General features: G+C 51.7%; 2 protein-coding genes and 1 long non-coding RNA gene across 9 annotated transcripts; 1 reads left to right on the plus strand and 2 right to left on the minus strand.

Moving 5' to 3' along the window:
* The first annotated feature begins 2,371 nt into the window (after positions 1-2,371).
* LOC132539348 (uncharacterized) lies at positions 2,372-26,308 on the plus strand. Of its 5 annotated transcripts, XR_009550588.1 has the most exons (5): positions 2,372-2,769; positions 10,722-10,822; positions 20,756-21,536; positions 25,226-25,406; positions 25,680-26,308. It is a non-coding gene; the product is annotated as an uncharacterized LOC132539348 (long non-coding RNA). The 5 variants fall into 5 exon arrangements; XR_009550585.1 differs by lacking the exon at positions 20,756-21,536 and having other exon boundaries at positions 10,722-10,843; XR_009550586.1 differs by lacking the exon at positions 20,756-21,536.
* A 6,719-nt stretch (positions 26,309-33,027) lies between these two features.
* Positions 33,028-34,254, minus strand: GP1BB (glycoprotein Ib platelet subunit beta). The gene is made up of 2 exons (XM_060193544.1): positions 34,026-34,254; positions 33,028-33,901 (listed from the first exon to the last, which is right to left on the minus strand). The coding sequence occupies exons 1-2, from the start codon at positions 34,252-34,254 to the stop codon at positions 33,315-33,317; spliced, it is 816 nt and encodes a 271-aa protein (XP_060049527.1). The 3' UTR covers positions 33,028-33,314.
* A 77-nt stretch (positions 34,255-34,331) lies between these two features.
* Positions 34,332-42,497, minus strand: SEPTIN5 (septin 5). 3 transcript variants are annotated; one of them, XM_007533924.3, is made up of 12 exons: positions 42,337-42,497; positions 42,180-42,190; positions 37,580-37,676; positions 37,402-37,488; positions 37,067-37,190; positions 36,810-36,944; positions 36,544-36,661; positions 36,333-36,434; positions 35,965-36,061; positions 35,724-35,859; positions 35,448-35,550; positions 34,332-35,333 (listed from the first exon to the last, which is right to left on the minus strand). In XM_007533924.3, the coding sequence occupies exons 1-12, from the start codon at positions 42,377-42,379 to the stop codon at positions 35,277-35,279; spliced, it is 1,110 nt and encodes a 369-aa protein (XP_007533986.1). In that variant the 5' UTR covers positions 42,380-42,497; the 3' UTR covers positions 34,332-35,276. The 3 variants fall into 3 exon arrangements, with proteins under 3 accessions (XP_007533986.1, XP_060049513.1, XP_016048362.1); XM_060193530.1 differs by lacking the exons at positions 42,180-42,190; positions 42,337-42,497 and adding an exon at positions 40,654-41,462; XM_016192876.2 differs by lacking the exons at positions 42,180-42,190; positions 42,337-42,497 and adding an exon at positions 38,282-39,209.
* Positions 42,498-69,525: the final 27,028 nt, after the last annotated feature.

Consider the following 69,525-nt stretch of genomic DNA (forward strand, 5'->3'; position numbering starts at 1 on the left):
GGGAAGACAGAGTGAGGCAGGCTAGAGCAGCACTCTGGTACATACCATGCTGAGGATGGAAGTGGAACTTCAGGCATGCCAATCTGATGCTCTGCCAGTTGAACTGTTTCCTTGACCTCTAGCAATTGCATTAAAGTTGCCCACATATTCACAGACAGTCAGTGTGGCAGGAGAAACTAGAAATGAGGCTCAAGTGCAAGGCTCTCTCTCTGTTCAGTCTGTTCCTTGCAGAGGAAGACCCCCCCCCCCATCATCCCTGTTGGCTCAGATACATTTGTGGGTGCTATAGCCTGGCATCCAGATCCCCCCAGCTCTCCCTCTTTGCCCACTGACCTGAGCTGATGGCAGAAGGATTTGGACTGTCCAGTGAGGGGTAGGTGGTTAGCATGGGGGTCATCGATCCCACAGACAGATGGAGGTGGCTGCCTCAATCCGCCAGATCTCCACCCTGCCATTCCCACAGAGAACTGCTATGTGGGAAGGAAACAGGGAGAACATTCCAGAGGAGGACTCCTTCAGACAAGACTCTGGGGCCCTCTGGACCTGCAGGAGCAGGGTATAAGCAGGGATGGTAATGGTGTTGAGCTGAGGGCAGGCTTGAGCCTCACCCTGCCAGCCTCTGTGACCTTGCCAAGCCTCAGTGTTTCCATCTGAGAAATAGGGTGAATATTGGAGGTCCTTCAGCCTGCAATATGTGAGCTCCTGTGGGTTCCATAGCGAGTGGCTCCATTGCTGCTGCCTGGGCTCCTTGGTAACATGTGGACTCAAACAGGTGCGTCACTAGCTGGAAACCTGGATCTCCTTCGGGCCACCCTTCAACTCCAGATGGTTCCCCCAGGACCATGGGTAGAGCTATTGTCTCAGTGCTTCTGTAGGACTTGGGGCTCAAGGGGGGTCCTGGCTATGTCCCAAAGAAGCCCAATTAGGCATGTTTTGCCTGACTTCCCTGCATGGCCCAGGTGCCCCCTCAGCCTTGACTCCCCTAGACCAGGAGCATGGCCCCACCCCAGTCCAGCCAGACAAATCCCTTCCCTCCTCTGAGGCTCTGCTGAACCAGGTTGGAATTTCTCAAAAGCAAACAAACAGGCGAGCTCAGAGTTGCGGTTTTCAGAGCTCAGATTCCTGCCTGTCTGTCTGAGCCAGCGTCAGGCCCAGCAGCCGCCCAGGGCAGCCAGGCTGGGAGGGGGTGGGTGGGTGACAACAGAGCCCCCCACCAATTGTTAGAGGTTATTGGACCTGAGGGGTTGGAGGGGGGCTCAGAGGCCGCAGTCCCTGAAGCACAGGGCTGCCCCAGTAAAGATGGCAGGAGGAAGGGCAGCATGTGAGCTGGGAACTACTGTTGGGAACAGGGACAGTGACAGTTGCTGAGGTGTGGCAAGCAGGCAGCTCCTGGGGGCATGGTGGGGGATGGGGCCTGAGGACTGCAGGGCTGGGGGGGCAGGGGACTCAAGATGGATGGGGTAGGGGTGACTCCAGGTGGCCATTTGAGCAGTGCTTCTAAGACCTAGGAGGCTGCGTGGGAATGTGGGTGGGTAGGAAAGGCAACTGAGGCGGGAGGGCACCTCAAGGGGCCCGCAGGACTAGGAGGGAGGGCTGTGGTGAGGGGAGGGGCCTGAGGGGACTCTCTCTCGCCAGGTGGTCTTAATCTCCTCAGTGAAATAGGAGTCCTGGGGGCGGGTGGGGGAGGTAGGAGCTTGAGACAGCTGCGGGGAGGGGCTGGGTCTGATAGCCCTGAGGCCCCCCAGCTAGGAGCCCCTGCCCACCAAGCCTACTCCCTCAGCAGCCATGGGATGGGTCCTTAGGCTGGCTCCCCTCCTTGCTTTCATGTGACGGGGTGTTGGCTTGGTCTGAATGTATAGGGGTGGCCTGGACCCTTTGGGGACTGGGGGTGGGTGGGCAGAGGTTGAGTCAAGTTCTTCTTTATGAAAGTCTCTCTGCTTGGGTCCCTAATAACCCATAAGCTGTCAACAACTCTGAGGTAATGCCAGTGGGGGGCAGGGAGGAGGAGGGAGGGGCCCCAGGCCCAGCCTGACTCTCAGCCCCCCCCCAATCTCACACTAGTCCCACTCCCCCCTACTTAGGTCTTTTTCCTCTTTCTGTTCAGGGGTCTCCCAGTGATGGGGAAACTGAGTCTGAGAGGGGGTGAGTGGATCTGACCTTGGCTGCTAGGCCATGAGGACAGGAGAGGATGTAGTGGCATGGAGACGCCAGCTGCCCCATCCTGCTAAGTGGCTACTTGGCACCAGCTGTGCTGGATGGACAGACAGATGGAGATAAGCTTTCACCGGTGCTCCAAAGCCAGCCCAGTCCCTCCATCCAGGGTATGTGCCAGCACCAATTGCCCCTGGACTGCTCCGTGCTGGGCGTGGGCGCCAGGCCATCTTGGGTGTGGTTGGGAACAGCCAGAACTGTGTGAGGTGCCCACCAGAGAGACAAAGGCAGCCCCCGACAAAGCAGGACAAACAGGACTTTCCCTGGGCCAGCCTGCCTCTCCTCTAAACTCTGAGTTACTTATCTGCCGCTGTCCTGGGTTCTTCTCCCTCCTCTTCCACCCCCCTTTCCTGGCTCTGTCCCCATTGCAGGAGCTGCTTCTGCACCTGCTGGACCCTGTGCTCTGCTCCTACCTGCTCTTGGGGTTTCCAAGGGCACTTGCCCCAGGCATCTGACAGTTACATCATGGTGTCCTTCTGGGCTGCCTGGACATCAGGGCTACAGTGGAAACGAGAAGGCCGCTGACGTGTGCAGAGCAACAGTGAAGAGCAGGACAAGGTAGGACCAAGTTGTCTTGCTGAGTGACCTTGAATGTCCATAAGGAGGTGGCACATGGGTGGGGCTGGACCAGGGCTCGGACATCAGAGTCAGCCACATTTACAGGCTAACGTGGGACTGTGCCATGGTCTTCCTCTCTTCAGAGTCTCTTCAACTCAACTCCCAAAGAGAGGTCCCTCCCATGGCTCACATGCCACTGTCCCCAAGTGCCTTCCATCTAATTCTGCACAGTTGAGACAAGATAACTGTTGCTCCTGCCTCAGAGGGGTTTTATTTATTTATTTATTTATTTATTTATTTATTTATTTAATTGTATTGCTGCCAGGCTTATCATTGGGGCTTGGTGCCAACAGTATGAATCCACTGCTCCTAGCAGCCATTGTTTCTTTCTCTTTTTCCTTTCTAATTTTTATTAGCTAGGACAGAGAGAAATTGAGAGAGGACAGGAAGATAGAAGTGGATCCCCTGCAGGTGGGGAATAGGGACTCAAACCTGGGTCTTTGCACTTGGTTATATGTGCTATCTTAACTGGGTACACCACCACCTGGCCCTAGGGTTATTTTTCTTTCAGATTATTAAAATTTTTTTAAAGAAATATCATAATCATCTCCCTATTTTAAGGTGAGCTGATTAGTTAGCTTGAGTCTTTTTTTGAAATATTTTATTAATTTATTTATTATTAATGAGAAACATAGGAGGAGAGAGAAAGAGGCAGACATCACTCTGGTACATGTACTGCCAGGGATTGAACTCAGGACCTCATGCTTGAGAATCCGCTGCTTTATCCGCTGCGTCACCTCCTGAACCACTAAAATTTTTTTTAAAACTACCTTTATTTGATAGACACCCAGAAATCAAGAGGGAAGGGGATGATACAGAGGGAGAGAGACAGAGAGACATGTGCAGCACTGCTTCACTATTTGCAAAGCTTTTCCCCCAGGTAGGGTCTCGGGGCTCGAACCTGGATCCTTGCACATATAACATGTGCATGCAACTAGGTGAACCACCATCCAGCTCCCTTCTTTCAGATTCTTTCTTTTTTTCTTTGCCGAAGCTTCACTATAGTTTTGAATGGTACCTTTGGGGTGACTTTTCAGACAGACAGACAGGCATCCCAAAAGTAATTTTGATCCATACTCCTAGTGAGGAAGAAATGATAGGGGGAAGATAACCAGAGGGCTCTGAACTCCAGCTCTATCAGGACCCAGAGAGAGAGCAGGAAAAATGGAGGGACATTTGGATGGAGTAACAGGTATATGTGTGACTTGGAAAGAAAGAGAAAATTGGACTTTAAAAAAAAGGTCCAGGAGTCGGGTGGTAGCACAGCAAGTTAAGTGCAGGTGGCACAAAATGTAAGAACCCATGTAAGGATCCCGGTTCGAGCCCCGGGTCCCCACCTGCAGGGGGGTCACTTCACAGGCGGTGAAGTTCTGTAGGTGTCTATTTTTCTCTCCCCCTCTCTGTCTTCCCCTCCTCTCTCCATTTCTCTCTGTCCTATCCAACAATGGCAGCAATAAAAATAGATGGCTACCAGGAGCAGTGGATTCCTAGTGCAGGCAGTGAGCCCTAGAGATAATCCTGGGAGAAAACAAACAAACAAACAACCCTCCAAATCTATACAAATATAGACAGATAGTTATAGAAGTAATAGTTAACCCATATCTGCAACCTTGGGAGAACTACTATAGCTTCCAGTGGAGGGGATGGGAACCCTGGTGGTGGGAATGGGGTAGAATTGTACCCCTGTTATCTTGTAATTTTGTAAATCAATATTAAATCGCTAATAAAAAAAGATAGATAGATAGATAGATTGAGCGAGCCAGCGAGAGAGAGTCCCCTGGTGGGGATCAGGGTTGAATCTGGATTGGGTTGTGCGGGTGACCAAGCAGGTGCACTGTCCAGATGAGCTGCCTGTATATATGACCTTTCATATTCTTTTTTTTAAAAGTTTAACATTTTTATTTATTACCTTTTGTTGACCTTGTAGTTATATTGTTGTTATTGATGTGATCGTTGTTGTTTGATAGGGCAGAGAGAAATTGAGAGAGGAGGGGAAGACAGAGAGGGGGAGAGAAAGATAGACACCTGCAGACCTACCTCACCACCTGTGAAGAGACTCCCCTGCAGGTGGGGAGCCAGGGGCTCGAACCGGGATCCTTAGCCTGGCCCTTGCACTTTGTGCCACCTGAGCTTAACTTGCTGAGCTACCACCCAACTCTCGGACCTTTCATATTCTTTCTGAACATCTGCTAAGTCAGCCAGATCTCCACTCAGTGGCTGGGTCTTTCTTTCTTTCTTTCTTTCTTTCTTTCTTTCTTTCTTTCTTTCTTTCTTTCTTTCTTTCAAGAATATATTAATGAGAAAGATAGGAGGAGAGAGAGAAAGAACCAGATGTCATTCTGGTACACGTGCTGCTGGGGATTGAACTCAGGACCTCATGCCTGAGAGTCCGATGCTTTATCCACTGTGCCACCTCCCAGACCATAGCTGGTACTTTCTAGTCTGGAAAGAAACGATGTGGCAGTAGCTGCAGATGTCGGCAGGATCATCAGGGTGAAAGCAGCCCATGTTGAAAGGAAGAAAATTCTGGAAGGAGAATGTGGTTCTGGATGAAAAAAGAAAAGACGCATGTGGTTATCTGCTAAGTATAGGGGCTGGCATGGTGGGGGTGGGGAGGGAACAAGGGAGAGGAGGTGGCACAGACCCCTGAGGGGGATGCTGACCCACAGGGATGGAATCTGAGGAAGGTTTCCAGACAGCTGTTGGGGCTCCTGGCTTTGCTTTTTAGGCTGGTTTTATGTGCATGTGGCAGAAAGTCTGCTCTTTACTGGTATCTGCCTTGGGAGCTGGGCTGGGACCACCGTGATCTGGAAGCCACAGACTGGAGCTGACTATCTTCCATCCACAGTCCCAGGAGGAGTCCACCTACGTAAATATTATATGTAGGCTTATTATTATATGTAAATATGGGATAAATAATTAATTTTATTCTTATTACCACCAGTATTAATAATAATACTATTATTTAAAAAAACGTATCCTGTTACTTTTATTTATTATTATTTCTTTTTAAAATTTTTTAATTATCTTTAGTTATTGAATAGAGACAGTTAGAAATCAAGAGGAAAAGGAGGGATAGAGAGGGTGAGAGACAGAGAGACACCTACAGCACTGCTTCACCACTTGTGAAGTTTTCCCCCTGCAGGTGGGGACTGGGGGCTTGAACCTGAGTCCTTGCGCATTGTAACGTGTGCTCAACCAGGTGTGCCACCACCCAGCCCCATATTTATTATTATTTCTTTATGGGGCCTTAATAGATTGCAGTACAATAGTTGACACATGGGTACAATTTCTTTTATATATTTTTAAATATTTTATTTATTTATTAATGAGACCGGTAGTTAGGAGAGAGAAAGAACAAGACATCACTGGGTACATGTGCTTCTGGGGATTGAACTCAGGACCTCATACTTGAGAGTCCAACACTTTATCCATTGTGCTACCTCCTGGACCACACCACCAGTATTATTGCTGGGGCTCATTGCTGGAACTATCAATCCACTGCTCCCATCAGTGGATTGTGATTTTTTTTCCTAATTTTTTAAAATTAGGTAGGACAGAGAGAAATTGAGAGAAGAGGGGGAGAAAGAAGGGGAGAAAGAGAAACACCTGTAGGCCTGCTTTACCGCTTTTGAAGCCTCCCCCCTGTAGGTGGGGAGCTGGGGCTCAAACCCAGGTCCTTGCATTTGGTAATATGTGCATTTGGTAATATATGTAAAAATTATATGCAATATTATATGTTGACTTCCTGGCAGCCTAGGGTTGGGGTTGTGAGCGATGACCATCCGCTGAATTGGGGGGGGGGGAAAGGTTCTAGGGGCTGGGCCTGTGGGAACTTGGGGTGGTATTGTGATAAGCTGTCAATGGTTGCTGAGAACATGACTGTGTGTCAGTAAATTATACCTGCCGGACCAACTCTTCATGAAGCGTTGGTCAGTGTGTCAATGCTGCCCCTGTGTCTAGACACCACCCTCTTGGTGAGTGTGGCAGCTTGCCTCTCCCGTTCTGTGTGTGCTATCTCTCTTCACATAGCTCCAAGTCTCCCCAGCTCTGATCCTGTGGCTGAACCTCTTTCAAGCAGGCCTCCCAGCAATCCTGCCCCTTCACCTGTCGATCTGCTGCCTGGACCCAGCCCTAGCATCACTCCCTGCAGCCAGTGTAGACAGCGAGCAGCAGTGAGTATCTTGGATTTAGGACTAGGAGACCCCTTGCCTGGTAACAGTTGATACCTGAGCTCATCCCACAGTGACAAGGGGCAAGGGTGAGTGACCTGGATGGAGATAACTGCCATGGAAGCCATCGAGAAGTTCCTATGCCATTCCCCTTGGTGCCAGATGGGAGACTGATGCACATTGCAGGGCAAGGCCATGCACATCTGCTTGGGGCCTTGCCCAGCCAGGAGTCTCAGCCTGGTCCTGCCAGCAGTGCCCTGTACAAGACTGCTGTCCACCCACCCACCCGCCCGCCCAGGCAGAAAATGGCCATTTCCTCTGGCCCCTGCCCCAGAGAGTGACATGGAGCTGGCAAAACAAACAGGCCGGTCCTCCTGTGGCTGCTGACTGGTGATGGATGGTCAGAGGGGCTGGCTGTGATGATGGACGACCGCCCATCATGTGTGGGCCAGGGGCGGGGGCTGCTGGGGCCTCGGACACAGGCACAGACTTGCCTGCCCTCCTCAGAGACCCTCCTGGGGCAGATATCTCAGTGGACCTGGGCATGTCAGTTCCCTCTCCAACAAGCTAGTCTCCCCATGGAGTGAGGAATGAGCCAATGTGACAATGTGCTGGAGGGTGGGGTTCTCCACAGCCTTTTGAGGTGCCCATCCTTAACCTGGAGAGCTGAGAGCCTCCTCAGTTCATGCTAGCTTTGGATCTGCTGGACTAAGCTGTCTCTTTCTCCTCCTCCTCTTCCTTTATCTCAACCCCCTCCCTTTCTCCTCCTCTTGTAGTCCTTCCCCTCTTCCTCCTCCTGTCCCTCCTCTTCCTCCTTCCCCCTTTCACTTATTCATTAATGAGAGAGAGAACCAGAGCATCACTTTCACCCATGTGGTACCAGGGACCTCATCCCTGAGAGGCCAATGCTCCATCTACTGTATCACGTACTGGGCTGCTGGACTTGGGTTCTCATGTCTGCATGGGCTCAAGGGGTTCCTATAAGTGCCTGGCACCTGGTTGGGAAGAAAAGGCCTTGGAGGGGCCAGGTCCTTGAGTTCAGGGTAGAAGGGCACTCTGGGTAGGGCCGAGGTATGAACAGAATCCTGGCACTGATGCTCAGATCTTCCAGGATCCTCTGCCCCAGCCAGCCAGCTCCCGAAAGCCCTGCTGTGGGGTTGGGGCCTTTCTCCTCACTGTAAACGTGGGAAATCCAAGGCTGAGGGGTGCTCTGACTGGAAGGGACGTAGGCCTCCAGGCTGGGGTAGGCCAGGCCCCATTGTGCAAGTCTACCATGCAGGGCCAGCTGTGCTTATGCACCCCCCTGAGTCTGGGCCCAACATGTCCCGGTCAGCTCAGAGACCTTCCGGCTCTGACTGCCACCTGGCCACCTGTGAGGCCCAAGGGACACCAGCAACCCAGCCTGAGACTTGTAGCAGTATAGGCTATCCAGCTGGTGACTGGCCAAAGAAAGGGCAGCTGGAACCAGGCCTCTGACCCCTCGGCTGCCCAGCCACACCAAGAGCATGTCTGGTAGAGAGGAAGCTTTCGAGACCCCCTGCTTCCTGAACCTCATAGCAGGCTGAGTTGGGGCCGCCCACTTCCCTCCAGATTTACAAGTCCTGCCCTCAGTGCCTCCAACCTGGCCAGCAGCCCTGTAGCCTCCAGTTCCGTGTTTCCTGGGGCGGAGGGCAGAGGGGGTAGTTGGGAGACTTGTCCACATCTGGAGTTAGCAGGGTCAAGAAGAGCCACTGAAAGGGATGTGGAGAAACTGATGGGTGAGGGTTTTGGATAGAGGGAGGGGTGCACAAGGTACCCGGTGCAGGCTACCCCACTGGCTGTTCCATGCCCACCCTATGGGTGGCAGATGTCCTGTCGGTGCTGAAGCCTGGGTGATGCTCAAATCCCACCCACCATCAGCCTCTGGTGCTGATCTGGGAACAGTGGAGGTCAAAGCCCCACCTTAAGATGAACTCCAGGGAGTCTGAGTGTGGGGTCTGTGGCTTCAGGTAGAGGCTCTTGGGGCTTGCTGCAGCTGAAAGGTTCCAGCCATAGATGCTGTCGGAGGCAGGAAATCTGGGCCTAGCCTGGGCTGGCAGAGTTGGGGGCAGAGCCTAGGTCCATGTGGGGCAGGAAGTCGCCCTGGACTCCAATGGGGATGGGTTGACCTTTGAGGGACCGTTTCCTCCCTGGGAACATCCTGCCAGGCAGCAGGGGGGAAGAGGACTTGAGTCTGGCAGGCAGGAAAGTCTGGGGCTCAGCATCCCCTCGGGCAGGGCCCAGGGAGGCCCCAGGAGGGAATGACCTCATGGAGAAATGAGTTTCTGGAAGCAACGGGCCACTAGGCTTCTCCCCATCCCCCAACCTGGGTCTCTCAGACCCCCATGGGCTGGGTCCATGGAGTTTCCAGCACTGTCAGCTGATCTTGCCATGGTTGGTAGCCTGGCACCTAGTCCAGCCGTCCAGCCTGGCCAGATGAATTGTGGCTGGAGCCCCTGCCTCCCAGCCTGCGGGCAGCTGATGGGCAGAGGGCAGTAGCCAAGGGAGAAGCACGAGGCAGCACAGAGAGACTGCTCAGTCCCAGCTGCCTCTGCTCCCCACTCTGGGAAGGGGTCAGCAGCCCAGCAACCCTACCACCTCGCCTCACACCATGGCCTAAATATAACCCGAGCAGGCGCCCGGCCGGGAATAGAGACCTCTGTCAGCCCCCAGCAGGTGCTGGTGGGAGGAAGGTCAATGTGATTGGCAGGGGTGCTGGCCGGGCAGGCAGCCAGACTTGGGTCATGTGAGTGTCCGGCTGTGAAGCCTGAGGGTGGGACTGAGTGTTCTCGTAGGACAGCTGGGGGCCGGCCTGCCCCACTTGTAGTCCTGGACCTTGCTCTTGTCCAGGTGCACCCCCACCCCAGCCTGGCAGGGTGCCTGAGCCCTCAGCATGCCCTCCCCCCACACTCTCACCCAGGTACCTGTGTGTCCTTTACAGCTTCAGTCTTGGGCCTGAAGTCCCTACACAGTGACAGACCATTTCTTAAGCCACGAGGGTGACTGAGGGGTGGTCAAAACACAGTCTGTGCCCTGCCCAACCCCCCACACCACAGGATTATTTGGTACCCCCTATTGTCCTCAGGCATCTTCCTGTGACCCTCATCCCTGTCCTGGCTTCAAGGTGCCTCTGACTCACCTAGCAGTCAGGTGTGGTCTCAGTCACAGGCCACTGGGGTCAGAGCTCTAGGAAGGCTCTGTCACTCCTGGCTGAGTCCCCAGCCTCTGAAGGGGTCAGCATGGGGCCCCAGATCCCCATGCCACTCAGAGGAGACCACTGAGAAGAGCCAGCAGCCTCGAGAGGTGGAGCCTCCCTAGTTCTGCTGTGATTGGCCCACTTACATGAATCTCATGTCAGGATTTCTCTCCCAAGTGATCAAAATCCTGTGCAGAGGCCTGAAGGCAGAAGCAGTAGGTATGGGGGTGGGGCTGGGGTGCAGGTAGAGAGCTCCCCAAGGCATCTCAGGTATCCATTGATCCGGTCTGACCTTTAGGGGGCGGGGAGCGTGGAGAGGGCAGGAGCAGGAGACTATGTAGCCTGGGATCTGAGATGTCCCATGACTCCTGGACCCCAACCTGGGATTTCTTTTGCTTTTGGAGTATTGCACCTACCCAATTCCACAGGACCTAGAAGATTTTTTCCCCCTGTCTCTTCTTTCTTTTCAATTTCAGGTAGAAAGAGATAGAGGATAGACAGAGAAGGAAAGTCACCACAGCACCACTCCACCATTCATGGAGTTTGCTCTTGGTGCATGGTGCTCCCTTGTGGTGCTGGAGGTTCAGACTTGGGATCCTTAATCATGGTAAGGTGTGCACTTTACCAGGTGAGCTGTCTTCTAGTTCTTCTTGTTGACTGAATAAGCAAGGATTGGTCTACACCAAGGACATGGCCAACACCATGCTCCTCAAGTGACATGCCAGAGGTCGAGTCCTGGGACCTTGGACTCTAGGAGAAAGTCTTGGGTTAGGAGATTATAAATTGGAAAAGCCCCTTGGAGAAACTCTGGGAACTGGCAGAACCCCTCAGCCCATGCTTCCCTTCAGCAGCACCTGTGGCCTTATTTAAAATATATTTTATTATTATTTTTTAAAATGAATCTATTTCTTTTTTTAATATTTTATTTTATTTATTTATTCCCTTTTGTTGCCCTTGTTGTTTTATTGTTGTAGTTATTATTGTTGTTGTCGTCGTTGTTGGATAGGACAGAGAGAAATAGAGAGAGGAGGGGAAGACAGAGAGGGGGAGAGAAAGATAGACACCTGCAGACCTGCTTCACTGCCTGTGAAGCGACTCCCCTGCAGGTGGGGAGCCGGGGGTTCGAACCGGGATCCTTATGCCGGTCCTTGTGCTTTGCGCCACCTGCGCTTAACCTGCTGCGCTACAGCCCGACTCCCAAATGAATCTATTTCTGATGGAGACACAGCGAAGTTGAGAGGGAAGGGGAAGATAGAGAAAGAGACACCTGCATCATAAGCTTCTTCCTCTGAATATGGGGACCAGGAGCTTGAACCCTGGTCCTCTTGTGCACTGTAATATGTGTGCTTTGTTGAGTGTGCCACCACCCACCCCCTAGGCCTGTGATCTCTGGGACCAGGCTGTGGTCTTCTAACCCCATTTACACACCTATAGTAACTAGAAGGTTGCTTCCCAGAGGCCACTGCTTATGTGTGGGACAATGGCCTTTGCAAAGGGCCTGATATGGCAAGATGGGGAGAGGTGGAAGGGTGGCCAGCGGGGCAGTGAGTGTCATCTGGAGAGTGTGGATTGAATTCTGCACCCCACCTGACATCCCTGGCCCCAAGGAGTCCAGGTGGAGTAGACCCAGCTGGACTGACTGTATAGGTTTGTTTGTTCTCCATCTAGTTTTTCTGGTTTGAAATCTAGGGACTAGGGGTCTGGGGAGAGGTGGGGGTGGGGAAATGGAGGAGGATGGAGCCCTGTCAGGGGTGTGGCTGAAGAAAGGGATCAGGCCTGGGTACAAGGTCATCTCTGGGCTCCACTGCACTGCCACCGTTCTGTCCACACAGGACAGGTGGCTGAGCTCTGCCTGAATCACTGAGTCATCTGCGTGGGCTTCTAGGAGGGATTGGTCCTCAGACCATCTGCCTCAGCCTTCTGGCCAGGGGGCAGGCCTGAGAGTGTCCACAGGGTGCTGCCTTGGAGGGGCTTCATGGTTCCTGGTGACCCACTAACTTTGGGTTTTGAGCACTTGGTCTTCTGTGGAGAGTCTCGGCTAATGGGTTCTCTGTACAGGGACAGTGACTTGAGGCCCAAGATATGTGGGGAGGAACCTGAACTCATACAGCATCCATCTGGCCTTCCTCTGACCTCCTGCCCTTGTGCCTGCTTCTCTCCCACTCTAACCTCAGCTAGAGTGTGGGGTGCCTTTTCCTCTCCTTCAGCCAAGTTCTCCCCACCTGCCCTTCTCCTGGATTTATATAGGAGAAGCTGAGGCCCAAGGCCTGGAAGGAAGTGGTGATGGGTAGTGCAGTTGCCAAGCATTGATGGTGGCTGTGATGGGTGGATGGTGGCCATGACCAAAGGGAGTGACTTCTAGGTGTCCTGGATTTCTGGAGAGGGTTGTTCTGTAGGCTTTGGGCCTGTAGGCCTAGTTCCCTGGCCCTCCAGCATAGTGGAGGGTATTAGTCAGGCATCTACTCACAGACCACAGGGAACTGGGAAAAGGTTGGAGCTCTGAACAACTGGCTACACAGGGAACTTTGGATGCTATTTAGACCTGAGAAATGGTACCCACTGTGGATATAGTACCAAGAAGCTGCCCTGGGGCCAGGTGGTGGTGCACCTGGTTAAGCGCACATACTACAGTGTGCAAGGACCTGGGTTCAAGCCCCTGGTCCCCACCTGCAGGGGGAAGCTTCACAAGTGGTGAAGTGGGGCTTCAGGTGTCTCTCTGTCTCTCTCCATCTCTATCTTCCCTTCCCCTCGATTTCTCTCTGTCTCTATCCAATAATAAATAAATAAAGTTTAAAAAAAAATAAAAAATATTTAAAAAAAAAAAAAGAAAAAAAGAAGCTGCCCTTTATCCAGTCAGCCCACAATGACCTTCCTATGCATGCCAGATCAGATATGCCTCTGTTTCAGAGTTGGGGAAACTGAGGCAGATGAACATGAGTACAGTCCTTGAGTTGCTTGAGGAGGGCATATGGGCTCAGGGGGTTGGGGAGTGCCACAAAATATACAACTATTTTGCTGGCTGGGGGCACGCACATAAATAGGAATGTATGGGGTGGGGTGACTCATGGTTCAGGTCTCAGTGAGGGAATATAAGTCACAAGAGCACGAGGACCAGCCAGGAGCTGACCACAGTCAGGCGGTGCCATGCACCAAGACCTAGTGGGGAGTCAGGGCTGGTAGCACCAGGGGCCTAGAGACAGGGTTCTGGGGTTCACAGCTAGCTCTTCAGAGCTCTGTCCTTTCCATGAGAGGAGAAGAGGGGGGAGAAGAGGAGGCCACATGGTGGGGGTGGTTATAGGTATGTGTGTGTGTGTATATGTGTGTATCCACATACATATATACATAATACACATACATATATATCACAGCACTGCTCAGATCTGGCATGTGGTAGTGCTAGAGATGGAACCTGGGACCTTTGGTGATTTAGGCATGAAAGTCTTTTTTTTTTTTTTTTTTTTTTTGCCTCCAGGGTTACTGCTGGGGCTCGGTTGCCTATACTACAAATCCAATCCACTGCTCCTGAAGGCCATTTTTCACGTTTTGTTGCCCTTGTTGTTGCTGTTATTATTTTTTGTTGCCATTACTGTTGTTGGATAGGACAGAGAAAAGTCAAGACAGGAGGGGAAGACAGAGAAGGGGAAAGACAGACACCTGCAGGCCTGCTTCACTAAAGCGACCCCCCCACAGGTAGGGAGCTGGGGGCTCCAGTCCTTGCACTTTGCACCATATGCCCTTAGCCCGCTGCGCTATTGCCTGGCCCCCTAAAGCCTTTTTTTTTTACCACCCAAAATATTTAAATAAATCCAAAAATAGTAATAGAGGGACAATGTGATGCTGATATTATATTTTTCAATGTGATCAATTAATACAATTATTTTCTTTTTAAATAAATAGTGATTTATAAGACTGTAGGTTAATAGGAGTATAGATGAACATCATTCCCACCACCATAGATTTGTCTTTTTTTTTTTTTTTTTGCATAATTATGTGCTATCTCCCCGGCCCAGTTGTGGACTCTAGGAGCACAGTCCCTTCTCTGCATCCCAGGGCCCTCCTCTGTGAACTGGTTGGTGACCCCTGAGGAAGCTCTTGATACTGATGTGCTTACCAGTTAGTGGGTGGGGGTGGCCCCCCACCAGCAGAGACCAGGCCAGAGAGCTAAGGACCCAGCTGACTGGAATCATTAAGATAGATTGTTCTCAAAGCACCACCCAGATGCCTGACCCCTCTTGCCCCCACATTCCCACCTGGACCTAAGTCTGTATCCACATAAACATTTCTTTTATTTTAATATTTATTTATTTTCCCTTTTGTTGCCCTTGTTGTTTCATTGTTGAAGTTATTATTGTTGTTGTTACTGATGTTGTTGTTGTTGGATAGGACAGAGAGAAAGAAAGAGGAGGGGAAGACAGAGACTGGAGAGAAAGAGAGACACCTGAAGACCTGCTTCACCACCTGTGAAGCGACTCTCCTGCAGGTGGGGAGCCGGTGGCTTGAACCGGGATCCTTAAATGGATCCTTGTGCTTTGTGCCACCTGCACTTAACCTGCTGTGCTACCACCGCCCGACTTCCCTCCAGAAACATTTCTTAGAAATCAGGTCCCAATCCCATCCACCCCAGTGGGACCCTAACTTTCATGTCTTGTGCCATCAATCCACCCACCTAGACGCTGGACCTGTAATGCTCTAGCCTTTCAGACCCAGGTGGGCTCTCAGGAAGCAGGTGACTCTACTGAGCTCTTGGGTGGGGCCTGGAACTGGGGTTCACCCCAACCAGCTCTCCTTGACCTGAGTGGAGCTTCAAATTCTCTTGTCTATGCAGTGAGTTGAGATCAAGAAACCCGGTCTTGCTGCTTTTTTTCATCAAGTTGGTTTCTACTCACCAATTATTACTCTTATACCAGTGCCACAGGTAGACATTGCCAATCAATCTCTGATCCCTTGCTTGGATGACTGGGAAGTTCCAGGTCCCTTAGCTTTGAGTGCCAGGTGGCTTCTGCCAGGGAGGCAGGGAGGGGTGTTAAAAACAGTGTGTGGACTTGCTTACATTGAAGACAGTGGGGAAGGACAGTCTGGTAACTCCCCTGGGTTTCTGGATCAGGGAAGGCCAGTCCTAGTTCAGGACTCTCAGTGGGCCTCACTTGACTCTAGAGACGAGAGAGACAGAGGGACCTGTAGTGTGGGGAGCCAGTACCCAGTGCCCCAGCCTTGGAGCTAAAGCTGCCTCTGACTTTCAGGGAGGGACTGCTCTGTTCCTATCCTGGTTGCTCAGACCTTGGGAGGGGCTGTGTCTTACCTCATTGCTCCTCCTGTCCCCAGCACTGTGGCCTGGAAAAGGGCAGGCTTGGTTTGAGGGAGGGTAGGTGGGTGGGTTGTTCCTCTTCTCTGTGGTTGGCCCTGCCCCCACGAGGTCTGGGCGGGCGCCTCAGTGCAGCTTGGGCTCCAGAAACATTTGCTTTAAGTCTTAAAATATCAGGTTCCTGCATCACGGGGCCTCCCTTGGGGCCACTGGGCAGGCGGGAGGGATTTCAGGGGTAAGAAGATTCCCCCGCTGCTCCCCATCTTGAGTCTGTTCTACTGACCCTGTAGACTCCACTGAATCCGGCCAATCTTCAGGGGGGGAGTCATCAGCTCCCCCCACTTTCCTGCTCTGTAGGAACCCCAGTTTCAGTCCTCCAGAGGGAACCCTAGAGAGGATCTGAGGTACAGGCTCCACTGTTTTCCCCTCAAAGCTCCAACTTGCATCAGTAGGATCCAGGGGTGCTTTTATCCAGGACAGTGTGGATGGGGAAACTGAGGCCTTGGGGGAGCAAGACTTCTCAAGGCTACACAAAGAGCCCCTTTCCCTTGACACTGGGCTTGTTGCCATTGCAAAATCCCTATCCCAGTGGACAGTCCTTCTCCACCCAGACCACGAGGAAAGAGTCTTGAAAAAGATGATGCCAGTTTTGGTGCTGGGCTCAACATTTAGATGATGTCCCAGGGGCAGTAGTCTGGTCAACAGCTTGGGGTCTTGGGAGGTGAGGAGGAGTTTCAGGATGGTCCTGCTAGAGAGGATCCCCAGGCAGAACAGGCAATCTGGGGGCGGGGGATAGGTGGTGGTGTACCTAGTTGAGCACACATGTTACAGTGTGCAAGGACCCAGGTTCAAGCCCCCAGCTCCCACATGCAGGAGGAAAGCTTCACAAGTGGTGAAGCAGTGCTGCAGGTATCTCTCTCTCTCTCTCTTCCCCTTCCCCTCAATTTCTGGCTATCTTTATGCAATAAAAAGATAATTTAAAAAGTTTTAAAAAGAAGGAGGAGGAAGAGAAGAAGAAATAGAGGAAAAAGAATAGAAAGAGGGAGAATAAGAAGAAGAGGAAGAAGAAGCAACAGCAGCAGCAGCAGCAGCCTGGGAGCTCAGGCTGATACCTAGCTCATGGTGGGGAGCGGAGAGTCCTGGGTGTGGGGCAGGCCCTGGCACATGGCTTACCTAGGTGTCAGGTAAAGGTGGAGGACTCTAATGCCTAGAGCAGACTTGGGCACCTGCAGCATGGGGAGATAAGAGTAACCTCCTGGATGGGGCACTTGGTCACTCCATAAGAAGGTGACACTGCCCTGGAGGCCACTCCTGAGGGAAACACAGCCCTCGCAGCCTCCCCTGCCTCCCCGGCAGACCACCAGCCTCGACCCGGGGGACGAGGCTCGAAGCTGAGTGGGAACTGGAGCCAGGCAGCAACAGCTGGCCCCACTCGAACATCCCCCAGGGCCACCGCCTTCGTTCCCAGGCCCCTGTCCCAGCTCGTTCCCAGGCTGCACCCGACCCCCCACCCCACAATGTGCTGTTGGGGAGGTGGGCAGACAAAGCTATGAGGGGACCACCGGCTGGGAAATCTCTCTTACCTACCCCTTAGCACCAGGACACAGGCAGGACAGCCTCGATGGCCCCCGCCCCATGGGGCTGCCTCATTCCTCCTGCCTATGTTCAGGGGCTGTGTAGGAACACAGATACTCCAGACAAGTGGAAGATCTTGGGGAGCCCCTGTCAACCATAGGCCACCTGGGGGGTGGGAGGGAGGGCAAATCTCCTGCCAGCTCTTGTGCCATCAAAATAGCTCCGAGCAGCCCAGATTTCTCTTGGTGGCACCAATGAGATCACAGTCTCCCTGGAAGCTTGTCTTGGAGAATTCTGGGTTAGTTTCTGTCCTAACTGACCACCCCCTCCCATGCATAGTTTGGGATGCCAATTTCCACCTCTGCATCTGACATGCATGCAAAGCACCTGCCCCTGCAAGAAGATTTCCCCAAGGTTCTCCCACCCTCGTGGCCATAGAAGAAACCCAGGCAAAAAGTACCCCTGCTCCCTGGTCCCCATTCTCCAGAGGACAAGACTGCAACTGGAGGGGCTGGGGGAATAACTCAGAGAGAATCCTTCTGCCACTTCTGCTGTGTATTCTCCTGAACTATCACACCCAAGATAGCAAAAGTCTCCCAGTTTAGACTGATAGGCAGGGAGGCACAGGCTAGGGTTGGAGCGGGCATGCTGGGGCTCATTAGACATGGCTGCCTAGTGTTCTGGAGGAGTGGGAGAGAGGCAGGAGGCAGAGTTGGGGGTGGGGGGTGGGGTGGCAAGGAGGGACCAGGAGCAGTCCCCTGGGGTGCTCACAGGCCACAGCGTTCTATTTCTCTTGTGCCCTGGTGTAGGGAGAGCAAGCACCAGAGGCTCATCTGCCCCCAGGGCTGTGTCCCTGAGAGTTATAGCTAGGAGGGGGGGATTAGGAGGTTGCTGTCGCCCCTGAAACTTGAGCCAGTGGCCAGCTCTGGGAATGGGCGTCTGACCCCTCCATAGCCTCCAGGATCCCGAAGAAAATCCTTGATGCCGAGTTAATACCAAGACCAATTTTTATTTCAACAAAGCTAATTCTCAACAATGTGATACCGAAGGAGAGGGATTTTCCTGCCTCAGCAGGGGAGGGGGCCAGGGTCCGGACAGGGTGCTGCCCCTCCCCCTACCCCAGCTGTCCTCTCTGAGGGGCAGGCATGAGACTGCTCTGTGGAAGCAGTGGGGAGACGGCGGTCTAGGCTACCCCTCTGTGGGTGACCCCTCACCCCAGCTCTTTCTGCTCATGTCTTCAGGTCCTGCAGCTGCCCCTTCAGCCTGGAGTCTCCCCCACCCTCTACCCTGCCCCTGCTCCCCTTTCCTGAGATGAGTGAGGGGGCCTCCAAACACTCCATCTCCTTGGTCTCTTCATTGAGGGAGGAATCTGACCCAGGTGGGGGGGGGGGGGACTCTGGAAGGTTCTCTGAGGAAACATAGGAACCCAAGTCTCTTGCATTGCACAAACTTTGGGAACCCCCAACCATACTCCATGGGTCCTATCAAGCACCCTCCCCCTGACAGGGTACATCTGGCCTGGACTTGGACCCTGCCTTGGCTGCTCTCTGCAGGATCACCTAGGGAGGAGCAGAGGTCCAGGGGTCAGAGGGACACCCCTGTGTCTAGAGGTGTCCCCCATTTGCCCAGCATCTCTGTCTACCCCCTGGGAGCCCTGAGAGAAGAGGCAGGAGAGGGCCTGGGTCCATGGGGGTCTGGGGACTCGACCTTACTGGGCCCTGGCAAGCCTGAGGCTGGACCCGGAAGCTGTTCTCTAGCCAGATAATCGATGGTCTGGGGGCCTTGGTGATGGCAGGAAGGTCAGGAGCCCCTGTCAGAAATTCCTCCTGACGATGACCACATGCGCGGCCAGGCAGGGACAGGCTCCACCAGGCTGCCCTGCTTCCCCTCTGTTGGGGCTCCCTCACCATCACCCTCACCAGTGCTCCCCATTCCACAAACCAAACCTCAACAGCCCCTTCCCCTCTGCTGGCAGGCTTGAGTGAGTATGACAGAGGGAGACCCTGGAAAAGGGACACTGGGGCCAGGGCAGCCACATCTAGCAGAGGACCAGAGAGTGCAAAGATTAAAGAAGGTACTTGGGTACAGGGCCCCCCAGGCTCCCCTCAGAGGATACTGCAGGGGGTGGGGGGGTGGGCCCAAGGGCACCTATGACAGGCCAAAGTCAAACCAGATGGGCTGGGGTTCCCGTGGGGCAGGCAGCCATTCGTCACCGTTATCTGCTCCTCCGCCAAAATCACAAACACATTTTTAAGTGAAGGACTGGCTGCCACTGGCCTGAAGGCCCTGATACCACCCAGCTGTGGCCATACTGGGTAGGGGGTGGGGCTGGGGTTGGGGGAGGAAGGGGGGGTTGGGGGGGGGCAAGGATGGGGCTGCCATGCCCACCCCAGGGAGGAGTCCCAACTAGACTCAGATTTGCCCCCAGGGCTTCCCTCCCTGGAGGCTGAGCCAATGCCACACCTCCCCATACTTAGGCCCTGTAGCTTTGCCAGACTGGACTTCTTGGGTGCCTCAGGGGCACTGGACCCAGAAGTGTCCTCAGCTCTGTCCTGGGCACCTGTCTTTCTGCTGGAATCCTGTACCAGTGATTCACCCTCTGTCTCCTACACAGACCCCAATTGTGTGTCAGGGCTGCTTGGTGGGACACTGGGGGTCTGGGATTTGAGTGAAGGGTGTACCTTCTCCTTGGGGTCATTCTGTAGATGATGGATGAATGAGGCTGGTGACAAAGACCTAGAGAGACAAAGTGACAAAGAGAGGCAGCCATGGATGCAGTGAGCGTGGTCCTGTCCCCAGGAACTTGCTGCCTGCCTGCCACCACCCCTCACTCTGTCGCCACAAAGCCAGCCACAAAGCCAGCCCAGCTTGGCCCTACCACAAGCAGGACCATCCTCTGGGGAGTGAGAGAAGGGTAGGGCTGGACTCTCTGTCTGGCCCTCTCTCTAGGAGGCAAATGCAGGTCCTACCCTGCACCCTGGACCCCCGGGCAGGCCCACAAGGTGTGGGGGCGCCAGGAGAAATGGCCTGTGACGGGATGGGGGGGCAGGGGGTGGGCGTCCTGGGCGGGAAAGCAAACAGTGTCAGCGGCTAATGAGCGGGAACCGGGCCTGGGGCTGAGAGCCTGGGGAGGGGCATGGCTATCGCTCATCCTGACAGGCAGGCAGGAAGGGGAGCTGGGGACCAGAGTTGGGGGGAAGCATGAAAGCCAACAGAGGGTACCCTGGAGGGCTGACCCTGCATGTAGTCGGACAGAGGGAGGCATTGGGGGCCCCCACAAACCGACTGGCTCCTACCCTGGTTGTAGTCCCCGGGAGACTTGACTTATTCCTCCCTCCACACAAGCACAGACGTTGCAGGACAAAGGACACTGTCCCTGCACTGCATGCTAGGTAGCCTCTGGCCCATGTCCCTGGCTTCACAAGGCAATGGCAGGTGGGGTGCCGAGGGACCCTCCCCAGCCTGACTTTCTACCACCTCCATTTTACCCACTCACCATGCAACCCCAGCTGCCGTCAAGGCCCTTCCAGACAGTGCTCTCCTAAACCATGATGTCCCTGACAGGTATCACAGTGGGGGCCAGCCTGGCTCTGTGTGCAAAGGAGGCCCCCCATCCTGGCTCGGCTCTTCCCATCATACTCAAGCTGTGATCCCACCTTGCAGGTGGGAAGACTGAGAGGAGCAGGTCGGTGAGCAGGCCAGCCTTGTGGTGGCTGCACCTCAAGCAGGCTGGAAACCCCTGCCCTATCCCTCAGCTGGGAGAACCAGCCTGGTTTGGCCTTGTGCCCGCCCTGAAATTGCAGGCACCCCGGCAGGTGAGCCCCTGGGCACACTCTGAGCCTGGCCCGGAACCCCTTCACCGCCCACAGCTGAGTGGCCTGTAGGTGCCTGCCTGAGGGGTGTGCAGGCCCCTGTCCTGCTCCACAGGAGGGAGGGGCAGCAATAAATTCACACCGCCAGCCGCCCGCAGGATAAATGTGTCATCGGCTGCACGATTTACGAGCACACCCCTGGCCCGCAAGGCAGAGAAAACAAACCTCTGTGTAGACACGGCGCGGCGGGCAGGGACTGGCGGGTGGCGGGCTGGGGTGCTTAGGGCTCAGCAGCTGGGACATGCATGTCGGAGACATGGGAATAGGGACGTGGTCCTTTGGGGAGCTGGCTGTCCATCTGCAAAGCTCCCACAAACTCCCACACATGTGGTGGACTTGAGGATGCTCAAGACGTGGGTGTCATTAGCTCATGCTAAACCCCACCCTGGAGAGGAGCCTCGGGGAAGGCTCTCTGGGGATGTGTGTGCATGTGTGTATACATGCATGCATGTCTAGTCTTGTGTGTGTGCCTCAGTAGGTATGAGGAGAGCCATGGTGGAGGGGACCAAGGGACCACTGCTTGGGGAGGCACAGGCAGAGTAGGAGACCAGGAGGTCCCAGGAAGACACAGGGTAAGAGTGTTTGAGGAAGAGGATGAATGCAACCAGGGTGGGCAGTGTCACTGGGTCCCTTCTGCCTTAGGCTGAGTGTCTTGGAGCCCTAGACATGCAGGGTGGTCACAGCCCCACCAGTCCAATCAGTGGGCACAGCCTCCGCACCAGAACTAAGTGTGCAAGGCACAACTCAGTCACATTCCTATGCAGTGCCTCTGCCTGCTGTGCCTCCCAGAGACAGTTCCAGACTTAAGATACCACTGGGGTATTCGGGCGGTAGTGCAGCGGGTTAAGCGCACATGATGCAAAGCGCAAGGACCTGCATAAGGATGCCGGTTCGAGCTCCAGGCTTCCCACCTGCAGGTGGGTCGCTTCACAGGTGAAGCAGGTCTGCAGATGTCTTATCTTTCTCTCCTCTTAATCCCTCTATCTCCTCCTCCTCTCTCCATTTCTCTCTGTCCTGTCCAACAACAACAACTTCAATAACAACAATAATAACTACAACAATAAAAAAGCAACAAGGGCAACAAAGGGAATAAATAAATAAATATATTTTTAAAAAGATACCACTGGACCTGTTACTTATTATTATTACTATTTTTGCCATCAAGGTTATTGCTGGAGCTCCGTGCCTGCAATACAAATCCACTGCTCCTGGTGGCCATTTTTTCCCATTTTATTGGGTAGGACAGAGAACTTGAGAGAGGTGGAGGAGATAGAAAGGGATTAAGAGGGGGCTAGCTGGTGGCACACCTGGTTGAGCACATGTTACAATGTGCAAGGAACCCGGTTCAAGCTTTTGTCCCTACCTGCAGGGGGAAACTTTTGAGAGTGGTGAAGTAGGGCTGCAGGCACCACTCTGTTTCTCCCCCTCCTTTTTTTTTTTTTTTCCTCCAGTCACCGTGGCTCAGTGCCAGCATTACAAAGCCATGGCTTCTGGTGGCCTTTTTTTTTTTTTTTAATTTTACTTGATAGGACAGAGAGAAATTGAGAGGAAGGGTAGATAGAGAGAGGGAGAGGGAGATAGACACCTACAGACCTGCTTCACTGCTTGTGAAGCGATCCCTCTGCAGGTGGAGAGTCAGGGGCTTTCGCTGAGATCCTTGTACAGTTCCTTGTGCTTTATATTGTGTGCGTGTATGTATGCTTAATCCAGTGCCTTACTGCCCGACCCCCTCTCCCTCTCTTTATCTTCTCCTCTCTCAATTTCTGGCTGTCTCTATGCAATAAATAAATAAATATGGGGGCTGAGCAGTGGCACATTGGGTTAAGCGAACATAGTACAAAGAACAAGGTCTGCGCAAGGAGTCCCCGGCTCCCCACCTGCAGCAGGGAGTTGCTTCACAAGTAGTGAAGCAGGTCTGCAGGTGTCTATCTCTCTCTCCCTCTCTCTTATCTTCCTCTGCCCTTTCAATTTCCCTCTGTCCTATCCAATAATAATAATAATGTTCAGCCTGACTCATACATCATTAAATGAAGTCAATAAAAGATAGATCTACAATTATAAAATAAATAAAGATAATAATAATAAGAAGAAGAATTTTAAAAAGAGAGAAGCATAAAGAAAGACATCTGTATTCCCCCTTGCAGGTGAGGAGTGGGGACCTGAACCTGTGTCCTTCCACATGGTAACGTGTGTGCAGTCAACTGCATGTGCTACCACCTGGCAGCTACCCGTTAGCTCTTGAATCCAATCCACATACTGAAGCCCAAGGCTGAGAATGTGAACTAGGGTGTACCTAGGGGATGGCAAGTCATCCAGGAAGCCCCAGGGACCACTCAGAGGACTTAGGGAAGATACTGGGTTTGGTTGAAAGGACTAAACACTGTGGAAGGACTGAGAATACAGGGTACTGAGCTGGGGAGGACTAGGAGGATTTGGGGAAGGATCCGGGGAGGACTTGGTGGGGGCTATGAGGACTCAGGGAGTCCTGAGGATGAGGAGGATCTGAGAAGAGGGGGACTCTAGTCAGACTCAGTGGACTTACAATGTGATTGCTAATGTCTGGTACAGGGCTGGGGAGATACACATTACAGTGTGGAAAGACCTGGGTTCAAGACCCCGTCCCCACCTGCAGGGGGAAAGCTTCATGAGTGGTGAAGCAGGGCTGCAGGTATCTGTCTCTTTCCCTCTCTGCCTCCTCCTGATTCTATCCAATAATAAATAAATCAGAACAAATTTTTAAAAAAGAAAAGAAGTGGTCCAGGAGGTGGCGCAGTGATAAAGCTTTGGACTCTTAAGCATGAGGTCCTGAATTCGACCCCCGGCAACACATGTGACAGAGTGATGTCTGGTTCTTTCTCTTTCCTCTTGTCTTTCTCATTAATAAATAAATTAAATCTTTAAAAAAAATAAAAGAAGTTGAAAAACAAGATCAGAAAAGAAAACACAAGTAGAACCTGAACTGGAATTGGCATATTGCACCAAAGTAAAAGACTCTGGGGTGGGTGGGTGGGGAGAATACAGATCCAAGAAGGATGACAGAGGACCTAGTGGGGGTTGTATTGTTATATGGAAAACTGGGAAATGTTATGCATGTACAAACTATTGTATTTACTGTTGAATGTAAAACATTAATTCCCCAATAAAGAAATTAAAAAAAAGAAAATAAATCTTTAAAAAATATTTTTAAAATATTTATTTATTTATTCCCTTTTGTTGCCTTTGTTGTTTTATTGTTTTGGCTATTATTATTGTTGTTATTGATGTTGTTATTGTTGGATAGGGCAGAGAGACATGGAGAGAGGAGGGTAAGACAGAGAGGGGAAGAGAAAGATAGACACCTGCAGACCTGCTTCACTATCTCTGAAGCAGCTTCCCTGCAGGGAGCCAGGGAATCCTTAGGCCAGTCCTTGTACTTTGTACCACCTGTGCTTAACCCGCTACACTACCACCCGACTTCCAATATATATATTTTTTTAACCTAGGGGCTCTGGAAGGGCCATTGTGACTAGAGTGATGAACTCATAATCATGAAGCATGAGGTTCCCAGTACAATCTTGGTGTTATATTATCAGAATGATGCTCTGGTTTTCTCTTCTGTCGTAAAAAAAAAAGGCAAAACTGCCTCCAGTACAGTTGTCCTTTTAGTGGGCACACCAGGGCACAGGTGGGCATGCTGGGACAGGCAATTGTCAGAGGTACCCCTCCCTCCCCACCAACCTTGCCCAGACAGACAGAAGACCTTTCCTAGGGAAACTAAAAGCAGGATCTGATTAAATCAAGAACAGGGCACTAATGTAAAAACCCTGTGGTGAAGGGGAGGGTGGCCATTGGGCTTCCTGGCACGGCGGGGGGCGGGGGTGGGTGGGGGGGATAGGACACAGTCTTTTGGTGGTGGGAGTGGTGTTTATGTACAATTCTCTTAAAGTGTAAACATATAAACCACTATTTAATTAATATGAGAGGCGAAAAACTGATGATATATCTAGAACTTCTTAAAACACAGACTGAGTCTTTTTAGTACATAGGCTGTCTATGATATGTTGTCTCTCCCAGAAACCTAGACCAGGGAGAACAGAAGCAACCGGCAGCACAGCTATATACAAGATGCTGGGTATTATACCCCAAACCCTATCAAAGGGACTTTCCAAAGTTAACCCTATCACCAAATAATGTGACGATAACAATAACTATCCATTGTCTTCTTGAACCCTAAGACAACAGGAACCTCACATTTCCACTATAGAGCCTATATTTCCCCCAGTCCTGGAACCTTAAGGTGGGGCCCATTTTTCTGCATGCTGCTCTCAATTCAAATCAAATAATATTGCATCCGTGGACCGAAACCTAATCAACGCAACGAGTGCCACCCCAGCATGCTTCACTTCAGACTGTGACCAGAGACTTCAGGTGTGGAATGATAACCCTTCAGCTTCATCACTCAGGTGAGACCTTTCCTTTCATAGTATTCTCTAATTCCATTCCAGCTGTTCCACTCCCCAATAAAGTCCCCAAACCTAGATATAGTCCAGGTCCCCTGAGATAGAGCATAGGTTCACCTGTGCCCATAAATTAGGGGAAAAATATATACCTGAAAGCAGAAGTACACTAGAGTTTGCAGTGAGTACCCCCCAAACACTTCCTCTCCACTGTTCCAACCTTTGTGTCCATGATTGCTCAACAATTTGTTTGGCTTTGTATGTTAACTCTCTTTTCAGCCACCAGCTTCCAGATGCCATCAGGATGCCGGCCAGGCTTCCCTGGACTGAAGACCCCACCAATGTGTCCTGGAGTTCCGCTTCCCCAGAGCCCCACCCTACTAGGGAAAGAGAGAGGCAGACTGGGAGTATGGACCGACCAGTCAACGTCCATGTTCAGCGGGGAAGCAATTACAGAAGCCAGACCTTCCACCCTCTGCAACCCACAACGACCCTGGATCCATACTTTCAGAGAGATAGAGAATGGGAAGGCTATCAGGGGAGGGGATGGGATATGGAGATCGGGTTATGGGAATTGTGCGGAACTGTACCCCTCTTATTCTATGGTTTTGTTAATGTCTCCTTTCTTCAATTAAAAAAAATTAAAAAAAAAAAAGACCTTTCCTCACTATCTACAAAGACTGGTTGGAATTCTTCAAGTGCATCTTTAAATAAACAAAGCACAGAGAAAAGCAAACTCCCAAACAGAAATCATATCAGGAATGATTTCCATGCAGACATGGGCAGAGCTTCAGTCCCTACCCCAGGGACCCTTCAGAGCCCCTGGTAAGTCTGGGAGCTCATTAGAGCTCTTTGGGGCCCAGTGACAGCTGGGAAGAACAGGGTTGGCTGGCATTGGCCCAGGACCCTTACCCCACCTCTCTGGACTCCCCAGTCCCAGGCTGTGGTCTCCCTCCCCAGGGGCTGGGCATGCCAAATCCATACACCTGGGTTAGACAATTGGCTGTATGGCCCGCATTGGTTGACACAGTGGATAAAGTGTTAGACTCTCAAACATGAAAGTTCTAAGTTCAATTCTCAGAATTGCACATGCCAGAGTGATGCTCTGGAAAACAAACAAACAAATAAATAATTAAATGGAAAGTGGTTGTCAAGTGCTGGGCAGTACCACAGGGTGTTAAGCGCACATGGTGAGAAGCACAAGGACTGGCCTAAGGATCCCAATTTGAGCCTCTGGCTCCCCACCTGCAGGGGTATCACTTCACAAGCAGTGAAGCAGGTCTGCAGGTGTCTTATCTTTCTCTCCCCTTCTCTGTCTTCCCCTCCTCTCTTGATTTCTCTCTGTCCTATCTAACAACAGTAAAAATAATAGCAAGGGAAACAAAAATGGCCTCCAGGAGCAGTGTATTCATACTGCAGACATGAAGCCCCAGTGATAACCCTGGAGGAAAAAGAAAAAAAGAGAAAGTGGTTGTTATGAGGACCCTCTGTTTCCTTGGGATTCTGTACTCCCTTGGGGGGAGTGATGGTGATGGTGGTTTCCACTGGCTTGGACTAGTAAGGAACATTCCTCCAGCCCTGCCTGCCCCCAATGGGCTCCTTTGCCCACAGGGGGTCTGTGATGGGGTCAGAGGCAGGTAAGTGGCACCTGGGCTGGGTTGCTCCTTTGTCAAGGGTGCCATATACTCCCCCATTCCTTGCCACATGTAAGTGTGTCAGGCTTAGAGCCCCTCAGTTTGTCCTGCACATTTAAACTGGGCCAGTAAAACCACCATCCTCTCCCCCAGTCATAACCCACAGTCCTATAGGGATAGGCCCAGTAGGGAAAGAAGGATCTGGCCAATTTCCTCAGGCTGACCCCACTGGAATGGGAGGAGAAAACGGAGAGGGTTTCTGCTGCTCTGCTGGGTAGAGGTCTAGGGACCAAGGGTCTGTACCCTAAGCCCCATCCAACAATTTCCTGACAAGTCTACAAGTTGATGAAAACAATAGCAGTGAGATTGCACGCTCATTCCCCCTTCCTACCCTCTCCTTCCACAGACTGACCTATGGAAGAGGGAGGGTATTTTCAGCCTGGACATCTATAGTAGGCCCTCCGTGCTCCCCACCCCCACCCCTCCTACACATACAGGGCCTGCGTTCTTTTGTTGTTGTTGTTTGTTTGTTTGTTTTCTTTCTTCCTTCATCAAGGTGATTGTTGGGGTTCAATGCCTGCATAACTCCAATGATCTTGGTGGCCATTTTATTTATTTATTTATTTATTTATTTATTTATTTATTAAAATTTATCTATTTATTTAAGAAAGGAGACATTAACAAAATCATAGGATGGGGGGTACGACTCCACACAATTCCGGCCACCCAATCTCCATATCCCATCCCCTCCCTAATAGCTTTCCCATTCTCTATTCCTCTGGGAGCATGGACCCAGGGTCGTTGTGGGTTGCAGAAGGTGGGAGGTCTGGCTTCTGTAATTGCTTCCCTGCTGAACATGGGCATTGATTGGTCGGTCCATACTCCCAGTCTGCCTCTCTCTTTCCCTAGTAGGGTGAGTCTCTGGGGAAGCGGAGCTCCAGGACACATTGGTGGGGTCTTCAGTCCAGGGAAGCCTGGCTGGCATCCTGATGGCATCTGGAAGCTGGTGGCTGAAAAGAGAGTTAACATACAAAGCCAAACAAATTGTTGAAGAATCTATTTATTTATTTTTGATAGACGATGAGAGAGGGGCCAGGTGGTAGCACACCTGGTTGAGTGCACATAACACCATGTGCAAGGACCTGGGGTGAAGCTTCCAGACCCCATGTGCAGAGAGGAAGCTTCACAAGTGTTGAAGCAGGTCTGCAGGTATCTCTCTCTCTTCATCTCTATCTCCCCTCTTCCCTCTTGATTTATGGCTCTGTCCAATAAATAAAGATATAAATAAAAATAAAAAATATTGGGAAAAAAAAAGATGAGAGAGAGGTAAAGAGAAGTAGAAGAGAGAAACTGCAGCAACTCTCATGAAACCTCAAGCAGGCATACCCATGTGGTAACCAGGGGCTTGAACCTAGGTCTTTGTGTACCGTAACATGTAAGCCTCCACTGGGTGTCTCAACACTCTTCTTCTTTGACACCCACCCCTTCTTGAAAGCCAGGCCAGTTCAAGACACTCAGTCCCTTTCTCAGTGCCAGAATTCAAAGTGCTCCCAAGGTGTTGCTGGAGGAAGCAGCCCTGTTCCCTAGGCTGTCACTGTGACTGGCTGAGACAGATTTTATCATGGGCATTGCTGTGTAAGCTTGTGTCCAGGAGACCTTATCTCTACCCCATGTGTCCTGGGGATTATCGGCAGGACATACCCCTTGGATAGGGATGGCTGTGTTCAGCAGGCTGGGATCAGGGAATCTGCTCTGTAGGAACTTATCTGTGTTACCCCAAGGTCCCTCCTGGCAGCAGCCCCCCACCCCCCACCCCCCACCCCTGTCTCTCCCCATCCTTGTTCAGGGAGGACTAATCTGCCAGGGGGTGCTCACACATGTGGAGGGGGCCCACCTGACCATTCTCCTAACACTCTTTGTCTGGCTAACCCTCAGCCCTCTGGAATGTGGGGGTGACAAGAAAACAGGCCAGGAGGAGGGAGGGAAAGATGGCACTTTCCTTTTTGTGGCAGAGTGGAGCCCTAGGAGGACTCTGCTGGGGAGGACCACTGGCCCCCAGCTCCCTTGGCTATACAGCCCACAGGGTGTGCTGATAGGACAAGACAGCCCTCCTTGCACTGCTTCCTGCCTGTGGACAGAGAAGAGGGTGGAGAGAGTCAGCTGGTGTGGACTGCTGTGGTATAGACTGCTCTGGCCATTTAACCATGCTGGGGAAAAAGAGGTAGGGGAGCTGGGAGGTCCCCCAAAAGGGTTGTTTAAGGAAAACCTCTTTAGTATAGTGAAGTCCAGTCCCAGTCACTGGGATCAGTGACCCCAAAGATACCCCCTGAGCCTGGGGGAGAGCAGGGGAGTGCTGATTTATGGTCTTCCTGGGGGTGGGAGTTATGGCTGCTAAGGCCTTGCTCCCTCCCTCCCTCCCTCCCTTCTCCTCCTCCTCCTTCACCGCCTCCTCCCTGTTGGGGGTCCTCCAGGCTGGGGTGGGGTGCTTCTCAGCTGGTTTCCAGATGGGGCCCTGGAAGTAGTGCTGGGGGTGGGCGGTCAGATACCCCTGCCATCAGCAGTTCAGCCACAGCCACCTTTGTGTCTCTTCAGTTGTCTCTCCATCTCTCTCCCTGCCCCCCCCCCACTTTGTCAGGGCCGCCTGAGTGGGTGGGGGCAGGAGCTGGTGATTTATCACCAGCTGCCTGTCTTCCATCGGAAACGCTGGGGGTGGGCGCAGACTTGTAGTGAGCTATGGGCCCCCAGGGCCCCCGCCACCCACCCCAATGTTGTTCCTCTGTCTGGGCAGCCTCCAAGGAGGCCCAGGCCGTGGGGGCCTCCAGGCCTTCCCAGGCCTGGCCCCTGAGGGCTCTGCTCGCTTCTCCCTCCCCAGCTGGATGAGTCTTAGGGCAACCTGCCCCCTTCCCAAGATGATTGGGAAGTGGTATCAGAGCCTCCCTTCCACTCCTCCCCACATCCTCCCCCCTCCGCATAGGGGTTGGAGGGTGGGGGGAGTCCACATTCAGGGCTAGATGCACACAGCAGGGGCTCAATAAGTGTTTTCGGAGCAAAGCTGTGGCTGCTGGGTGGAGGGCGCACCTGGGCTGACCCCCCCCCCACCCCTGTCAGGCGGAAGTGCTCCCTTATCTTCGAGGTTGACGGGCTGTCAGCGATCTGCGGGGTGGGGGGGTAGGGGGTGGAGGAGGGGCGAGTTTCCCCTACCCATCTGTCAACGCCCACTGGGCACACCCCCTCCGACCCGCATAGAGGGGTGCGACCAGCCAGGCCCTCTGGCGATCTACCTCCCCCAAAATTGCAATGAGCACCTGGTCATCCCCCCTACTGAACACACACACGCACACGCACACGCACATTCTGCGGCCCCTATTTCTCTACATACCCAGCACCCGCCTCTGCCGGCCATCACTATGCAGGGACTTTCCGCGGACCGGGAGCGCCCTCTGGTGCCCGAGTGGATCCCAAACAGGGTCAGGGAAGTTGGCATGAGGGGCAGCAGCCTCCAACCCACAGGCCAGACACCCAACAGGAGGTGTCTGCCAGTCGCCCTCAGGGAAGAGTATCAGCCTCTTGCCACCTGGCTTCACCCGGATCACTGCAGGATAGAGTCCTGCAGAGACAAGAGGCTCTCTCTCAGGACATGCTTGCGTTGATGGTGTGGGTGGTGGGGGCAGAGGGGATTAACTAGTAAGGGAAGGCTCACAGCAGGAAGTGTCCACTCCAGAGGGTCCAAGGTAGGGCACAGTGCACCAAGGGCCTTGAGCTAAGGTCCAGGGGGCCTAGAAAGGCTGGTTGGATAGAGATATCTATCCAAGAGATATCTATCCTATGCTGCAAGGCATAGGGCCCTGAAACAGGAAGCCTGGGTGTGTGTATGTGTGTGTAAGGTGGGGGCAAGGTAGGTTCCTCAGAGGACCTGGCTGGTTCCACTTGGAAGGAGTAAGAGGTCTCAGAGGGAACTGTCCTGATGGAGATATGCTGGGGGAGGGATAGAGCAGGCCCCTCAGCTGGGGGGGGGGGGAAGCACTGCACACTTGCTGTCTCCCTGCAGGGCCATTCAGGGGCGCTGAACTGGGACCAGCCACTTCCCCACACTTTGTGGAGGCGAACGCCCCAGGGTGAGTGCATGGAGAGGGTCAGCTCAGGGTCAGGTGTTGGGCTTGAGAGCTCCCAGGAATCTGGAGAAGGTGGTCAGGCTGGCATCCTCCTGTGGTACCTGGGCAGCAGCTGGTCTAACTCAAGCAGGAGGAGAGGAATCCCCTGAGGAAACATGAGGTCCAGCTACCTCATCTATCAGGGAGGTCTCCTTCCTTGGGTTTGACCACGGATGCTGTGGCTTCTTCCCTCCATCAGAGAAGCTTCAGCTGCATCTGAGGCTCCTGCCCCTTAGACATCTGTGTCCTCCTGCTCAACCAGACACTGGCCTGGGACCCTCAATTTGTGGGCAGTGAACAGTGGACCTGGGCTTCTACTAGCCACACTCCACAGCCCAAGGGGGCCTCCCTCTCTTAACTGAGGGTCATTGAAGAAACTCCCCCTACCTCTGGACATTTTTTCTTGGATCCTGCATTTGCCACCTAAAATCTTTAATGAAGAGGGTTGCAAAGAGAGGGAGGACTTTAGGAGCTTAGTCTCAGTTCTGATGCATTGAAGCCACAGATAAAATTTTGGGTTCCACTGTGGAGACCCTCTCTAGGAAATGGCTTCATCCTCTAGAAGTTTCAGGGGTTGATTGCTACCTTTCTGTGATAGTGACTATTACCACATACCCCACCCACCAGGGCCACTAAGAGCACTATGCCACCCCCCTAGGGAGGGCAGGGTGGCAGTTCTTTTGTACAAAAGCTGTCACCATCCTGGATGTGGTGATGAGGCCGGATGGATGGCTGGACAGTCAGTCACAGCCCATAATGAGCCGGATGCCCCACACCTGCCCACAAAAGAGGGGGTGGCTCCTGCCTCACGTCTGACCGACAGCCCTGAGATAGCATCAGTCCCACCGGAGGGCCATCCGTCTTGCCCTACAAAGGCCAAGACAAAGGCAGTGTCAGAGGCAGCCTCCCGACCCGGTCAGTGGGGGCCCGGAGCCTTCCTGTGCCAGGCCGCCCAGGTCCGGGCCTGAGGCTTCTTGGCAGGATCCTGTTTGCATTCCGTGGAGGGCAGCCACCATTGGACACAAGACCAGACAGGTGTGTGTGTGTGTGTGTGTGTCACACGTCACACCCAGGGTCAAAGCGGGACCCCAGGAGTGAGGAAGGGGAGGGATCCTCATAGCTGTCAGCCTGCACTACACTGGGTCCCCCATGAGGGCTGTTTAGACCTGGGGTGCTCAGGCTCCATTCAGGGCTTCAGTGGAGAAGGGCAACAGCTGGAAATCCCAAGAGGCCCCTGCTGATTTGGGATGTCAGAGGTGTCTTTACTTTGTAAGCAGCAGCCAGGTGGAGGATATAATCTCACAGGCCCTGCAGTCCCCCCCCCCCCCACCAACTGCAGTGTCCCCACCTGGCCTGGGTGAGCCCTGTCCTGTGTGCCCTGGGGGCATGTCAGGCTGAGCTCGGCATCCCAACATCCCTGATGCCTTGCAGCTAGGTTCCACTACTGGGGAAACCTCATGCTTAGAACCTTCCTCAGAATCACCTGGGGACCCTCACTGACTCCCAGGAGCTGCCCCCTGCTGAGCTCACAGCTCCTCCTCGCCCCCACAGTGTCCTGTTGGCACTCAGTGTCCTCACTCCCCATAACACCGTTCCCAATGTCTTCACATTTTCTTGTTGTCTCCACTGCACCATATTCTCTGCCTCAGTGTCCACCGAGCGAGCCCCCACTGTCCTCATCACCCTACAGTGTGGTCGCTGTCTGAGTGCTCCTAGCTTCCTGCCCGGCCTTCCCTGAGTCTGGGCATGTGATGCGTCCCCTGGAACAGTGTCTTAAGAGTCTTCTGGGGGCTGGGGAAGGGAAATTTCCAAGTCACGCGGTGCAGAGACCGGTCAGGTGAGGAGAAGGGGCTTTATTCCGCACTCAAGTTTGGGGAAGGAAGCTGGGAGGTGGGCAAGGGACTGGAGACTCTGAAGGGTCTCGGCACGGGTTCACCCCCGTACCTGCCCAAGTGTGCAGGGCATGGGGCTCGCTGCCTCCAGAAGCTGCCAGAGCCTGCAGCAGACTGACAAGAGTGGCCTGGAAGGGGCCCAGGCTAGGGCGGGGGTGGGTGGGTGTGGGTGGGCTTCTCGACCCCGGTCACTTCGCTCAGCGCCAGTCCGCCTATCTAAAACTCGCTGGTTCTCGCCTACTCGGCCAGCAGCGGGGCGGTAAGCGAGGGCCGGTGCCTGGCGCGGGCGCGCAGCCTGCGGAGGCGGCCCAGCAGCAGCGCCAGCAGCAGCGCGTGCAGAAGCCCGAGCGCCAGCAGGACGAGCTGCGCCGCCAGCGCCCCCCAACAGAGGGCGCCCGGGCCGCAGGCGGCGCGCAGCTCTTCCTCGCCCAGGTAGGGCAGCCGGCGGCCGCGCAGGGCGGGGGGCGCGGCGCAGCGCAGGTCGCGGTAGGGTGCGCGTTCGGGCCGGCCGGCCAGCCAGGCGCGCAAGGGCAGCAGGCCGCAGTCGCAGCGCCACGGGTTCGCGCTCAGGTGCGCGGCCCGCAGCTCCGGCAGCGCGTCCAGCAGCCCGGGCGGCAGCGCCGTCAGGTTATTCCCGGTCAGCACCAGCTCCGTCGTGTCTGGAGGGAAGTGGTGCGGCAGCGTGGCCTCCGTCAGCCCGCGGCGCCCGCAGTCCACGCGTGTCCCCGCGCAGGCACAGGGCGCGGGGCAGGCCGGGCGGCCGGGGGGCGCCAGCAGCAGGAGCGACAGGAGCAGGAGCCCGGGGCTCAGCGCCTCGCTAGGCCCTGCAAGGAAGGGCACAGCCTTGAGCCCAGGGGCCAGACACTTCCTACCCCGACCACCCACGAGACGTTAGACCTCCGTCAAAAGCCTGGGAGTGTCCCCCCACCCACTGGACCCCAGACTCACCGGAGCCCATGGCGAGAGAGTGGCCGCAGGGCTTGCTCTGCAATGGGAGGTGTGGGCTGGGCAAGGCGCCCACCCCTGCCAGGCCCCAACCACAACGACCACAGCTCAGCCGCCAGGCCAGAAATAGCCCTGAGGTCCCACGGAGGGGCCCTGCAGCCCTAGATAGGGCGCAATCCACTGGGCCGCCTGCTGCCAGCGCTTCCGCCACCTCAAGCTGCCAGGGGCCCATGGAGACACCCACTGCCACTGTCACCAACACTGTTCTCCTGTCACCAGGACAGGAGTCGGCACAGACAGACTGAACCCAAGTAGAGAGTGCGGTTTAGGGGAGAGATCATGCATGTGGTGGATGGATGGGGAGGGAAGGGTTCATGAGCCCTGCTTGTACTGTTTAGAAGAAGAGCTCTAGGAAGGGTCTCCAGGGACAGGTAAAGACCTACAGTGTAGGTTATTATTATTTTTTTGGGGTGGGGAAGGGAGTTTGCAGGGCATTATCCATGGCCCATAGCTCCTGGAGTGGTCACCATGGGGCCTGGGCATGGGGGAGCCTGGGCAATCTAGTCCCTGGAACTCCATGTGCATAGCCCTCTGGCCTTGGGTCTGGAGGAATCCTAACTGCTTCCTAGGCCAAGCTGTCTGTGGAGCTTCTTGGTGAGGGGTGAGTAGGTAAGGGAGGATCCAGCACAAAATGAGGGCTCACAGAAGTGACCCCAGGGTGGGGGGTGGGGTGCAGGCACACGAGGGTTCCCCAGTCTGCTCTGCAGTACTGGGTAGGAGAATGGGCCTGGGACTCTGGGGGTTGATGGGAGCATGGGGGGAATCCACTTCCCTATCCTGTCTTGGATTACCTGTCCACCTGAACAGGGCCTGGAGACTGAGTGCTGTGACCATCTGGGGAGGAGGGGAATCTCAAAAGTCACAGCCCAAATTTAAATTCCCCTGAAGGCCAGAGGGGACCTGTTGTGAGGGGGGGGGAGTTGTTATCCAGGTCTCTTGGAAGAAGAAATGATGGGAGGGCTTGATGCTAAGAATAAATTAGGGTTGGGCTGGGGGAATGATGGCCTCTCATCTGCGGGTCAGGCCAGGAACAGTCTAGATCTGGGCCACTCTGGGACTGGGGTCATGTCCAAGATAATCAGAGATCCAGATGAATCCAGGGTGGAGGCCAGAACCAGTTGGGGTTTGAGAGTGGGAGGGATCAGCCCCGGGGACTGGCAGTGTATCTGTGGCCCCATGGGCTGGGGGTGGTGGTCACTGGTCCTGCATTTGTTGCTTCATCTTCTGCAGCATCTCCTGCATGCGCCTCAGCTGGTAGGGTGGGGTGGAATGAGAGTGGTGGTGAGGCAGAGTGAGAAGTGAAATGGGGGAAGCCCCCGCCCCCCCCCCCTTCAGTCCCTGTTCCTTTCCCATCACTTCACCAACCTCCTCATCCTTCATCCTGATGAGCTTTTCCGTCTCGGCGTCAGGCGTGGGGAGTGGCAAGATAGGGATGGGGCTCTCCATGCGGCTGTCCTGGGTCAGCTTGCTGTGGGGTGGGTGAGACAGACAGAGTGGCTGGAAGATGTGAGCAACCCTGTCACTGAGGTCCAGCACCTCTGGGTCGCCTGTGACGGGGGTTGGGGAGGTTGAGCTGAGGGTTAGGCCTGGGCATACGGCTGGGAGAGGCGGTGGCCCTGGTCAGAGCTGGGGGTAGCACACCTGGTCATCTGCTGGATGCAGTGCGCCCGGTAGTTCTCGTAGTGCACGTCGCAGGTCACATCCTTGAGGTCGTGCATGTGGGTGCGGATCAGCATGTTGCGCAGCTTTACGAAGTCGCAGTGTGCTTGGTTCTCCACTGTGGGGCAGGAGCGAGCACTGGGTGGGTTACTGGCTCAGAGTAGCCTTCACGCTCCCACCACCCGCCCCGCCCCCGCCGCCACCTGCCCCTGCCTGGACTCACCCTCCACGATCCCCCAGGGGTACAGTCGCCCCCGGACGCGCTGCCCCTTGGCCTCCACCACCGTGTTGCTGCCGATGACAGCGAAGGGTGCACTCTCCTGGGGAGGAGTGGATGCAAGGGCACATGCCAAGTGTGTGTGTGTGTGTGTGTGTGTGTGTGTGTGTGTGGTGGGGGGGGTCACTCAGTGATTGGCCCCTCCTCCTCCCCCCAGTGTCTCCCCAACAAGATACTGGTGTCACTCCTACTGCACACTTTACCCCCTGAGCCTTTGCCAGGTCGTGCTCTCCCCTTCAGTGCCGCTCCCCTGCCTCCTGCTACAAGGTCTATACGAACTGGTCTCCAACTTCACCCTGAAGGTGCAAGTTCACCTTCAGTTCCCGGTCCTGCTGCTTGAAGTCCTCGTCTTCATCCGAGTCACACTCAGGGAACTGGTACACGTGGATCCCGAACTTGTCAATTTCCTCTCGGATCTGCAGAATGAGAACTCAGGTCAGGTTTAGGGCTGGCCAGATCACCTGGGGTTAGCACTCCTGGATCTGACAGCCAAAGCCCCGGGCCCCTCTGCCATAGCAGGCTCACCCGCTCCTTCAGCTTCCGGATCTCTCCTGGGACAAGACAGTCGGCCTTGGCGATGAGTGGCACAATGTTCACCTTCTCATGCAGGGCCTTCATAAAGCCCACATCCACAGGCCGCAGCCTGCAGAGAGTAACCAGGGTGGTGGGGGTACATGGGGGACACTGACAGCACAGGAGAGGGTGGGGCTGGTAGTAGGGTTTCAGTGACAGAAGATGTAGGGGTATGTGCAGCTGGGCAGTGTCTCCACCTGGCCAGGACAGCCACTCACCCGTGACCAAAGGGGGAGATGAAGTACAGGCAGCAGTGCACACGGTTATCTTGGATGTTCTTACGGTTGAGACCACTTTCGTCACGGAAATACTGCTCAAACTGCTGGTCCACGTAGTCAGTGATGGGCTTCCAGCTGTGGACAGAGAGCACTTGGGGCCAGGCTGCAGGGGTAGGCCGGCACCCCAACAGGGCAGGGCTGAGTCAGGCCAGGCCAGGCAGGCAACTGTGTCCCCCCCCCAGGCGAGCCACTGTTACCACTCAGAGTTGTTGACAGCATCCCCAAATCCTGGGGTGTCCACAATGGTCAGCTTCAGCTTGACTCCCTTCTCCTCGATGTCCACCGTGTGCTTCAGGATCTCCACTGTCTGGCTAATACGCTCTGTGGGGGGGGAGAAGAGGGGAGGGCAGGGAGGCAATCTTTGGAGGGGCCTCTCTGACCATGAACCCCACCCCCAGACAATCAAGAGTTGTCTATGCTTGAGATCTGAGCCACTATCTGAACTCAGAACAGAAGCCTTGTGTAACGGGAGAGAGAAGCAGGGGTGAGAGCAGTCTTGGAGGGGTCACATGGCAAGGGGTGGCCCACTCACCCTCAGCACTTAGCAGTTTTCGGTCCTTGTACAGGTCGGTCAGGAAAAGGCTGTGGACCAGGGTGGACTTCCCTAGGCCTGACTCACCTGTTCACGGATACAGCAGGGAGTCTGGTTAGGACCCAGAGCCTGGTGGACAGTGGCCCCAGCACCCTACCTGGGAGTTTGGTTCACTCACCCGCCACCATGAGTGTGAAATCAAAGCCCTTCTTCACAGACTTCCGGTGCACCTGGTTGGGCAGTGTGGCAAAGCCCACGTACTGCTTGTCGATATCCTGGGGGGTGGGGATGGGGGTGGGGCCAGGTCAGGGCCACACTGGGGTCCCCAGGCAGCCCTGAGCCCTGTCATCCAGGCACAGGCATAAAGGCAGCAAGAGGGCAGAGTCCTAGAGGTGACTCAGCGGTGGAGACGGAGGAGAGCCTGTGAAGGTGCCCCTGCCCCAGCCTCAGTGAGGGAGTTTGCAGGGACAAGAGCCTTATCCATGAGTTGTGGGAGGGAAGTCAGACACAGCAGGCAGGGGGGTACAATGGTGTCCTCCCTGGGTTGATAGGCAGAGGGCTTCAGGATCAAGGCCCCTGAGACACACCCAGGCCTTCCATAGGAAGAGAAGCCCCCAGGCCTCAGTACTCACCCCTCCAGAGTGTACCAGAGGGTGGGAGGCCGGGTCTGGCCCAGATCCAGCTGCGGGGGTGGCAGGCTCAGGCAGCCGAACGGGTGGCTATTTATAGACAGCTGCACCCAGCCTCCCCCCGCCCTGGGGGTCTGGGTGGCCCCACCCAGTGGCCCCTGACCCTGCAGGCCCTGTCACATCCCGGGGCCTAGGGAGGCCCAGGGAGGCGCCGGCACCCTGACCCACATCCCACTCCCCTCCCCACACACCTTGAGCCGCCTCTGGGCCTGGGTCCGTGGCGACAGCAGCTGTTCCACCAGGCGATCCTGGGGTGCTGCCAGCGAATTCATCGCGGCAGTCCCCAAGACAAACTCGCCCCACCCCAACCCCCCAAATAGGGTCACTGTCCAGCCGGGGCCAGGCGTCTGCCAGGGACCCCCCACCTGCACCCCCTCACTGCTACTGCCTCTCAGGCTTGTTCTCGGCCCCGTTTGCAGAACTCAGCAACTGGGGCGCGGGGGGGGGGGGTGGTCGCCGCCCAGCCGGGGTACCGCAGGCCCCGGAGGCAGTGCCAGCCATCCCCGCACGCCGCCTGTTCCTACCAAGCAGGTGGAGCACCACCGGCCTGCGGCCACCTGGAGCCCCGCTCCCGCACGCGAACGGAGGCGGCGCTCTGGCCCCGGCCGCCCCGCCCCGCGCGCGCCGTCGCCGGGAGACGGTCGCCTGGAAATTGGGCCGCGGGCGGAGCCACCGGGAAGCCACGGCTGCTGAGGGAGGGCCGTGCACAGGGGCGGGGGCAGGACGTGGCGCGTGCACAGGGGCCCCGCTGTGCACTCCGCGACCTCAGTCCGGGGGTCTGGGCACCCAGGTGTTGGGGTGCGGGGGTGCCCCGCGCGCCTGTGGCAGGACCGGGGCCCGGGACACACGGGCTGTGCGCGTCCCTCTCCCCAGAGGTGCGGCGCGGCTTCCGTCCGCCAGAGGGCACCCGAGGACGCCACCCCCGGACCCACGAGCAACCACGCGGGGACCAGCCCTGCTCTCCTCATAGGCCTCTGTCCCTAAACCTCTTGGCGGTGGCAGGGCGCCCTTCAACTACCCACGTACACTGACAGCCCTTCCTGCACGGTTCATCCCTCCCCAACCCCCTTGGGACTAACCTACCCATCACTGTGTATGTATGGATTTTGGGAGGAAGGGGTTCATTAATATTAATGACCAGAAGGGATGCATTGGATCGACCTTCACGTGGTGCATCCCGTGAGTACCCATTCATTGGGGGAAACTGACGATCCTTCCTAGCCGACTGAATCCACATGGATCCCAGTCATTTTCAAAGCCAGCAACAAGCAGCTCCTGACAGCTTTCAACCTGACGCTGTTGACTGGCTACGGAAGAAGGGCAAACGCTAGAAGAAGAAGAATGACCAGAAACGTGGGGAGCAGGGCCAAGCCAGGTCAGTGTCCACCATCTCAGACAAGCAGAGTCTTTATCTGTCTAGACCGCCCCTCTCAGGCCCTTGGGGGGAGTATAAGACACATGCCCCACCCCCCAATCTAGAAGCTGCTACAGCCAATGTATAACTAACTACAAAAGCACTCCTGCCCTCCCAAATGTGAGGTAACCACTGCCCTGGATGCTGTGGCAGTAGGACCCACTCCCAAGCAGTACTCCTTCCCACTGGCTTTCAGCCTGTGCTGACCCACAGGACTGGACAGCTGCACCCAGCTTAGCTCTCACCCCATGTGGCCACCCCAGGAACTCCTGGGATCTATTTCATTAACTGCCCATTCCTTCGTCACCCATCCCCCACCCCCCTTGGGGTCCCCACCAAAATCTGAACGAGCCAGTGCTGTTAGGAGGTGTATATGTGTGTGTGTGGGGGGTGTCCTGAGGTGGGGGATGGGGGAGGGTAGAGTTACAGACCAGTGCTGGGACAAGAAGAAACAGACTCTTCAGGGACTGTGCCCAGGGACTCGAGGCCCCCAGTCCACCCCACCCAAGTCCTCCTTTCTTGGCTCCCCTGGCTAAGAGGCCCCTATCCCCTGCCTAGGCTTGGTTGTTTCTGTGGGGCCTGAAGGCAGCTGGCACCTGGGGAAGAGGGTGGGCCCACAGCTGGGAAAAGGAGAGCCTTTCATTCCAGGGGAGAGTGTGGCGTGGGGGGGGGGGGGGGCTGAGCCACAGGGGCTTCCCAGCCTGTCTCTGGGCCTTTTCTGGGAGAAGGCTTCCTCACAGGCCCCAGCCCTGTGACTGACCTACAAGAAGGCTTTGGGGGTGTCCCACCCAAACTCTACCAGAGGGCTCACTTAAGACACAGTCCCTCAGCCTACCACTAGCCTGACAAGCTGGCAGCTCAGAGAAGATGGAATGGGGCTTGAGTCTCAGGACTCACAGGGATCCTAGCACCACAGCCTGTGACCCAAGGGTGCTTGTTGCTGCTGGACTGGCTTAAATTTTCCCAGGAGGGCCAGGCCTAGAAAGCAAGATTTGCTCCCAGCTAGTACCACACCAGGCAGGGATTATGGATCCTTGGGGGGGGGGGGTGGCAATACCAAGGAAAAGGCTCTGCACCCCTTTCTCTGGCCTCTGAGGCAAAACAAATACTCCCCTGGGCTTCCTGTGGCACAAACACAGCTGCGCCCACCTCCTCCTGGTGTCTGAGAGACTCTCGAGGCATTTCCATTCTTAGAATCAAGCGAATCAGTTCTGGAAGCAGCCGCCAGGGCCAATGGAGTCCACATCACTGCCCCGGAGAGGGGCATAGATTGGAGGCGGGGGCTTCCCACTTCCTTTCACAGAATAGGCTGAGGCTCAATTGTACCAATAATGGTGACAATAAAGCTTCTCTATGCTTCAGACTCCACCCCCCTACCCCAAGGACCCAAAGGAAACTCACCCCCAAAGACTGGCTCCTAGGCCCTGTTCCTGGGCCTCCACCCACCCCACCTGGATTACGCCCTCTCCCTCTGGCCTTAGGGGCAGGACGTGGGTGAGGCTGGTTCCCGGTACACTACACCTAGTCCTGAGGAGCACACCTTGACAGGAGGGGGTTCTGCGGTGCTGATGTGTAGTATCTGCTTGGCCTGGGAGAAGCCAGGAGGACTGTTTCCCCTCTCTTCCCCTCTCCTTCAAACAAAGGCTTCTGCAGTCTAGCATCCTCGAATCCCAGGCATTGTCTGACCCACTGCTATGGGGAGGCAGCTCCCAGCCCAGGCTCCCTGGGGAGTCCCTTGCCCGCAGAGGGAGGCTGATAGCCCCTCCTCAGAGTCCTCCCTGTCCCAGGGTGGGGCATGGTCTGCCAGAAGCCTGGCCAGGCAGCCAGTGGCTCCAGGACCCCATCTCATCTGCCAGGAGGGTCCTGACTCATCTGCTGCACCATTGCTAGTTGAGGGCTCCACCCAGCTTCCACCCTGTGTGTGAATTCCCACCAACATGCATGTGCCCCCAGCCCACCTGGTTACCTCCCCATCCTCCTGCCTCTCTGACCCGCCCCCCCCCCCCCAAGCTAGATGTTCTGGGAGCTGCCCAGGCTGGTCTCTTGTCAAACCCTTCAGTCCCCCGGACTGGTGACCAGGGCAGCCCCCTTTTGAGACCACGAGTGTATCTGAACCCACTCTCCTGGAAGAAAGACCCGGGCTGGCCACTGAGATGACTCAGACAGGCCCCACCACTCTCTGCGCGGGGAGGAGGCCTGACCACAGGGCGGCTCGCTCACACCCCAGTGGAAGGAAGAGAGGGTGCAACATGCAGAGGGCGAGGTGGCCAGCCGCTCCGGACTGGGCTGCTGTGTGTGTGTGTGTGTGTGTGGGGGACCCTGCTGGTTGGGGAGGGGTCACAGAGACCTCCTCCTGCAGCCCCAGACCTGCTGTGACCATGGTCTCATTTGGGACCCCCATGAGGTGGCCCATAGACCAGGTCACTGGGAGCAGATGCGGGTGCTGGACTGGCAAGACAGGGGCTCCGCGCCATCGCCCCTGGGCGGGGCGGGGTGCCCAGGGGGGTCAGGCATTCCTCTCCCCATTCCTGAAGCCTCAGGCAAGCGGCCCCGCCGACCACCAGTTATTGCCACCGGGCGGGGGCGCGGTCGCTGAAGCCACAAAGGGTGACAAGCGACCGACCAACAGATAGACGGGAGGAGGGGGGTGGCGGGGAGAGAATGCGCGCGCGTACCTGCTTATCCTCTGCGGGGTCCGTGTGAGGTCATGGTTCGAGTCCGGGAGGGCCAGGGCCGGCGGACGGGGAGAAACGGAGAGACACGGTGAGAGGCGGGCGGGAGGGCTGGCTGCGGGGACAAAGGCGCGGGGCGCGGGCGCGGGCGCGGGCTCACCTGGGGTCGCCAGCTTGCTCTTGTAGCGCAGGCCTGTGCTCATGGTGGCCGCCGGAGGGGGACGTGCAGCGGGAGCGCGGGCGGGCGGGGCGCTGCGAGAGCGGCGGAGGCCGAGGCCCGGCTGCGAGGTGAGCCGCCCCTCCGCGCCGCCCGCCCCGCCCGCCCCGCCCGTCAGCCAATCGGCGGCCGCCGCGCCCACGCGCGACCCGGTGCGGCCGGCGGGGGCGGGGACCACGGCGCCCCCCTCCCGACCCCTGTCCGCCGCGGGTCGCCACGGGTCACGCCCAGCCTCCTGCTTGCCGCTCCCAGCCGCGACCCCTGTCCCTATCCGTGCCCAGGGGCCCGGGCGTCCCCGGTGTAACCCTGCAGTGCTGCCCTCTCATACTTGTCAGCTCTTCCCCCAGGATTGGGGGGCGCTCGGCTGTAAGGAGGGTGACAAAAGTGACAGCCACCATAAACTCACCCTGCTCTGGAAGTCCACGCACTCCAGCAAGCTGAGGAGGAGACCCTGGACACACCACCTCTTTTTTCTTTTCTTTCTTTCTTTATTTAAAAAAATTTTTTTTATTGTTGTTGGATAGGACAGAGAGAAATGGAGAGAGGAGGGGAAGACAGAGAAGGGGAGAGAAAGACAGACACCTGCAGACCTGCTTCATTGCCTGTGAAGTGACACCCCTGCAGGTGGAGAGCCGGGGGCTCGAACCGGGATCCTTTTGCAGGTCCTTGCAATTGCGCCACCTGCGCTTAACCCACTGCACTACCGCCCGACTCCCTCTTTTCTTTATTTTTAATATTTTACTTATTGTATAGACAGACATCAAGAAGGAAGGGGAAAACAGAGGGAGAGAGAGAGACAGAGAGAGACAGAGAGAGACAGAGCGAGAGAGACAGAGATAGACAGACACACCTGCAGCCCTGCTTCACTGCTCATGAGGCTTTCCCCCTGGGGGGCTGGGAGCTTGAAACTGGGACCTTGTGCACTGTAATGTGTGCGCTTAACCAGCTGCGCCACTGCCTCCTCCCTTTTCCTGCGTGTCTCTCTCTTTCTTTCTTTTATTATCTTTATTTATTGGATAATAACAGCCAGAAAGCAAGAGGGTGGGGGAAATAGAGAGGGAGACAGACACCTGCAACACTGCTTCACTACTTGCAAAGCTTTTCCCCTGCAGATGGGGACTGAGGGCTTGAACCCACTGTAGCATGTGTGCTCAACCAGGTGTGTCACCACCTGGCCCCTTTCCTGCAGTTATTTCTGAAGAGTCAGGGAACTAACCTCTGGGACAGGCAGGGCTGGCCCAATCTGAAACCTGAGCTCCCATGCACACAGAAATTTGCTAGCACCCCAAGAAGGATTGCAAGGGGGTACCCCAGCCTCTTGTACTGGAGGGCAGCCAGGGGCACTGTGAACACACTCCCACTTACAGATGGGGAAAAATGAGGTCCCAGATCTTCCGTGAGCACCTCCTGCCCTCTCTGTCACTATTACACTCTCCAGTGTCTTTGACCTGGAGTGTCCAGATGGCACTTGTAGGATCTTCCATCCTCCTGAAAGGTACTGTGGGTCCTGTTTAGTCACAGTTCCCAAGGAAGGAGGTGGTCTGGTGCCCCTCTCCACAGGCAAACTTTCTCCTTCCCCAACCTCCCTGTATCCCCATGGTCTACTGACCAAGGCTATGTGTGTATGTGTGTGTGTGTGTGTGTGTGTGTGTGTGAGTGTGTGTGTGGAGAGGGGAATCCTTCACCTCTATATCACTGATCTCTAGCTCAGAGTTGTTTATGCACTAAGAGAAAAGATTACATAAGCAACACTGTTGATCAGCCAAAGTCTGTGGCCAAAGCCCGTTTTCTGCTCTGTGGGGAACTTCTCCCAGGTCTAGAGCTGAGACGAGGGTGGGGACCCTGCTGCGCTCCAACCCCTCCCTCATTCAAGCCGAAGGACCTGACACAGTTGGAACTCATAAGTTTTCATATCTCTCCAATGGTACAGGACACCTCCTTAGGACCTGGATCTGTGGATCTATACCTCATAATAAAAGACATTAAGGTGTTTTTTTTTTTGTTGTTGTTGCTGTTTTTGTAGTGAAACATGGCTCTTCACGCCAGCTGAAATACTTGTATGTGAGTTCCAGGATGGTTTTGCCACTGAGTTTTTAAAGTCTTCAAGTTTCAAAGCCTTAGGAATTTGGGATTGTGGATAAAAGAACTGGGTGGGAGATTCTAAAAGTGTCAGGCAGGACTTCTGAGCCTTCCTGGTCCCTTAGGGGTTCAGTGGGAACCCCATCTTGGACCTGGGGCTTTGGAAAATGGTTCAGCTGGTCAGTGAAACATGATGCTTAGCTACTGAGCTTTTACTAAGTGATTGTGGAGACAAAGCAGGAGAGACAGGAACCTTTTTTCACCAAGGCAGACATGTCCCCTGAAAAGGACCCTGGCACTACAGTCTACCTTAGGACTCAGGTAGCCCTGGGTCAGGTTGTTTGAAATTGGCTTTGAGAGGAGTGAACTGTAGGTGGAGGGCACACTTTGGATTTAGGTGTGAGATATATGTGTGGCAGAACCATGGAATTTTAAAATGATTCTGGAGGCAGAGACAAAAAGGGACTATGGTTTGGGAGGTGGCACAGTGGATAAGATGTTGGACTTTCAAGCATGAGGCCCCAAGTTCAATCCCAGCAGCATATGTATCAGAGTGGTATCTGGTTCCTTCTCTCTCTTTCTCTCTCTCCCTTCTAGTCTCTCTTACTAGTTAATAAATACATTTGAAAAAACTTAAAAAAGAAAGGTGAGATAACATCATGATTACGTAAAAAGATTTTCATGCCTAAGGCTCCAAAGTCTCAGGTTCAATTCCCAGCACACCATAAACCAGAGATGAGCAGTGCTCTGGTGTGTCTCTCTCTTTCTCTGTATCTTTGTCTCTGTATCTCATTAAAATAAAAAATTTAAATAGACAATCTTTATTACTTAAGTGGGGTATTTTTTTAATCTAGGTAAATGCACCCTACAAGATCACATCTATAAATACAGTTGGATTAGAACCAGCATTGTTGGTCTGGGAAGTCCATGTAAAGAGGAGTAGAGGAGTTGAGCGGTAGTGCAGCGGGCTAAGCGCAGGTGGTGCAAAGCAGAAGGACCGGCATAAGGATTCCAGTTCAAGCCCCCGGCTCCCCACTTGCAGGGAGTTTGCTTCACAGGTGGTGAAGCAGGTCTGCAGGTGTCTGTCTTTCTCTCCCCCTCTCTGTCTTCCCCTCCTCTCTCCATTTCTTCTGTCTTATCCAACAACGACGACATCAAAAGGAAATAAACAAATATTTTTTTAAAAAAAGAGTAGAGTCCTTCCTGAGATGATGTGAAGGACAGGCCTGAGTCAGTGTTGGTGAACTGCCTGAGACTGGACAGGAGCTTCTGGCTGGGAAGGAGTGAGGGGAAGCAGGGTCTGCTCCTTGTGCTGGAGCTTTGGTGGACAGGCCTGAATCCAGTCCTAGCCTTCAGACCCACCATAGACACTTGGAACTGCCCCTTGTTTTGTTGGGAGCCCTTCATGGTGGCAGAACCCACCACCTGACAGGGAAAGTATTCACCTGGGCTGTTTCTGAAGTCAGAGAAACAGCCATAGTCCCCAGCCACAGATTCATAGGATGTGCCTCCAGTGCTGCTAGGTGGGGTGGAGAAAGGCCTTTCTCACTTTCTCCAGCAAGGGCTGCCTACCAAGAGCACCAGGGAAAGCTTTCCAAGTCTCCTGTCTGGTAAAGATCACATGTGACATGGGCAGGGGGTGGAGTGGCAGGCTGGGACCTGGACACTCCACTGTGCCTGCTGAGGGGTTGTGGCCTCCTGGGGAGATACAGGCAGAGCAATTGCCTGCTGCCTTAGGGAGTGGTGTAAACTCAACACTCCTGGGTAGAAAAAAACAAAACACAGCTTCGTAATTCATAAGGAAAAGAAGTTAATGAGTGAAAAAGCTACACCCAGAGAAATCTGTTTGACCAATCTTGAGCTACAAATAGCTACTCAGTTCTCAGAAGAAAAACCTCTTTTATTTTAGAAATTCTCCAGGGGCCATATTTAGCTCATGCTGTGTCTCCCTCCCCCTTAGCACAGACGCGTGGGTGTCTGTGATCAAACAGAAGAAGGAAGGGATTGGGGGAGAGAAGACCTTAGTCCAAGCCATGGTGTTGAAGGTGGTGACAGTGGCAGAGGGTGCAGGTGCTGGGTTCAGAGGTAAGATGACTTTTATACAGGTAACATTCAGATGGCTTATGGAATAGGGGCCATTGAAAGCTCCAGGCCATCTATATACCGAGTCAGGTGGGTTAGACCGTGGGCTCAGGGAGAGAGGAACCTGTTGGTTCCTGCCCGAATAAGGGGTCAGACCAGAAGAAACACATGTTCCTTCTCTCTCTGGACAGAGATACTGCCCAGAATACCCCATATCAGCACAGAGTACATTACACCCACTGAAGAGAAACCTTCCTTACAAGTTATAAAGATCTCACCTGCTTTCTGACATCAAACTAACACTGGAACCTAGAAACTCCAACCTTTCAGTCCATGACTCTGGAAGTGATATGGGTGATATGGAAAGTGAGAGGCAGACCTCAACTTCGTTGGAGTCAAGCACCCCTCAAACCAGGAGCTCTGAGCTATCCCTTTATTCCTTTTTTGCCTGCCTTCCTTCCTTCCTTCCTTCCTTCCTTTCATTCATTCTTTCTTTTGCCTCCAGGGTTATCTATCACTGGGGCTCAGTACCAGCACTATGAATTCACAGCTCCTAGCAACCATCTTTTCCATTTTTCTTTCTAATTTATTTATTTGACAGGACAAAGGGAAGTGAGAGGGGAGGGGAAGATAGAGAGGGAGAGATAAAGTTAGATACCTGCAGACCTGCTTCATGGCTCTGGAAGCACCCTCCCTGCAGATGGGGAGCAGGGAGGGGCTTGAATCCAGATCCTTATGCATGGTGATAAGTGCACTTAACTGAGTGTGCCATCACCTGGCCCTGACATATCCTTTTCTACTCCCAGTGTTCCCCCAGAGAAGCCCTGGAAGCAGATGGGACTCTCCCAGGTCAGCCTATGGAGCCTTTCCTGGGGGTGTTAGGGAAGGCCTAAGGATAGGTTCACCTTTGGCTCCCTGTAGCCCAGATGGCACCATGGTGGGGCTGCATACTCTGGATCACTGTTTCCTGGAGTGTGGCCATATGCACAGCAAGCCAAGGTCAAGCTCACCCTGTACCCAGGACCAGGCCTGCTGTGCTGGCAGAAGGCAGTACTGTCACAGCCTGGCCCATAGTGAGCATGCCACTCTGCCAACTTCCAATGCCAGTCCTGCCCATCCTCTCTCTCCAGCCACACCATTGTGGACATTGCTGGCCTGTGCTCACCAGCTTCTCTGACTGTACCCCAAAACCTCCTCTCTTTCTCCCAAGGTTTCTACTACCCAGTGGACAGTGCTGAAACCATGGAGGGGCAGCAGGATTGGGGGGGCTTCTCTCTTCTGTAAGTCAGCAGGAACAAAGCCACCATCCAGTTTTGGAAGGTAGTATCCTGGTCAGCTTAGCAAGTGCACTCACCCTCTCTAGCTCAAGCCCCAGTTCCACCTAAGGTGAGGGGAGCAGGGCTCAGGGTGCGCTCTGCCAGCCTGCTCTCCACCTGCACAGCCCTCTCTGGGGCAGCCCTGAAACATGCTGAGAGTGGGGCGCTGTGCCCACACCCAGACCAGGAAGTGAAAGTTGAGAGTGTGGAGGAGACCTGTCAGAGACCAAAAGGTTGAACCCAGGACCTCCTGGCTCACACATGTCACCACGACAGGGTGTGACCTGCTCCTACCCAGGCCAGGCAAACCCAGATAACCCTGAATTCAACAGCCTGGCAGCCCCCAGGCCTTCCTGCCCCTACCTTTACCCACACCCTGTCCTTGTTTTCTCATTAAGCTACATGCTTTAAGGAGATCTGAGGCTTTTCCAGGTATGCCTACCAGGCTCCAAGCTTGCACCCTACACTTTGGATGCATACTGACTGTGTGTCTCGGTTCACTGACCAGGGTGAGCTGAGACCTTGAGGCCCCTCTGGGATCAGTTGAGGAGCAGAGGGAGCCTGGAGCTCTTGGGCATATGAGGATGTGTGTATGTAGTTGGAGACTGCTAGAGGCTCTCCCCTCCCACTTTTATTTTTCCCTCCAGGGTTATTACTGGTGCTCAGTGCCAGTACTACAAATCCACTGCTCCTGGTGACCATTCCCTACTCCCCTTTTATTGGACAGACAGAGAGAAATTGAGATGGGGAGATAGAGAGGGAGAGAGAAAGATAGGCACCTGCAGACCTGCTTCACCGCTTGTGAAGCGACCCCCTGAAGGTGGGGAGTAGGGGCTGGAACCCAGATCCTTGTACAGGCCCTTGGGCATAATATTATGTGCACTTAACTGGTTGCATCACTGCTCAGCCTGAGAGTTCTGTTAATCTCCTTGGTAGGAACATGTAAAGGGGTCATGGGACAGAATCTTTGTCACCAGTAGGAGACAAGATAATTAAAAAAGCAGAGACCCAAGCAGCTGCCACTCCACAGAGGGCTTGCCCGGCCCCCCATCAAAGTGGCCTCTGTGTTGCAGGAGACAGAACAGAGTTCCAAGTGGGGCAGTGCCTCTCTACACACCACACACCCCATTCTCTGGGCAGCTGGAAGAATGCTACAAAGGATGCCTGTGCTCCACAGCAGCGAGCCAGCCCCAAGACCAGGGATCCAGTGACCCAGGATGGTGACACGTGCCACCTTCCAGGCCAGGGCCATGCAGGAGGCCTTCAGCCACAGTAGATGAGACAGTTGTCTACAGGGCTCTGGGAATGGGACACAGAAAACAACTCAGTACAGGATAAGGGCCGTGAGAAAGGACAGAGACCCTGAGTGCATTCCTACTCAGAACAGCTTGGCTGTGCCGCTAGCCACCCCCCAGGGTGAGGTTATAGCTCTTGAGGGTGGCAGGGGACTGGACAGGCCTTTCCCTGGATGTCTTAGCACTTGGAGACTCTCTCCTCGCTGTGGTCCTGTGAGTTCATGAAGAGCCAAAGGTAGAGTAGGAAATGGTGCCAACCCTGGGATTCTCCTAGAGGCGGGCATGCATTGGAAAAATCCCACGGGAATTCGTGCTTGTTAGAGGCAGTGTGATGCTGAAGTGCAAGTGACCTAGATCCCAAGGCGTCCGGCCAGGGAAGCTCAGGCTCCTCCCTACTGTGGCCCTGTATCACCCTCCTACGGCTCGGCTCTGCATCCCCAAGCTCCACTGTGCTGCAGGCCAGAAAGATGAGAAAATCCTCCCTGAACTAAATAGGATGCTGTGTCCCATGGTGGCCCTGGCACCTGCCCTCGGCACCCTGCCCTGTGCATGCTAGCATAGGTCCCCTGCACCACCCAGGCAGGGTGAGGTGGTTCAGATGTGCCAGTGCACACCCAGGTGAAGAGGCAGAGTCCATGGGCCAGCGCCTGTCATTTCTATGCAAGCTCCTGAACCCTCTGGAAACTGAGTGCACTGGGCCAGGGCCACTGACTCAAGAGCCAAGCTCAGCCCTTGGTAACACGTGTGTGAAGCCAGCTCTGTGCTCTCTAGGCCGGTGTCCATGTCTTGTGTGAGAATCAGTACTTGGGGCTGGGGAGACAACATGATGGTTATGTAAGACTTTCATGCCTGAGTCTCTCTGTGATCCCAAATTCAAGCCCCACCACCACCATAAGGCAGAATTGAGCAGTGCTCTGGCAAAATAAAATAAATAAATACATAAATAAATAAATGGAGGCTGTCATTAAAGGAGAGCCCATGAGCTGCTCTAAGGCCAGTGGGAACCACCACCAGGGTGTCTTTTTTAAAAAAATTTTTTAAATATTTATTTATTTATTTATTTATTTATTTTCCCTTTTGTTGCCCTTGTTGTTTTATTGTTGTTGTTATTGCTGTCATTGTTGTTGGATAGGACAGAAAGAAATGGAGAGAGGAGGGGAAGACAGAGAGGGCGAGAGAAAGATAGACACCTGCAGACCTATTTCACTGCTTGTGAAGAGACCTGCAGGTGGGGAGCCGGGGGCTCGAACCGGGGTCTTTACTCCAGTCCTTGTGCTTCACGCCACATGCACTTAACCTGCTGCGCTACTGCCCGACTCCCCCAGGGTGTCTTTTTTAAAAAAAATATTAGTGATTTAATAATGATTAACAATATTGTAACATAACAGGGGTACAATTCCACACAGTTCCTAACGTCAGAGTTCTGTGTCCCATCCCCTCCATTGGAAACTTCCCTATTCTTTATCTCTCTGTGAGTATTGACCAAAATTCTTTATGGAGTACAGAAGGTGGGAGATATGGCTTCTGTAATTGCTTTTCCAGTGGACATGGGTGTTGGCAGGTCAATCTATACCCCTAGTGGGGTGTCTCCTAAATGGGGGGAATGACAGGAGCCTTTGAGCCTGGGCTTTGAAAGATGGGGCCCTCATCATCACCACTGGCTTCAGTTGCACTTGGGAGTTATAGGCTCTGGTTAGAGGGCTGAATGGGCTTAGACCAAAGTAGTGTCACCAGTGTACTTGGAACTTGGGCCTGGAGTTACCCCTGTGAGAACATGTAAGGAAGCAACCATGTTCCTCAAACTCAGGGCTCTTTGCAACTACCCACAGGTACTGGTATTTCCTGGGTTGGGCTTTCCTCCACACTTTTTTTTTTTGCCTCCAGGGTTATCACTGGGCACTCCAAATCCACTGCTCCATTTTTTTTTTTTTTTTTTACATTTTATTGAATAGGACAGAGAGAAATTGAGAGAAGAGGGGGAGATAGAGAGGGAGAGAGAAAGATAGACACCTACAGACCTGCGTCACCACTTGTGTAGCATCTTCCCTGCAGGTGGGAAGCTGGGGGCTTGAACCTGGATTCTTGTGCAGGTCCTTAGTACTGTGTGTCACCCCTGCCCCTTTTAAAAATCTTATTAAAAAATCTTATTAGTGATTGAATAATGATTAACCAGATTGTGAGATAACAGGGGTACAATTCCACACAGTCCCCCCCTCCCACCAGGGCTCCATGTCTCATCCCCTCCATTGGAAACTTCCCTATTCTTTACCACTCTGGGAATATGGACCAAAATTCTTTATGGGGGGCAGAAGATGGAAGGTCTGGTTTCTATAATTGCTTCTCTGCTGAACATGGGTGTTGGCAGGTGGATCCATCCCCCAGCCTGCTTCTATCTTTCCCTAGTCGGGTAGGGGTCTGGAGAGGTGAGGTTCCAGGGGACACTGGTGAGGTCATCTCTCCAGGGAAGTCAGGATGGTATCATAGTAGTGTCTGCAAGTTGGTGGCCCTCCACATGCTTGCTCCTGCATGTAGCCTCCTTGGAAGTGCACCACCAAGATAAACTAGTCTTACCTTAGGAAATTATCAGGCAGCTGTGGGCCATAGCTGGAGGGCATAGTATGGGCAGAGCTGGGGCATCTTTCCTGCACAGCAGGTAGGAGATGAGGTGGATCAACACACCGTAGACTATGTTGAGAGACTGAACACAGGCCAGGAGAGGGCGAATGGGGCCTGAGGGCCCCTCAGAGCAGGATCTAAGGGTGTGGGGCAGCTGCTGGCTGTAGAGAATCCAGGGAAGTCTGAAGAGCCCAGTGTGAAGTGATGTGGGATGGAGGGTGGGAGGGCTATCGGGGGAGGGGGTGGGATGTGGGGATTGGGTGGTGGGAATTGTGTGGAGTTGTGCCCCTCCTACCCTATGGTTTTGTTGATTGGTCCTTTCTTAAATTAAAATAAAACAAAAAAAACCCTAGCAACCGTTGCTACAGAAGCTTTCTACCTTCCCACTCTCCTTTTCTCCATTCCCTTTCCTAGCCATTTTCTTTTCCGACTTGCCACTTCCAGTTCTAAATATATCAAAGTGTTATCTCTGATCAATAAAGACGCATTGTATTTCTGCTCTGCCACAAGTTCCTGGTCTCTCTCTCACATTGCTGAGTAAGCCAGCAGGCCAGGTTGGTTCCAGTTGATTTCTCTTCAACCCAGAGAGCACGTGCCCAGGAAGAAACACCCTCACACATGACCATCACCATTTGGATAGCCTCTGTGCTGGTTTCTGGGTGAAGGCAGAAATGGAAATGACTGCACTTACAGGAGTGTGAGGGGAGCTCTCCTCCAACCTCTTCAATTCAACAAACTCCAGTCTTAGAATCAGGTCCTCCTCCAGGCAGATAGTATGGTAGGACTGGGATGTCAGGGGCACTAACCATGGAAAATGAGTGTCCTTCCCAGCCCCGTGAGACCAGTAGAGAAACAGCATTGGGGAGGGATAAGGAATAGGACAATGGCACATGTCACCTGCAAGACTGCTGTCCTGTGCCAGGCTTGCTCGAACTCAAAGGATGTACTCTACAGTGTTTTTTTTTTTTTTTTTTTTTTTTTACCAGAGCACTGATCAGCTCTGGTTTATGGTGGTGCAGGGGATTGAACCCCGGACTTCGAAGCCTCAGGCATGACAATCTGTTTGCATAACAATTATGCTATCTACCTCTGCCCTCTACAGTGGATTCTTATTGAGACTGGAGGTGGGGTGGCACAAGGCATTTGGACCATGGAGATGGGAGAGAGATTGTTGCAGGATGTCAGAGCCTCAAAGGATCCGGAGATGGGGTGTGTGGGTGGGAATCCATGAACACATGTGAGCCTGGGGAAGCCTGTGCCTATAACACTCTCAGTCCAGATCAGTAATGAAAAGACACCCATTAGGGTGAGGGAGACACCATAGTAGTTGTACAAAAAGACTCTCATACCTGAGGCTCTGAGGTCCCAGGTTCAGTCTCCCCACCATCACTACCACCATACATATACCATCATAAGCCAGAGATAAGCAGCACTCTGGTAAACAAACAAAAAATAACCAACAATTTGTCAGGTAGGCAAATGACTTAAATAAGTATTTCACCCCCCCAAAAAAGGCATATTCAAACGTTTGATCATTGTTTCAGAGCCGTGTACCTGCTTTGTCATGTGTGTGACCCAGGACTGAGCCCAACTCCACCTTCACCCTAGATGAAGCTTCAGTGCTGTGGAATTTTTCCTTCTCTTCCTCTGTCTGTGTCTTTCTATCTGATAAAGTCAGCTCTGATTTGTGAAATCCTGGTGATGAACAAAGAGAGAAAGAGAGAGAGAGAGATGACTAATAAGTGCGGAAGCCATACTCAGCAATAAGTAAGTGGGGCTATGCAAGTAGGTCAATAGGTTTTCTTCATGCTTGAGACACCAAAGGTCCCAAGTAACCTCTAGTGCCACTAAATAGTAAATGGTAACAGTGCACGCGTGTGTGTGTGTGTGTGTGTGTGTGTGTGTGTGTGTGTGTGTGTGTGTGCACTTGCGCACTGGTGAAAATGCAGAACAGCTAGTACTCTATACACTGTAGGAGTGAGTATAATGGCACAATGCTTTCAAAACAATTTAGCAGTTTCTTCCCTTCTTTTCTTCCTTTCTTCCTTTCTTTCTTCCTTCCTCCCTTCCTTCTTTCCTTCCTTTCTTTCTTTCTTTCTTTCTCCCTTTCTTTTTAAATTGCCACCAGGGTTATCACAGGGACTCAGTGCTGGCACTGTGAATCCATTGCTCCTGTGGCCATTTTTCTTTCTTTCTACTTTATTTTTATTTGACAGAACAGAGAGAAATTGAGAGGGAAGAGGAGATAGAGAGGCACACAGAAAGATAGACACCTGCAGACCTGCTTCACCACTCATTAAGCTTGTTCCCTACAGGACTCGAACCAGAATCCTTGCTCATGGTGGAATGTGTGCTTAACTGAGTGTGCCACCGCCTAGCCCCCCTGCAGTTATCTGTCTATTTATCTATCTATCTACATATCTAACTATATATATATAATTAGATAGAGACAGAGAGAAACTGAGAAGGGAGGGGGAGATAGAGAGGGAGAGAGACACAGAGACACTTGAAGCCCTGCTCCACCACTCGTGAAGCTCCCCCCTAACCCCCCCCCCCCCCGCAGGGGATGACCAGGGGCTTGAACCTGGGTTCTTGCATATTATAACATGTGCACTTGACCAAGAGTGCCACTGCCTGGCCCCATTTCTTATATATTCTAGGTCAATCTTTTGCTTCCCTGATCTAGAGACCTGACACTCTACACTGACTTGGCTCTGGCCAGTGATGTAAGGGTAGACTGGAGCAGGTAGTCACAGGCTACCACCTGGAGGTACTACTCCCTTGTTTAGGGAGATGAATGCAGGGAAACCTGGGGACAAGGACCGTAGAATTCAAGAGGTGACCTTAGAGAGGGAGGGTTGCACTAGGACATGTGGGCCACAGCGGAAAGGAAGGTGTAAGGAAGAGAAGGGGAGGGGGAGACCATGTGTTTCTGGGTGACTGTTGACTGTGCACACCCTTGAGACTGAGAGCCGGCTACCTGAGTCTGTGAGTCTAGATCCACAGGATGTACCCCCTGGGACGCAGACTTTGGTCTGGTTGGGAGAGAAGAGCAGGGCCTGGGGAGGAAAACAGGGGTGTGGGGCCTGAAGCTGAGAATCTGTGCTGAAACTCCCTCTGGAGGCCTGCTGCTTTGAATTGGGCAGAAGCAGGCGTGTTTGGGTTGGCTGGAGTTCACATGGAGGACGTCAGTGCAGCCTCCTGTGGCTCTGGGGAGGCGTTGAGTGAGAGGGCACATTCCATGGTGGCAGCTGCCCGCTCCACCGTCAGCTGAGGATAGCCCTGGCACTCTCCTGGCTGGACTGGGGTGGGTGGTGTGGAGTTGTATTTGTCCCGCTCTTTCTAAGGAGTTGGTGTGCCTGGGGCCCATGGAGTCTCTAGTTGTCTCAGCATCTTTCTAGTCTAGACAACAGCCACTCCTGACTCATGGAGTCTAGGGTATCCTGGAGGCTACTGTCCACAGCAAGGAAAACTATTAGAACTCACTTCCAGAGTACCCAGCTGGCCCTCAGCAGACTCCCTGGCACTGTGGGTCTGACACAGGGGTGAGAGAAGACCCTTTTTTCCTGGCCTTTTCCTTGGTGTCACCATTCTCCTCCAGCCCATCTGGGGCCTTTGCTCATCCTCTCCTTTGCTGGTGGCTCCTTTTTTTGGGTGGGCTGCCCTTCCCTCCACCACCACCCCTGCATCTCTAGCTACTGCGTCCTCTTTTCACAGGGGAGCAGGGCTCTTGCTTGGTTTACTTATGTGGCTTCCCTGGGGCACATCCCAGTGCAGTACCCAGAGCTAGCAGGGAGAGAGACCTGACCTCTGTACATAGACACTGGCCTGTGAGTGCCTCTCATTCATTGTGTTCACTTTAGCACTGGCAGGCAACTTGCTCATCCTGCCGAGGCTGTGGAGGCTGTAGGTGTGCATTAGCAAGAGGACACGCACTCCTGAGGCCTGTTACCTTGTCCTGGAACCCTGGATCCTACATTAGCCACCCCTAATAGCACCACATGGAATTCTTGTGGGCACTACTTGCTGACATGCCTGCCAGGGGACTGACCTACATTTCTCTACCCCAAAGCCCCCCTGGCTTTCCCGTTGGCATGTGATGCATGTCTATTCCCAAAATGTAATCAAAATGTGTGCCTTTAGCCCCAGTACTATCTGTCTTAGTTTGTGAGAACTTTATAGCAAGTACCACAGACCAGGAGGCTTAAACTTCAAAAATACATTTCTCTTTTTTCCTTTTACCTTTATTTATTTAGTGGATAGAGAGAGCCAGAAATTGAGAGAAAGGGGGAGATAGTGAGGGAGAGAGACATATTACTTGTGACATTTTCCCCTGAAGGTGGGGACTGAGGGCTTGAACCCAGGTTCTTGTGCATTGTAACATGTGCACTCAGCCAGGTGTGTCACCACCCAGCCCCTATTGGGGACTTTTGAAGAAAAACGAGGCTGTGCTCTTAATCAAAAAAATAATCACAAGTGATAGGTGGGAGTTGGGGGGTGGTTAGCACTGTGGTTTATATAACAGACTTTCATGTCTGAAGCTCCAGGTCTCAGGTTCAATCTTTGGCACCAGTATAAACCAGAGTTGAGCAGTGCTCAGATAAAATAGATAAATTAATTACAACTGTAGGAATACAACTTTACCTTTAAAAGGAAGGGAGTCCTGCCACCTGCTATAGCTTAGATGAACCTTGAGGACTTTATGCTACATCAATAAAACAATCACAAAAGGACAAGTACTGTATGAGTTTTTATACAAGGAATTCTCAGAGTGGTCAAGTTCCTAAGTATAGAAAATAGAATGGTCATGTGGTCCAGGAAGTGACACAGTGGAACATTGGACACTCAAGCATGAGGTCCTGAGTTCAATCCCTGGCAGCACATGCACCAGAGTGATGTCTGGCTCTTTTTCTTTCTCCTCCTTTCTTATTAATAAATAAGTAAGCTCTTTAAAAAAAAGAAAGAAAAAGTAAAACAGAATGGTCATTGCTGGGATTGGGAGAGAGGGACTGGGAAGTTGTTTAGTAGGGGTAGTTGAGGATAATGAAAAATTCTGAAGGTAGAGCGGGAGAGATAACACAGCGGTTTATGCACCAGACTTTCAAGCTTTAGGCTCCCAGGGATCCCAAGTTCAATCCTGGCACCACCATCAGCCAGAGCTGATCCCATAAAAATAAATAAATAAATAAATAAATAAATGTATGTTCTGGAGGTGGTTGGTTGAGGTTGGCTGAGTCACAGAGCAAAATGTCAGTGAACTTCTACTGAGCAGTGGTTGAGCCAATAGAAGGCCATCAGTAGGTAGACAGTTTGAGTTATGCAGAGTGGTCTGGTTCCAGAGGGCTTGTACTCCACAGGTCGATCTCATAGTAAATATTCTTTTCACATATGTACATAGTCACAGGCCAGTGGGCTGTCATGAGCATGAAAAAGGTGGTGAGTGGGGGTGGGGCAGTGGTACAGCTGGTGAAGTGCACATTACCACACCAAAGGACCCAAGTTCAAGCCCCTAGTCAGTTCACACCTGCAGGGGGAAAGCTTCTCAACTGGTAAAGTAGTGCTTCAGGTGTCTGTCTCTCTTTCACTTTCTATCCCCTTTTCCTTTTAATTTCTCTCTGTCCTGTCATATCAAATTAAATAAAGTTTAAAAAAATCTAATTTGAAAAAAAGAAAGAAAAAGATGGCAAGAAGAAAACAAACAAACAAACATGCTGATTCACGCATTCACGTGCCCATACCTGCCTGGAGACCCCGGTAGGAGACCACGGAGCTATCCTGTTGGTGGATACAGGAGGGCCTCGGATAGGGCTGGGGGCAACTGGTTGGACTGTTGACACATGAATCATTTTATGTTTGTGGAGTCTTTTTTCCCCAGGACTCTATTACCTACTGTCAGAAAATAGCTTACCCAGGGAGGTCAAGTTAAGGAAAAGAGCCAAAGTGCTTTGCATGAGGCCACCCCACCCCACGGCTGTGGAGCATGTGCCCCACCTGCCTGCCCTGGAGGAAAACCGGCTTCTTAGGCAGCCTCAGTAGCCCTGCCCAGCACAGGACTCTCCAGATGAAAACTTGAAGTGCCCGTTCTGTAAGGAGCTGAGTTGTCCACATACCAAGCCAGGTCAGTGGGGAGGGAGGCAGACTTGGTTTATTCCCCCACCCCTTATGTCTAAACATCCTACATCTCTGCAAAGTCCAGCAGTGTGGTCGGTCTGGCCCCTGTGGCAAAACCATAGACCAAACATATTTGCTTAGACCATGGAATTCAGAGCAGAAATCAGGGCAGGAAGAGGTCGGGTGTTTCCAACAGCAGTGCTCAAGCCCAGAACACAAACTCCCCACAGAAAGCTCTATCAGGAGTTCCAGGGAAGAAGCCTATGGTTGAGGCTTAGCCACAGTAGAGAGCTGAAGTGGAGTCAACAGAATAGGTGAAGTTTTGTGTGAGGTTCAGTTAAAACCTTAGTGTAAAACCAGGGAAATTAGCACAGACAGGACCTACCTTCCTTCCTTCCTTCCTTCCTTCCTTCCTTCCTTCCTTCCTTCCTCCCTTCCTCCCTTCCTCCCTTCCTTCTTTCCTCCCTTCCTTCCTTCCTTCCTTCCTTCCTTCCTTCCTTCCTTCCTTCCTCCTCCTCCTTCTTCTTTTAGGTTTTGCTTATTAATAAGAAAAATAAGAGGAGAGAAAGATCCAGACATCATTCTGGTACATGTGCTGCTGGGGACTGAACTCAGGACCTCCTGCTTGAGAGAGTTCAATGCTTTTTTTTTTTTTTTAATTTTTAAAAAATATTTATTTATTCCCTTTTGTTGCCTTTGTTGTTTTATTATTGTAGTTATTGTTGTTGTCGTTGTTGGGTAGGACAGAGAGAAATCGAGAGAGGAGGGGAAGACAGAGGGGGGAGAGAAAGATAGACACCTGCAGACCTGCTTCACAGCCTGTGAAGCGACTCCCCTGCAGGTGGGGAGCCAGGGTTCTAAACGGCATCCTTAAGCTGGTCTTTGCGCTTTGCGCCACCTGTGCTTAACTCGCTGCACTACTGCCCGACTCCTGAGAGTTCAATGCTTTATCCACTACACCACCTCCCAGGTAACACAGAAAAGACCTCTCAAAAGGAAAAACCACAGCTAATTTTATTCAGAATTCACATCCCAGTGACCCAAGAAGCTAGATGCTTATGTAATGAAACGGCAACAATAAAGTATACGACTGGCTTCTATGTTTATTTTTACATTTTATGAATTTTCAAAAAAAAAGTTACTATGCAGCTGGTTTGAGGTTTGAAAGCTAGAAGCAAATTCTGGGTCAGAGAGTGAGCTCGACAGGTGGGGTACCTGCATTGCTGTGCGCATGACGCAGGTTCAGGCCCTGGCACATGGGAGGAGCTACTGCACTAGAGGATGGTCCAGTGGCTTTGCCTCTCTCTCTGTCTTTCTGTCAGAATGAAAAGGTGACTGGAGCAGTAAAACTGAGCTTTCCTGAGCTACTGGTTTCACAAACCAAACAAAATAAAACAACAACAACAACAATAAAACCCCAGAAGATGATTATTTTTTTCCTCTTCACCACCTCTAAGGTCCTGTTTATGGTGGCACTGGGGATTGAACCTGGGACATTTGGTACTTTAAGCATGAAATATATTTTATATAACCACTACACACACTCTCTCTACCTCTGGAAGATGATTTTCAAATCAAGAAGTCCTTTCAAAAAATGAAAATAAAAAAGTCCTTTCACAGACTCTGATAGACTTGTCATTGGCAAAATGAGCGAAACATCTTTCCTAGGTCAAGGTCTTCTCACCAAGAAGAACATTAAACAATTTTTCTTTCTTTTTTTTATATATTATTGGATATAAAGAGAGAGAAATTGAGAGGGGAGGGAGAGTTAAAGAAGGAAAGAGACAGATATCTGCATCATTGCTTCACTACTAATGAAGCTTTCCCCCTGTAGGTGGGGACCAAGGGCTTGAACCTGGGTCCTTGCACACTGTAATGTGTGTGCTTAGCCAGGTGCACCACCACTTGATCCCCAGAATTTTTTTTAAATGTTTATGTCGGTTCTTGTGCTTTGTGCCATGTGTGCTTAATCCACTTTGCTACCACCTGACCCCCTCTCCTCTCTCTCTCTCTCTCTCTGTCTCTTATCTGGAGTGGTGAAGTCCTAGTGATTACCAAAAAAAGTCAGTTGCCTGATCAAAGTACCGCATCCCCCCATCTGTCCTCACATCCTGATGCAGCAACAGCTGACCCCTCCCTTCAACAGAGCACAAATACCTGCTGGGCACTGACCCCTATGAGTACCTGATCCTTCTCCATCCTGCCAGCTGGCCCCTGGATGCCCACCTCATAGATGAAGTGATAGGGAACCCCAACAGCACAGACAAAAGTATGTGTGTGCTTGTGTGTATGATCCTAGGGGTCTAGGGGTGTGTGTGTGGGTGGGGGGGTCTGCAGGTGCAGTGTCTCAGGAAGAGGGAGACGGGCCCTCCCAGAGTAGCTTTGTGTCGCAGCTCAGATTGTCCTCTTCAATCCCCTTGAATGCCTGGGTTCTTGAGGGATGACATAGCATCTAGCATGACACAACACAAGCCAGACAGCCAGCAAATCCTGCCTCTCAGCCAGCCAGGCTAATTTTATGCAGGTAGAGAAGAGAGAGTTTGGGGGGTTGGGGGACAGGCCAGCTGGTCTAACTTGGGAGCCCAGGAGACAAGAAGGTTTGATAAGCAACAGCTGTAGCCAGAAGGGCTGGGGCTAGAGTCCCGGGAGCCCAAGGGGCCAGCATGCTGGAATGAGGTAGTTAGAGGCCCCCACTGTCATGCCTGGCTAGAGGTCAGAATGGTTTTGAGGGGGAGTGATAGGACCAGACCAGTGCGCGTGTCCTAGGGAGGCAGGGGTGCTTCCTGGTGTTGAGGCCACTGTGAGCAGCCAGGTCCCAGGGACCAGTGAAGGAGGAGAGGAGAGGGATGAGACTGGTGAACCTGGGTCAGGAAGGGGTGCCAATGCTGGTGCCAGGTGAGGACATGGCATGAAGGAAATCCAATAGCCAGTTTATTGCAGCAGGAGGGCCTGTTGTATCTTCCATCACCACTGAGCATATGACAGATTCCAAGAGAAGACATGACAGCAGTGACGCTCCTCCTGCCTTGCCCCTCTGGCATAGATGCCCTCCTGTGCACATCACCCATTCAGTGGGAGATGGGTGGGATTGTTCTCTTTACAGGGTGTGATGGTGGCTCTTTATGCCACGCCACTGGGAGAGCCAGTCCCACAGGCTTGTGGCCCTGTGTGCAGGCCTGCAATGCAGAGAAGCAGCTCCCAGCCTCCCCAACAGGTTTCTGTGGCTGGGGGCCAGCCCCACTCCCCAGATGTGTGGAAATATGCAGGACTGTGTTGCAACTCTTTCCTGTGGTTACTCTGTGACCCAAGAGAGAGCCTGGCCTGAATCATGAGCAGAAGAGAAAGGTACTTGACGAACGGCTGTCTGGATCATTGGGCAAGGAGCGTAGCAGGCAGCCATGGGGTAACCGCCTCGCTCCTTGTGCTAGGTGATGAGACCTCAGGGAAATTTACATGTCACTCCATCACTCAGGGTGCTGCAGGATGCTCAGGGAGAAAGGCTACCCCTATCCTCAGGTCAGGTATATGAAAGGAGTCTGAGACAGGACAGGGGATCTTTTGGGGGCATGAGAGTCACAGAGAGGATTGACTATAGGTAGAGCCCAGAAAGGATGCAGTGGGCATGAAGGCAGCTTGTTGAGGATTAAAAAGCAACAACTAGTCTAAGGCTAGTTCTCCAGAGTGTAACTTAGACGTTTAAAGACTGTAAAGACCTGCATTCTACTCAAGAGCTCCTGATGAGGCCTCTGAGGGTAACCTCAACTCTTTATTTATTTATTTATTTACTTATTTATTTATTTATTTATTACCAGAGAACTGATCAGCTCTGGCCCATGGTTGGTGCTGGGGATTGAACCTGGGACTTTGGAGCCTAAGGCATAAGAGTCTTTTTGCATAACCATCATGCTCTTCCAGGGTTATTGCTGGGGCTCGGTGTCAGCACTGTGAACCCACTGCTCCTGGAGGCCATTTTTCCATTTTATTGGATAGGACAGAAATAAATTGAGAGGGGAGGGGAAGATAGAGAGGGAGAAAGGTAGACACCTGCAGACTTGCTTCACTGCTTGTGAAGCACCACCCCCCTGCAGGTGGCAAGCTGGAGGTTCAAGCCTGGATCTTTGTGCAGGTCCTTGTGTTTCATACTATGTGCACTTAACTGGATGTATTACTGCCTGGCCCCCTCTTTGTTTTATCTTTATTATCACCAGGGTTAATGCTGGGGCTTGGTGCCTACATAACAAATTTACTGCTCCCCGGTGTGTGTGTGTGTGTGTGTGTGTGTGTGTGTGTGTGTGTACATGCAGGGGCATTTCCCTCTTTCTCACCTTTCTTTTATTTGATAGGACAGGACAAATTGAGAGGGGAAGGGGAGAGAGAAGAGAGAGAAAGAGCCATCTGTAGCACATCACTGCTCATGAAACTTCCACCCTGCAGGTGGAGGCCAGGGACTTGAACCAGTGTCCTTGGCATGGTATAGTGTGCCCCACCACCTGGCCTCACAACCTCACAGTTTGCACCATTTGGATTTATTCTACACAAACCAAGCTACATGTCATCTACCATCCTGTTGCATGCTTTAAAGTTTTTTAATTAACTATATTATTGGCTTGAGAAAATGGCAGATTTATATGTAGTTGCAAGAAATAATACAAAGAGCTTCCTGTCTCCTTGCCCCAGTTCCTCTCTATGGTGACATTTTGCGAAGCTGTGATACAGTATCACAGCCCTAAACTGACATTAGTACCATCTGGACTCGTCCACAAGGACCTGCCTTGTGACCACTTCCCTTCTTCCCTGCTTTGCCTTGAGTCTTGGTAACACTGTTCTGTTTTCCATTTTTCATTATCTTGTTATTCCAATAATTCTGCTTAAATAGAAATGTGATCTTACAGTCTTTTGGGATTGGACTTTTCCCACCCAGTTTAATTTTCTATGGATTCATCCAGGCTGCTGTGTGTATTAGTTCATTCTTAGGGCCCAGTGATAACACACCCAGTTGAATGCACATGTTACCATGCACAAGAATGAAAGTTCAAGCCTCAGCTCTGTATGTGCAGGGGGAAAGCTTCATGAGTGGGGGAGCAGGCTACAGATGTCTCTCTTTATCCCTATCTCTCCCTTCCCTCTCAATTTCTGTCTTAACAAGTAAAATACAAAACAACAACAACAACAACAAAAATAAACAAACAGCTCATTTCTTTGTTCCTTCTATCACCAGGGCACAATTTTTCATGCCCACATTCTGAATATGATTTGCTAGATTTACATTTCAGTGTTTAATCTATTTTTGAAAGTATTTATATATGAGGCAGGTGTAGATAATAACGGTTATTCAGAGAGACTCTCATGCTTGATGCTTTGAAGTCCCAGGTTCAATTCCCCATACCACTGTAAGCCAGAGCTGAGCAGTGCTCTGGTACAAAAGAAAAAAAAAGTATGTATGCACTAATGAGAGATGAAGAACCAGAGTATCACTTTGGCATATGCAATAGCAGGGATTGAACTCAGGACCTTATATTTGCAAATCCTGTGCTCAACCACTGAGCCACAAACCCCCTAGTACTAAGAACTTCATCCTGTAATACATGTTTAATGGCATTGTGTTTTTAATTTTGTCTGTGTATTCATTGCATCATATGAAATACACTTGTTGGTGGTCTGGGAGGTGGTGCAGTGGATTGAGCACTGGACTCTCAACCATGAGGTCCCAAGTTCAATCCCCCGCAGCACATGTACCAGAGTGATGTCTGGTTCTTTCTTTCCTCCTATCTTTCTCATGAATAAATAAATAAATTCTTTAAAAAAATTGTGTAACTCAGAAATACACTTGTTGAATGTGCATCCTATGCCTAACTGTGACATTGATAAATTTATCTGTTTGTCATAGAATGTAATTTGCTAGTTCCTTGGGATTTTCTTTGTAGACTGCCATACTGTTGAAATAGGGGTGGCCTTATTCCTTTCTTCACTGAATCCCTCCCCTCCTCCAGTCCTAACGGTTACACTGGCCATGAGTGGTGCAAGCAGATGTCCTTGCCTTGAGCCTGGTCTTGAGACAGATCACTTACTCTTTCAGCATTAAGCAGAATATGAACTGTGCATAATTTGTTGATGTTCAAGTTCCCCCTTGATTCCTATTTTTAGAAATGCATCTTTAACAACCATTGAATTTTGTCAAATGCTTTTTTCTGTGCCAGTGATAGAATCATGTGATTTTTCTTCTTAGTTTGCCAATATGGTGACTTGCTGTAATTGCTTTGTGAAGGCTGAACAGGCCTGACATCCCTGGGATAAACTCCACTTGGCCATGGCATATAATTATCTTTATGTATTGCTGAATTCTATTTGCTAATATTTTACAAGGGATTTGAATATCTAAGTTCATGAGGGATATTGGTCCATAAGTTTCTTTTTGTGCTGTCTTGTTTGGGTAGCTATTTCTGGCATGCATAGACAAATTGGGAAGTGTGGTAATTCTTCATTAAATATATATATATATATATATATATATATATATATATATATATATATATATATATATATATTTTCCTCCTCCAGGGTTATTGCTGGGCTCAGTGCCTGCACCATGAATCCACCGCTCCTGGAGGCCTTTTTTTTTTTTTTCCTCCTTTTGTTGCCCTCGTTGTAGCTTCGTTGTGGTCATTATTATTGCCCTTGTTGACACAATTCGTTGTTGGATAGGACAGAGAGAAATGGAGAGAGGAGGGGAAGACAAAGAAGGGGAGAGAAAGATAGACACCTGCAGACCTGCTTCACCGCCTGTGAAGCGACTCCCCTGCAGGTGGGGAGCTGGGGGCTCGAACCGGGATCCTTACGCCGGTCCCTGCGCTTTGCGCCACATGCGCTCAACCCACTGCGCCACCGCCCGGCCCCCTAAATATTTTTTTAAAGTTCTCACTGCAATCATATGGATTTGGGGATTTCTTTTTTTTATTATCTTTACTTATTTATTTATTGGATAGAAACTACCAGAAATCGAGAGGGAAGGAGGGATAGAGGGAAAGAGAGACAGAGAGACACCTGCAGCACTGTTTCACCACTCCTGAAGCTTTCCTCCTGCAGGTGGGTACCGAGGACTCAAACCTGGGTCCTCGTGCACTGTAACATGTGCACTCAACCAGGTGCGCCACCACCCGGCCCCTTTTGGGAATTTCTTTTGGGAGTTACTAAAACCACTAAATTAGTTTCCTTAGTCGAGTTATTCCAATGTTCTATTTCATATTGGGCATGTGTTTTTCAAGGGATTTGTTCATTTCATCTCAGCTATCAGATTTATGTGTATAGAGTTGTTTGTTGTATTTCATTATTATTCTTTTACTGTCCTCATAATGTCCTGTTTTATTCCCATTATTAATACTCCATTGTTTTTCCTTTTGTTAATTTTATTGATCTTTTCAAAGAACCAGGTCTTTCTTTTATTGATTTTCTCTATCACTTTTGCATTCAATCTTGTTGATTTCTGCTCCTTATTATTTCCCTCCTTGTGTTTGTGTTAAGTTTATTTTGTTTTTCTGTCCCTAGTATCTTGAAGTTTGAACATTGACTATTGACTCAAGGCTTTTTTTCATTTCTAATCACATGCCAACTTTCTTATTACAGCACTGCTTTATCTGTCTGCAAGTTCCTAGGTGCTTTATTTCACTTTGATTCACCTCAATGCATTAAAAAATATTCCTCAAAGGTCTGCCCATTTGGGAAGTTGTCTGCTTTGCCATACTCATAACCCAGGTTCAAGTCCCTGACCCCAGAGGCACTGGGGAAGCTTTGGTGCTGTGGTGTTTTCCAGTCTCTGTCTGTCTTTCTATATGAAAAACAGTCATTTCAGAGCAGTGAAGCTGGAGGATAAAAAAAAAAAGTAAATAAATAAGTAAATTTCCGTGAGACTTTCGTCTTCTACTCTTGTTTTTTTTGTTTTGTTTTGTTTTGTTTTGTTTTTAAATCAGTGTTTTGATTTCCAAGTGTTTGGAGATTCCCCTATCTTTCTGCTATTGATTTCTAGTTCAAATCTTTTATGGTTGGAGAACCTCACTCAGTATACTTTTGATTTTTAGAAAATTGTTGGTATGTCTTATGACCCAGGATGTAGTCTATTTTGGTCTGTGTTCCATGGACCCATGTACTGAATGTGTTATATTGTTGGAATGAAATGTTTAATAAGTGTTAGTTAGATCTGGGCTGGGGAGACAGCATAATGGTTATGCAAAAAGATTTTTAAAAAATATATTATTTAAACATTTATTTATTCCTTTTTGTTGCCCTTGTTGTTTTATTGTTGTAGTTATTATTGTTGTTGTTATTGATGTCCTTGTTGTTAGATAGGACAGACATCGAGAGAGGAGGAGAAGACAGAGAGAGGGAGAGAAAGATAGATACTTGCAGACCTGCTTAACTGCCTGTGAAACGACTTCCCTGCCCATCCTTGAGCTTTGTACCAGTGCGCTTAACCCACTGTGCTACCACCCAACCCCCGCAAAAAGAATTTCAAGGCTGAGGCACCAAAAGCCCCAAGTTCAACCCCCAGCATCACTATAAGCCAGAGTTGAGCAGTGTTCTATTAAATAAATAAATAAATAAATAAATAAATAAATAAATAAATAAATAAAATTTAAGATAAGGGAGATCATATTCCTTTGACTACTTTCATGCCTGAAACACCAAATGTCCCAGGTTGTCTCCAGCACCATTGTAAGCCAGAACTGAGCAGTGCTCTGAAGAAAGAGTAAAATAAAAAGAAGAGGAGGAGGGAGGGGAGGAGGAGGAGAAGAAGCAGAAAAGAAAAAGTCAGTTTTTATTGTTAATGATGTTGATAAGTTCTTCCATTTTCTTGTTAAGTTTTCATATAGGTCTGAGAGAGGAGCATTGAGAGAGGAGTGTTGAAGTATCCAACCACAATTATGGATTTGTTTTATTTCTACTTTTCGTTCTGGATTGTTTTTTGTTTTTAGTTCACAGCTCCTTTGTTTGATGCACAAACATCCAGTCCTCTTATTACTATATAATGTCAGTCTCTGTTCCTGAGAATTTTCTTTTCTTTGAAATCTGCATTCATTGGTGTTAATATAGTCACTCATACTTTGCTTTGACTACTGTTCTCTGAATTACATTGAAATGAATTTGTTATAGATAGTTTAGAGTTGAGCCATGTTTTTAAATCAGTTCTGTCAATGTCTGTCTTTTAATTGTTGAACTTAGGCAGTTTACATTTCATGCAATTGTTGATACATTAGGCCTTAATTCTTCCATCTTTATCTTACAAATGCAATAGCTCTTGGTGGACAGATTTCAATTAGTGTCAGACTCTTTTTTCTTTAAACATTTATTTATTTATTCCCTTTTGTTGCTCTTGTTGTTTTATTATTATAGTTATAATTATTGTTGTTGTTGGATAGGACAGAGAGAAATGAAGAGAGGAGGGGAAGACAGAGAGGAGGAGAGAAAGACACCTGCAGACCTGTTTCACCACCTGTGAAGCGACACCCCTGCAGGTGGGGAGCTGGGGCTCCAACCATGATCCTCAAGCCAGTCCTTGCGCTTTGTGCCATATGAGCTTAACTTGCTGTGCTACTGCCAGACTCCCAGACTCTGTCTTCTTTAAGATTATTGGCTCCTTCGTAGAAACTGCCTCACTTGTGGTATATGTCTTTTAAAATATTCTTTCATCTCTGTTTCTTTCAATTCTATTTTATTTTTCTGTCTTTCTATGGGTTTTGAACATATTTTTAAGAATTCCATCTTATTTTTTCTTAGTCTATATCTCCTATATCTTTTATTTTAGTATTTATCTATTTTTTAAATTACATGTATTTTTTTTAATTTTTAAAAAATATTTATCTATTTATTTTCCCTTTTGTTTACTTTCCCTTTTATTGCCCTTGTTGATTTTTGTTATTGTTGTAATCGTTAGATAGGACAGAGAGAAATGGAGAGAGGAGGGGAAGACAGAGAGTGGGAGAGAAAGACACCTGCAGACCTGCTTCACCGCCTGTGAAGCGACTCCCCTGCAGGTGGGAAAATGGGGGCTTGAACCGGGATTCTTATGGCTGGTCTTTGCACTTTGTGCCACGTGTGCTTAACCCACTGTGCTACCACCTGACACCCACAGTACATATAATTTATTGCAGTCTACTGATTTTGTCATTTTACCAGTTTGAGTGAAGTATAGAAACTTAACTCCTTTTTTATTCTCCTCTAGCTATATCAATAATATAATCATCTTAAATTTTCCCATTGACTACACTTTGAACCATATCAGGCAGTATATAAATTTTAATTCAACTATTGATATAAATATAACTTTAAAAAACCAAGAGAAGAGAAGCCTATTGTATTTACCTATTTCTTTTTTCACCAGAGCACTCCTCAGCTCAGGTTTATGGTTTAGCCTGATATTGAGCCTAGGATCTCTAGTGCCTTAGGCATGAAAAGCTGTTGCATGAACTGCCTTGGCTCTTTATCCATATGTTTACTGTTTATGTACTTTTTTCCTTACTGATGTGCCAAACTTCCTTCTTTTAGTTTCTTTCTTTATTCCTCCCTTTCTTTTTTAAATTAAATTAAATTAAATTAATTAATTAATTATTTCCCTTTTGTTGCTCTTGTTGTTGTTGTTGTAGTTATTATTGTTGTTGTTATTGATGTCATCGTTGTTAGGACAGAGAGAAATGGAGAGAGGAGGGGAAGGCAGAGAGGGGGAGAAAAAGATAGACACCCGTGGAGAATGTGAATTAGCAATAGGAGGGTCAATGGAGGGAACTTTAGTGAGTGAGGTGGAACCTGTAGGGAGGGGAACAGGGCTTTTACTTTCAATGGGTGCTGGGAGGCTTTTATTTTGACTGGGTACTGGGGGATCAAGATCAATAATCACAGAAGGGCATGGGGATGGGGACTTTGTCCTGGACAGCGGACTAGAAAGTTGCTGGAGGACCTTTTCACCCTCTGTAATAAGGTTTTTAATATCAGGGTGATTATTATAGATTTTTAAGATATCATTAATTAGATTCCAGTAACAAAAGGCAGAAACAGGTACACGTTCAGGACCAAAAGACTGATAGTGATCATTAAGACAGTCACCAATTCTCCTCCAACGCTTCTCATCTATAGTGCCTTCCTGGGGGAACCAGGGGCAAATATTTCCAATATAATCTAAAAAATTCTTTAATTCTTTCTCTTTAACCCTAGTTCCTTGTGTCTTGAGTGACTCCTTGAGTCCTTTAATGAATAAATAGTTTGCTGAAAAAAAAAAAAAAGATAGACACCTGCAGACCTGCTTCACCGCCTGTGAAGCGACTCTCCTGCAGGTGGGGAGCCGGGGCCTCCCTTACGCAGGTCCTTGCGCTTTGAGCCACCTGCGCTTAACCCGATGCGCTACCGCCCGACTCCCCTTCTTTCTTTTTTATGTAGATAACTTCCTTTAACTATCTGCAGAGGAATCAGTATTCTTGCAACAAATTCTCTTAGTTTTCCATTGTCTGTGGATGTGTTGATTTCCAGCTGCCTTTCCTTAAGGATATATTCACTGCATGTAAGATTTTGAGTTGACAGGGACCAGGAGGTGGTGTACCTGGTTGAGCACACTTATTACAAGGACTCGGGTTCAAGTCCCTGGTCCCCAT

Source organism: Erinaceus europaeus, chromosome 1 (assembly GCF_950295315.1).
Source record: "Erinaceus europaeus chromosome 1, mEriEur2.1, whole genome shotgun sequence".
Classification (NCBI taxonomy): domain Eukaryota; kingdom Metazoa; phylum Chordata; class Mammalia; order Eulipotyphla; family Erinaceidae; genus Erinaceus; species Erinaceus europaeus.

Bases quoted from the DNA above. Each gene is read 5' to 3' on its own strand.
- GP1BB (XM_060193544.1), bottom strand. From the start codon at position 34,254: ATGGGCCCCTGGCAGCTTGAGGTGGCGGAAGCGCTGGCAGCAGGCGGC. The intron at 33,902-34,025 runs GTGAGTCTGGGG...CCTTCCTTGCAG, and splicing joins CTCTCTCGCCATGGGCTCCG to GGCCTAGCGAGGCGCTGAGC.
- SEPTIN5 (XM_016192876.2), bottom strand. From the start codon at position 38,362: ATGAATTCGCTGGCAGCACCCCAGGATCGCCTGGTGGAACAGCTGCTG. The intron at 36,435-36,543 runs GTGAGCCTGCTA...CTCATTCTGCAG, and splicing joins TCCGGAAGCTGAAGGAGCGG to ATCCGAGAGGAAATTGACAA. The intron at 35,860-35,964 runs GTGAGTCCAGGC...CCTGCCCCACAG, and splicing joins CCCCTGGGGGATCGTGGAGG to TGGAGAACCAAGCACACTGC.